Source organism: Mytilus galloprovincialis, chromosome 14 (assembly GCF_965363235.1).
Source record: "Mytilus galloprovincialis chromosome 14, xbMytGall1.hap1.1, whole genome shotgun sequence".
Classification (NCBI taxonomy): domain Eukaryota; kingdom Metazoa; phylum Mollusca; class Bivalvia; order Mytilida; family Mytilidae; genus Mytilus; species Mytilus galloprovincialis.
Window position 1 is genome coordinate 67904435 of NC_134851.1, and position 72089 is coordinate 67976523.

Here is a 72089-nt window from a genome sequence, read left to right on the forward strand (position 1 = left end):
ATTCTCCTAAAAGGTCAATAATTTAATGATGTAAGCAGACTAATAATGAGATTTTTAAGTAGACATAACATCCTTTTCGCCTACCAAAGTCTACATGGAACATGTTTTGTTCCATTCGTCATATTCACAAACCAAAGGCTACATGTTTTGTTCCATTCGTCATATTCACCAACCAAAGGCTACATGTTTTGTTCCATTCGTCATATTCACCAACCAAAGGCTACATGTTTTGTTTCATTCGTCGTGTTCACCCACCAAAGGCTACATGATTTGTTCCATTCGTCATATTCACCAACCAAAGACTACATGTTTTGTTTCATTCGTCGTGTTCACCCACCAAAGGCTACATGTTTTGTTCCATTCGTCATATTCACCAACCAAAGGCTACATGTTTTGTTCCATTCGTCATATTCACCAACTAAAGGCTACATGTTTTTGTTCCATTCATCATATTGGTACTACATTCTTGCCACCGTAGCCAGTACCTTATTGCTTTAGCCAATTTTCCAATAGATGCCGAAATCGTCACCCACTATAACCATCCTATTCATATTTGCCTAATTCAAATAAAAAACAAATGTCGAAATATTGCTCCATTGATAATGGTCTCAAGATTTTTTATTTATTTTTCGAATATTATTTTGTACATAAATTATGCCGTTTGTTTTCTCGTTTAAATTGCTTTACATTTGTCATTTCTGGGCCTTTTATAATTGCTCTATTCTATATGCACTTTCCTCATTGTTAAAGACCATATAGTGACTTACAGAAGTTTCTTTCTGTATCATGTATCACTGAGGTAAAGCTGATGACCATAACTGCATTCACGGTCATCCCAAGATGTCGGATGAAAAATTAGGTCAGTTTCGGTATTGTCTGTTAAAGTGTTTCTATATCATTTTCTTTACAAATCATACATTGAAACGATGTAAATTTATAAAAGAATCACTCGAAAATCACTAATTACTTCCGAGAAATGTGCATGAAACAGGAAATTCGATTTGAAAAAATCGTAAAGATGACCGTAAATCATAATCAAAATATTTTCAAGATGACCGTAACATAAAACAAGTATGACCGTGATTGGTAAAAAGATGACCGTAACTTGTAAAGGATGACCGTAAATTGCATTTTTCTCATAAACAATGAAATATTTATTGATATCGACGTTAAAATTTTAACACAAATTGACAGCGATACGACGAAAATTTGAAGAAACATGAATGTGTCCCTAGTACACGGATGCCTCATCTACACTATCATTTTCTATTTTTAGTGGACTATGAAAATGGCATAAAACTGTAATTTGGCATTAGAATTAAAAAGATCATACCATAGGGGAAAATGTGTACTAATTAAGCTTCAATTTTATTTAACTTGAAGCTGGACAAATGGACAAACAAACAGACGAACGGACGAACGTACGCACAGACCAGAAAAACATAATGCCAATAAATGGAGCATTAAAAACATTAATAATGCATACGAATATTCGATAATCGAGCCCATGTGTATGGTTCCAGAGGAAGCAGATTAAAATCTTAATTTGTCTTGATATATGCAGGCGGAAACACTTTTGAAATAGAACAAAAGAATCGAAACTCTGTGTTTATCGAGAAAGCGATAAATGTTAACTGTAATGTTTCATATAGTAACAAAATTTTAAAAAGTTAATAGAAACAAATAAAACGACAATTTTCTTATTTTAAAAAAAAAACACCATTTGCATAAGGGAGCTACCATTTGATTTTTAGGGGGGGGCTAGGATGAAATTTGAAAAAAATAGGCAGGACAGGAGTTTCGAGTTAAAAAAAAGGCAGGATGAGACACTTGCAAAAAAAAAAAGCCAGGACGACAATTTAGGTAAAACAAAGTCAGGATAAACTAAAAAAAAAAAGGTAGGACCGAACAGAGTGAAAAATAAAAAGGCAGGACAGAGATTACAGCTAAAAAAAAAAGGCAGGACAAAATTTTTCATCCTAGCCCCCCCCCCCCCCCCTATAAAAATCAAATGGTAGCTCCCTAAGTTTTCAATGTATCTAATGCAAAACAATAAAATATCAAGTCGACGACATGGTTCTTATCGGGGCCTTTTATAGCTGACTATGCAGTATGGGCTTTGCTCATTGTTGAAGGCCTTACGGTTACCTATAGTTGTTAATGTTTGTGTCATTTTGGTCTTTTCTGGATAGTTGTCTCATTGGCAATAATACCACATCTTCTTTTTTATATATAGTATCTATAAGTTGGATGTAGAAAATGCATAACCTCCGATTTTTTTTTATCACGGACGGAGAACATATCAATCTTTTAGTTCAGAAATTTTCGTGTCTGTCCTTCCATTATGTGAATCAAGAAAAAAATCCCCAAAACAGGTAACGATTATATCGAAACGAGAAAAATCGAGTGCACCTTTTTATGTTAGGGCATGTTTGGGGTGTATATTTTGTCTTTAAAACGTACAAAGCAAGAGTATTTTATATAGCATCTCGCTTCAGATTCTATCATTATTATATATCAAAGCTACAGGTTGACTTTATAACGTAAAAAAATTACAGTACGAAAAGATGAAATATATGGGTCAAGTAAGATACCTATCTGAAGAATCACAAAAACAGAGTAGGTGTGTTCGAATAGCTATTTTTTCTTAAAGTACTTGACGACAGTCTTTTAATTTGGATGATGAAAATGGATATCTTCGAAAAATATGCTTTTCTTGTGTGTGATAACTAGGGTTTATAAGCTTCAACTACTGAAAATGTTTAGCCACGAAATATTTAATTAGAATGTTTTTAAATGCTTAAAAGAATTTTCAAAAATTCCATTTGACATCCGAACAGACAATATTTTAAAGTTGAATCAATGCAGACAAGATCATTAACTAATGCTCATTAGCTAGTAGATACATTCGTCTTTTAAAATATAACTGACATATAACGATCGATCGTAATGGTGCTATGTGGATAAATTTATGAGTTTTCAAGAGCAAAATTGGCAGAGCGTCATCCCTACAATGGCTTCCATTTCTACGATTGTGAGCATGAACTGGCGTAATGGAGAGATAATTTTGAAGAAGTAGAATCCTGACTGTATGAATAACATTTCTGTATATATACAAATTGACAACGTCCCGCCTTGTGATACGCTTTTCGTACAATACTATTTTAAGGATCTACTTTGCTGGAGCTCACCTTCACTAGTTTATTCGAATGATATTTTCAAAATGTTTCTGTTATTTTATTTGCATGACAAAATGAAAGACGATATAATATCAATGGGTGTACATGCAAATTTTTGGCATTTTTAAAAATGTGTATTTATTATATGTCTTTTAAAGGAATCCCAGAAACAAAACAAAATCTTTTGTCGAGCAGTTGAAGGCTGTGCACCGCATTTTTTTCATTATGCTTGTAAGGTGTCATTTAATCGCGCTTTTGTAGCATTTTTCCCTTCCTGTTCATTTGCATGTCTTTTGTCAAATTCATTTTAAAAATTAAACCCTCTACTGTAAAAAAGATACATATGGTAATCTTTGCATTTGAAGCACGTCTTATTTTCTTCTACCTATAGGATAAAACTCTCATATTAATATGTGTATACCAACACGATTAATCATTTGATATAAAAAGATAGTTATATAAATACGGATATTTCTTAGAATATGAGGATCATCCTTTAAAAGTTACGGTCATCATTTACAAATTACGGTCATCTTAAAAGCAGTTACGGTCAGCCTTGTTATGAATCTCTGATTCTGTTACGGTCATCTCGATTGTGATTAACGGTCATCTTGGCGATTTTTTCAAATCGAATTTCCCGTTTCATGCACATTTCTCGGAAGTAATTAGTGATTTCCGAGTGATTCTTTTATAAATTTACATCGTTTCAATGTATGATTTGTAAAGAAAATGATATAGAAACACTTTAACAGACAATACAGAAACTGACCTAATTTTTCATCCGACATCTTGGGATGACCGTGAATGCAGTTACGGTCATCAGCTTTACCCCAGTGATGTATGTACATTTGCATAGGTCAAAAATCAGGGTAAAAGTAGAAACCTGGTTTCAGTTTACAACCACTTGTCTAATGTTAAAGATCTTGTCCGCTCTATATATAGAGAACAGTTATGGTTTCATACCTTATACTTGACTTATATATCCACAACACCAGAGGGTGTGTTCCAATGTATGTAAGCATATTGCAAAATTTGGGGTAATTTGCTAATTTGCATAGCGGCCATTTTGCCCTATCGTAACGACAGCCATTACAATAGGATTATATAAGCCCCATAAATAAAAATTCCGATATGCCAATAACTATTTCGAACGAACAATTTGTTCGCATATAGGTGAATTGTTAAGTACGTGTTTTTATGCTTCTGTCCGTGCAAAAATGGACATTGTCTACTCTGAAATCTTTCGGCCTTTTTAGTTTAAAAATCGGAATCGTTGTCATAGTATAATTGCTATATAAGATCATATAAAATGACGGAAAATCGTAAAATAGCAAGATTCAAAACAGAAATACATATGCAAGAAGATATTGTTTATGATTTGTTCGCATATAGGGAAACACCTTCAGTTGTAGGTTGAATTTCAAAGTTAGGAAATTTTGACTTACCTGCTTCCGTAAGTTTTCGGCCAAATTCTTTTAAAAACATGATGATTTCAGCCTTCCCATTTCGTAAATGTCAAATTTTCCCTTAGAATTTTCCCTTAGAATTAATCATCATTTTTGTAATTATCCGCCAAAGGAAGTTTTTAAATATACATTAGTTTTAGATACATGACGGAAAAGGACGTGATTATCCACAAAACTTAAATAAATTATATTTTCAATCTTAAGCTAAGGGAGGTAATTTGATCAAAAGGGACAAAGTCACGTGATGCCAATCATTTGAATAAAGTACCTTTGATTTTGCCATATGTACTTCATGTCATTTAAAGGTCCAGGTAAAAAAAACTGTGCTATGACATCGGGTCCGTTCTATACGGTATCTTGGAGAACCATAATGATTTCAAATATAAAAAAAAGATGTGGTATGATTGCTAATGAGACAACTCTCCACAAAGGACCAACTGACGCAGAAATTAACAACTATAGTTCAACGTAATAGTCTGCTATATGAAAGTCCCCGGAATGACAGCTAGTTCAAAGTCAATAACAACTAATAAAAAAAATCATGCATCTAAGACTAAATTATCAATCAATCCGTACACATTCAACATGCAATGTATTTAGTGTAAAGACGTCATTAACAGTCAGAGAAAAACATGACCTTGTGCAATGCCAATATACAGGTATCGACCGTGCTACACATTGTAGATTCCTCAATGTGTATATGCACCATGTATATAACAATAATATTTAGTTTGCTTTTAATTTACTGATAAAGAAATCAATATTGATACCAATAAAAACAATATTCAATGATCTAATTACAATGTTGAAGTTTATACTTGACAATGAGATTAATCAACACCAGAGGATGTGTCATAATGTATGTACAACTTCCGAGGTCAAAGATCTGTCTGTTGATCCGCCCATCCCTAACAAATTGTGACCGCTCTATATATTGAGACCTATACTATGACAGTAAGTTGTTCAAGATGTGCAACATTTTTTTTAAATTTGACAAATATAACACTTTCGCTTAAAATCCGGAATAAAATAACTCTTAGTACATAACGAGATTATGTAATAACTTAATAAATAAATAACTATCCATGCACACTTTTTACCACAAGCTATTTAAGCTGGGTCCACAGATAAGGCTCCCATCTGAATGATTTCTATATAAAAAAGAAGATGTGGTATAATTGCCAACGAGACAACTCTGCACAAGAAACCAAAAAAAGACACAGAAATTAACCACTATAGGTCACCGTACGGCCTTCAACACTTAACAAAGCCCATACCGCATAGTCAGCTGTAAAAGGCCCCGAAATAACAAACGTAAAACAATTCAAACGAGAAGACTAATGGTCTAATTTATGTACAAAAATGAACAAAATACAAATATGTAACACATCAACAAACTACAACCACTGAATTACAGGCTCATGCATGACTTAAAACAGGCACATACATACAGAATGTGAAGGGGTTTAACATGTAAGCGGGGTCCCAACGTAACCCTATCCTAACCTTGGACAGTGGTTTTGTAATTAGTGAGGTTCTTTTATGTACAACCAAATCAATCAATCGTGTTTCTAAGAATTGTAAAGCTCCCATTAAATGGATATTACCTATTACTGTACATTGAATGTGTAAACTCTACCTTTGTTCGATGGACTTAAAGTTTGTACTATCTTTAAACACCATCCATACCCTCTTATGTGCCGATTCCTTTTCAAATGGCATTTTAATAATCTATATATAATACATATATATATATAATATAAAAAAAGATTTGGTATGATTGCCAATGAGACAACTATCCACAAAAGACCAAAATGACACAGACATTTTAACAACTATAGGTCACCGTACGGCCTTCAACAATGAGCAAAGCCCATACCGCATAGTCAGCTATAAAAGGCCCCGATAAGACAATGTAAAACAATTCAAACGAGAAAACTAACGGCCTTATTTATGTAAAAAAAATGAAGAACGTCTGAGCCAGTGACAACTCTACAACAGATTTATCCATCGGATCACCAGCAGTGATTGTGATACATGGCTGTGTACATTATGTATATACAACTCGTCTAAACATCAACCCAACAATCTTAGATCTGTAAATTTGCTTTTGCAATTTATTTTTTCTTCCCTCGCCGGGATTCGAACCCATGCTACTGAGATATCGTGACACCAAATCGCCTGCACTGTAGCCGTCCCGCTAGACCACACGACCACCTGGGCCTCATAAAAATGAAGCTTTCGGTGGCCGGGTGTTACCTTTCCACGTCAGTTTTAATCTAGCGTCGTACTACAGTACATGATATATAAGGCATGAAGATGTTTTTCTTACAGATCAGCTAAATTATCTATAGTAAAGGATCCTACAAATTAATGTAAGATACAGTCACAGAAAATAATTATATTTATACATGTAAGTACGTCTGATTCAGTGACAACTCTACAACAGATTTATCCATCGGATCACCAGCAGTGATGTTGATACATGGCTGTGTACATTATGTATATACAACTCGTCTAAACATCAAGCCAACAATGTTAGATCTGTAATTTGTGTTCTTCCCTCGCCGGATGGAACCCATGCTTCTGAGATATCGTGACACCAAATCGCATACACTGTAGCCGTCCCGCTAGACCACACGACCACCTGGGCTTCATAAAAATGAAGCTTCCGGTGGCCGGGTGTTACCTTTCCACGTCAGTTTTAATCTAGCGTCGTACTACAGTACATGATATATATATATATATATATATATATATAAGGCATGGAGATGTTGTTTTTACAGATCAACTAAATTATCTATAGAAAAGAATCTACAAATTAATGTAAGATACAGTCACAGAAAATAATTATATTTATAAGTACGTCTGAGCCAGTGACAACTCTACAACAGATTTATCCATCGGATCTCCAGCAGTGATGGTGATACATGGCTGTGTACATTATGTATATACAACTCGTCTAAACATCAACCCAACAATGTAAGATCTGTAAATTTGCTTTCGCAAAGGAGTAGGTCCGGTAAGACCCCTTTTTGGCCCCAAAATATAACAGTTTTACAAAATTGTTAAAATGTAAACTTTTAGTTATTTATTGGACAGTTGAATGCGTCTGCCACATAAATATGGGCTGTTTTTGACTATGCAATGCACATATATCGGATTGTAGCGCCATTAAGTCATGCTAAATTACTGAAATCTTCAAAATTCTAGCATTTTAGTTAAATTTTAGACGGTTTCCGTGTAAAACGAAAGTGACCGCATTCGTGTTCATCCTTACTATTGAAATGTAAGTTGTATTTTATGATATTACATAACATATATAAAGGTTGTGGATGAACACGGATGCGGCCACTTTCATTTTTGACAAAAACCATCTGTAAAGTGACATTTTTCAGCATATTTGGTAGATTTTTCATATTTGAGCTGGAATCGGATCTTTTTTAATGACTAAATCAGTTAAAATCTTTCACATAAACTAATTGAATCAAGTGAAATAGACACTTAAGTGTTTAAAAAGTGGTCAAAATCTTTCGTCAGATGAAACTGAAATTTGAGGCCAAAATGAGTCCTTACCGGACCTTCTCCAAATTTGTTGTTCTTCCCTCGCCGAGATTCGAACCCTTGCTACTGAAATATCGTGACACCAAATCGCCTGCACTGTAGCCGTCCTGCTAGACATATACAATGTATATATATATATATATATATATATTAGCTAATTAAAGTAGAGATCTCTGATTTTGTTTTTTTACTTGGTCTTATTTAGATTAATTTTTAAACCAATCAGAACTTGACCTGTCGATTCTGTAAAGTTTCACATAACGCGAAAAAAGATTCTTAATGTTTTACTGTACACATGAAATAGTATTAATGTTATGCCCCACCTATGGGCTTTATGTTTTTCGGTATGTGCGTCCGTTTATTCGTTCGTTCATGACGCCTCCCCCCCCCGTTATAAGTGAATAACACACTGTAAAAGTTAGACAAACTTGGTAGAGTCAGAGATTTATATACATATATATGTCTCTGGTACAGTGTATCAATTTTATTATATATAAATTATTATGGAAAATACCGTGAAGGCATTCCAATGTATTGTTACCATAGAAATTTGACTTTCGTTCTCAACTGGTAACCTATCGTTTGATACGCGGACGTTGTCGAGTGCAAAATAAAATTCCTTAACGCTTATTTTTAATTTAATTCTTCAATGAATACTCATAAATGTACATATTTTTTAGAATATAAATTATTAGTATGAACATTGTTTGTCGTTAGAAATATATGTATAAGTGAAAAACCATTATTCTAATGCAATTTGGATGTAACTATTTTTTTCATTGGCTAAAAGTTGCCGTCAAATCCACAGTTGACCAGGCGTAACTAAGGAGGGACCCGCCATTTTGAATTGATTGAATCAACAAATGTTCGATTACTACTACATAATTGAAAATAAAACAACACCAACCTCGAATATGCCGTTTTAATGTAATTTTATCCCAATTTGAGAGGGCCCTCATGGGGTTTTTGATTATGTGATTACTTGGCCGTTTTTTTAATGATTATTTGATTATTAAGCCAAATATTTCATGATTATTTGATTACCTAGGACTGTATTTTTAGTTTATGATTATTTGATTACTAAAGATAAGCAAATATTTAATGATTATGTGATTATATTGGCAAAAAAATGGTGATTATGTGATTACTAGGACCCCCCCATGAGGGGCCTCATTTGAAGCGTACAGGTAACGTAATAACCTCCAGTTTGAAAGTTTTCATTTGTATGACGTCACGTTTAGCCATGACGTCTTTGTGCCAAAATCATTCATGGATTTTTTTCTTTTTGTAAAATTTAGACATTTGTTCAAGTTTTATCGTATTTTTTCTTTTTGTAATGCATTAGAGTCGGAATAACAGTACTGTAGTTGAAGAGTTGCCACCGTCAATTTTGATTTGACGGTCGCAAATCTCCGTTTATGGTCTCCGCTACGCGTCGCCAGTAAAACTTCATTTGCGACCGTCAAATCTACAATTGACGGTGGCAACTCTTCAACTACAGTACTGTTATTCCTTAAATATATATGCACACGTTCAGAAAAGTAGTGTTAACACATGCTGAAGAATATCACAAGATCGTTTTGAGGGAAAATATGAATGCCTACTCAAATCCAATATATATTAGAACAATCGAACTATTACAGCATAGTGGCTACCATGCACTTGTAGTGCACAATTTCTAGAATAGTAGAATAGAATGATATACTTATAGATTATCGTTGATCATCTCAACTCGATTGATTTTCTCGTTTGAGTCGGTACGGCGAAAGTGAGAAAAGCAATCGAGTTGAGATGACCAATGATAATATGTTTATTGCTATTTTACCTATGACGACGTTATTAATTTCATATCAATTTCATAAGCAACGCCACGTGCCCCCCCCCCTCCCCCCCCTTTAGTTTCGGGCGATATATTTTTCATATCACTCGAGTCCGCTGAGAAAGAAAATTATCGCTCAGCAAGATCAAAGGAACATTTCGTAAAATAGCGATAAAATGGATAAAAATCATATGTTAGATTTGTCTTTTATGATCTCTCAGGTAAATATCAAAGAGAATACAAAGTTTTGCATTTACAAGGACGGATGATGATTAAACATATACTTCAGGCGCAGACCCAGGGGGGTCCGGGGGTTGGAAATTCCCCTTTTTTGGACGATCAATGCATTTGAATGGGGACATGTAGTTGGAACACACACACCCCTTTTGTTCTGGGTTAGGAACCCCCTTTTTAAAATAGCTGGATCCGCCCCTGTTATTACAGACTAGGGGAATAGCTCTGGTTGCATGGATGGAGGCGATAGTACATTAGGGTCCCCACCATATTACAAACTAGGGGTATAGCTCTGGTTGCATGGATGGATGCGATTACATACGCACACATAAAAACACATCAGCTTCCATTTCTATATTTTAATCAGACAAAGATGACGTCACAAACATAAATACAAAATACTGGCAAACGGGGAACAACTCTCTCTTACACACAGAAACACAATCCGACCATTGTAATAGTATTATTAAGAATGCTGCTGAATGTGCTGATATGTTGATCAAAACTACTAGCAATGTCAAGAAACATGGTTGTAAAAAATATAATCATTGTAAAAAATATTTTAACAGTGAATGTTATACAAAACGCAAAGCTTATTGTAAAGCAAAAAAATACCATTATAGAGTACGTTCTGTTGTTAATCACAATGATTTGGTACGTAAAAGCAAGGAATATAAGAATATACTGAAAAAACAATTTTGTGAATTTCAAAAGGCGTTTATAGGTAAACTCAGAGGTCTGCGTACCTCAGATCCTAAATCATATTGGTCACTACTAAATAAAGGTTGTGAAAAAGGTAAAGCTACTCAGCAAAAAGTAGCTATGAATGTATTTTTTGATCATTTTAAAAATTTAAACAATGTTGTAAATGATATTGATATTGTTTTACCAGATAATGTTACAGAATATAATACTGTTATTAATGAGCCTATAAGTGAAAAAGATGTGTTAGATGCTATAAAAACATTAAAGAACGATAAAGCTTGTAGTAATGATATGATATTAAATGAATTTTTGAAACATGGAGCTGTCAAATTATTGCCTGTTTATGTCAAGATTTTTAATATTATTTTTGAAAGTGGTATTGTACCAGATTCTTGGTCTCAAGGTTTTATATGTCCAATATACAAAAGCAAAGGTGACCCCGCAAGTGCGGACAATTATAGAGGTATCACTATACTTAGTTGTTATGGAAAACTATTTACATGTATTCTTAATAACAGATTATTCAATTACCTTGAATGTTTGGGTTTATTATGTGAAGAGCAAGCTGGTTTTCGGAAAGGCTATGGTACTGTTGACCATATTTTTAACTTAAAATGTCTTATTGATATGTATTTATTTAGAAGGAAAAAACTGTACTGTGCTTTTGTAGATTATCGAAAAGCTTTTGATTCTGTAAACAGGGTATTATTATGGCAAAAACTGTTACGTAATGGTATTGACGGTAAAATGCTTATTATTGTACAAAACTTGTATAAAAATGCTAAGTCTTGTGTTAGATCTGGTAGCAACTTTTCAGAATTTTTTGCCTCCAATGTAGGAGTTAGACAAGGTGAGAATCTCTCACCTTTATTGTTCTCAATTTTTCTAAATGATTTGACAGATTTTTTGTCACATGCTTATAATGGTCTCTCTGATATATGTAATATGTCTCATTTATTATTTGATAATGATGATATTGAAGTTTTCTTTAAATTGTATTTGTTATTATATGCTGATGATACTGTTATATTTGCTGAGTCTGCTACTGAATTACAATCTGCATTAAATGCCATGTACTTGTATTGTGAAACATGGAAGCTTAGTGTTAATGTAGCCAAAACCAATATTGTGATATTTTCAAAAAACAGACAGGGTGAAAACACTCAATTTTTCTATAACAATGAACCAATAGCTGTGTTAGATGATTTTCTATATTTGGGTACAGTTTTTTCTAGAAAAGGTACTTTTCACAATAATAAGGCTAGACTTGTACAACAAGCTAGAAAAGCTATGTTCTATGTTTTATGTAAAGCGAGAAAGCTTAGTTTGCCAATAGATATTTTGTTACAATTATTTGATGCAATGGTGGCACCTATTTTGTTATATGGTGCAGAAGTATGGGGTTATGAAAATAATGACATTATTGAGTCTTTGCATTTAGAATTTTGCAAGTATATATTAAAGGTTAAAAAATGTACGCCAAATTATATTGTATATGGCAAACTTGGTAGAACACCCATGTCTATATGTATTAAAGCTAGAATGGTTGGTTTTTGGCAGCGAATTTTAAATGGCAAGAAAGAGAAAATATCTCGAACATTGTATGATATGTTGCATAAACTGAATGAAGGTGATGTGTACCATTCTAAATGGTTATTATATATAAAGGATATTTTAATTGAATGTGGTTATGGAAATTATTGGTATGACCAATCTGTATTAAGAAATATAAACCTGTCTAAAAATGTAAAGCAAGTTCTTCATGAAAAATTTGTAGAAGGTTGGAAATTACAAGTATATGACTCACCGAAGTGTATAAATTACCGTATTTATAAATCTGATTTTAAATTTGAGAATTATCTCACTGTACTTCCACCTGATTTAATGTATAATCTTACTAAGTTTAGATGCGGTAGCCACAAATTGCCAATTGAAGCTGGTAGATTTTTTAGTATCAATAGAGCTGAAAGAATTTGTGATCTTTGTAATAAGCAAGAACTGGGTGATGAATTTCATTATATATTTAATTGTAACTTTTTTACGCAAGAAAGACTAAAGTTTATACCTGATCATATATATAAAAACAAAAATACTGTAAGCTTGTCAAATTTAATGAGTAGTCAAGATAAATATGTACTTGTTGGATTGGCAAAATTTTGCAAAATTGTTATGTCTGTATTTAAATGATAATATATGGATATACTCTTTCATCTGCATACACCTACTTCATATGTATATATGTTAGTTCATGCATTACTGTTGTTTGTTAAATTTATTGTTTGTTAAATTCATTGTACTATTATGCCTCATGTGAGGCCTTTAGTGAAAATAAAAGTTTCAAGTTTCAAAGTTTCAAAGTTTCATACATGTATACTGATATATAACACAGTATACTTTATGATATATTCAGTTGTACCTTACCCGTAGGCTGTCTTCGGGTAATTTATGGTTTAAAGGAATACGAATACTTTATTTCTCATAAAACTTCAATTACTAGTTATCGAGAACATACATAAACATAACTATAAGGTAAAATTATTACATGCATGTGTAAACGTATCAATTAAATTAACTTTGAGGACTGACTTTCACATTTATAACTTTTACATAGTTTATCTAATATTACAATATTTGATGAGTTAAACTGTTGATCAACTTTGAAAATATTAGGGTTTGACTAACAGTAGTTCCGTAAAAAATTTCCTTCTTCAAGTCTATAGTTTAAATGTTCTACAATTCATAATGTAATGGTACACGTCACCCATGTTGTTTTTTGTCACAGAGGCGGTAGATTATGCTTTTCTCTGTAAATCCTGTCAAGCTCTGCATACGCTATAAAATTTGGAGTAGACTGTTTTATCGCCTTTTGCATCTAGATCAAAGACTAAAATCAACTATTTTTCCGATTGGATAAAGTCAGGGATAGTTTTAATTGCTGGTGATGTTTTGTACGAATAAACCGAGACTACTATAACACATAGTCGAATTTGAAATAGTTTTAAAAGAGACATATAATACATATGTCTCTGTACATTGTATTGTATGTCTCTGGTTTTAATTTGCAAATTTTTTTTAACTTGTATTTTTTCCTCACTAGGTAGATGAAATTATGTATAAAGTTTATTGTAAAATTGCGAAACTTGCATTACGGTTATATTCTTTACTTTTAAGTTCGAATAAAGAGTAAACTTTTTTCAAATATATAATACGCAACCAAATCTCGGTAATCTTATTCATGTATTATTTATGTTTCAGTCAAAGTCGTTTGATTGGGTATTAGTTTAAGGTAGGTGTGGTTTCCGGTAACTTTCCTCCAATCAACTGGCATATTCCGACAAACTTGTGTGCGCTGATGCGTTTAAACTGGTTATTGTAACGGCACGTGTCTTACATCGGAATCTGTCGTGCGTGACCAATGTTTATTGTACAATTTCTTGTCCTTCAAATTATCTGACATACAAGTTTTAAAGGTTGAAACTTAAATTTGCTTTTTGAAAGATTTTTTGCGCCAGTGACCCCGATATACGGTCATAAAGTGATTAAGAAAAACAAGACTTTAAAAGAAGGATGCATATTAACAGAGAATATAATCTGGGACTACTATACCTAGTATTATAGTCCCAGATATAATACATGTATTATATGGTCCTGATATTAACTTTAACATGTTCTGGAAAAAAATTAATTGTCCGAGAATTTGAATTGACTTATAAGATATTATTGCATGAATGGCAAATCGTTGATTTTGAATTCTAGAAGTGCCCCCCCCCCCCCCCCCCAAAAGTAAAATAATTGTATATTTAATTTGAATAATTGTTTTAAAACGTAATATCAATTAAGGTCAGCCAACACAAATTTAACAACAAGGAGTATCATTCACCGGGTTTATTTTTTTTAGCGGTTTTGATCTTTTTATTTTGTTCAATAAATAATAGTAAAATTTACTTTCCATATACATGTTTGACTTCCTAAATAACACTTGGAAATAAATTTTGAAGAACGAATTTGTCACAATTTTGCTTTTGTCGTCTGCCCATCTTAGTTTGGTCTTTCAATATACATGAGATACTTGTCACTGAACTTTGAACACACAGTAACTATCCACCAATCCATCTGCAATTGCTATACCTCTGTCACATATCCGTCATTTTGTCACATGCTTGGTATTATTCTTTGAACAAATTTCGTGTTGTAAGACGATTTTGTCCATCATTTAAATTGTTCTTGTCAAGTAATACATTCCTTGAACAGGTTTAAATGTTAAACTAAATCCTATAAAATAAATTTACGAAATTTAAATATCATATTTATATAAAGGATCTAAAATTTAAATGATTTATGTAAAAACTATGGTCATGAATACGGAGCGGGGGTCTTATTTGTCTTGTCTATGATCGACGTGCACTACAACAAAATGTTATAGTACACACAAAAATTAATTGGGTTAATTTGAAATCTCCTATAGTTTATTTCATTCATTGGCAATCATATTCAAGAAAAGTTGTAAATCTTGAATATTCTGGTAATATTTTTATGAAGTGTGATTGACACGTAGATTCACTCAGATACCGATCCTTGTTATCTTTTCTTCATTTACACAAATGAATGTCAGGGATTCGGAATAAGGCAGTTATACATATATTATCAGTTTATATTTAGTTTGAAGCATTATCGAACTAATACGACTTTCATCTTTAAAATTTACTTGGCATTAAATATCTAAATGAGATAACATAGGAACTGAGACTACTAGTTATAGTAGTCTCAGATAGGAATAACTTGTGGTGTATTCATACAGTTTTACTAGTATGTAATAAAAAAAAGAAAGAAACCAAATGTAACAGCAATATTTGACGAAGACAAAATTAATGATGGAATTATAACGTCCAGTGACATATATTACAATGCATGTCGAAACAGAACTTGAAATTCACAATAGGCATTAATAGAACCGTCGCTTTTCCAAAGAATTCACGCTTAGTTGCGATTTCAAGTGCTATTTCACAAGGTTCGTATTATAGTTGTACATGTACAAAATAACTAACAAGTGTGATGATTTCTTTAACTATTGTAGAACGTTCTAGTTGAAATATAAATCTGTGATTTTTCTATATACGTACTTTCGACGAAGCAAAGCAAGTTCGATCAGATATTGACATATATCAAGGATTTGTATAGTGAGATATACAAATCCTTGCATATATGCATAAAACAATTTATCCAATCTATAAATTTACTGTAGGAAAATCCGCCTGTTCGGATCAAATCTTAACTTAAGTACCATTATGCATATACGGACTCTGGATTTAAAGCAGATCTATTCTGGCGGTTTTTGTCTTTTTTTCAATAACATTTCAGAAATGTATTTCATAAACAACTGGTAGTATACAAAATTAACTACACGTATGAGTTTAGTAATATATAGTATATCAGTGTACACATGATGTATATTATAACAGATAATTTTTTGAAAATAAAGTTCCCGCAAATTACCGTCCGCGCGTGCACTGCTCAGCGGAGTGTTGACCTGCATTACGTGTAATAAGAGTTTGAAAGCCCGACAGGAAATCGTTTGAATAGCTGGAAGTGTCACCTTACAGCCGCCTCTGGCAATAATTTCTTTAACCATGCTGATGTTCAAGTTAAGGAATTTAATAAAGGTATTATATAAGAACTGGGTCATAAATGTATATATTAGTCCCAGTTAAAAAAAAAATATGAACAAATAAGAATTTTAGAACATTGGAAACAATTTTACACCGAACACCGCTAGTTAATTAGGGTTTCTAACTATATAATATATGAGGGAATCCATAAAAGAAATTGCTCTCAATTAATTCCCCTATATTTACTTGAAAACTTGAAATATGCATTATAAAGAAATAAACTTGAGCGTATAAACTTAACCTATATTATACTAATTATGGAATATGCATACATATGTCAGTCGTTAAGCTAAATATTTCGAAATAGGCCGGACATTGCTAGTAGACAGAAGAAAGTCAAGAAAGCTCAATGTGTTATATTCTTTACATAAAGAGACTGGCCTTGATTATCTCTGCGATTTAATGCTCCCAATTATTGGTCAAATTCAAATTATGATTTACGAATTAGTAACAACTATGTAGTACCCCGCGTCATAGACTAGATATAACCAACACATCATTCTTTCCCATCTACTTCAATTGAATGGAATCTTAAACTCCCACATATGGACTTCCTGAAATATAAAAACAGCCACCCTTCTTCTTTTGTTGTGGTGTTAGAAAACTAAATATTATTCATGGTTCAGAAGTATATGTTATACCAATTTCAAGCTTATATTGGCTGTTCACGGTGACCTTTGTACATTTCAGCAAGGTAAAGCAATTTTTGAATCTGTGCAATCTTATATCAGAATTACACAAAAATTCAGAATTTCCCATACAATAGAAATTCTGAATGCGTACTTTTCACGCCAGTTCATATTTATTTACAAAAATATTATATTGCATTTTCGTATTTGTTTATAGTTTGTATTCCATGTATTTCTATTTTTTCCCCCGTTATTATCTTATGTATTTTGTGTTCAATCCCATAAGCTAAAAATAAAATGTGTTTAAACAAAAAACAAAACAAACACGAAGATAAGTCTCACAAAAAATACTCAAAGTAACAAACTTGTATATTTGGTTCACGTACATGTATATGTCACAGAAATAACTAATCGATGTCAATGTTAAGTTTTTAAAGCAATACAACCAACGATACAACGGAGACTAATAGTATGACTTTAATTTCCATTTTTTTTCTGTTCTTGTTATTCATCTACATAAACTGCCTATACAAAATATAAAACGAAAGGACTATTTTGAAATAAAGACGTCCGTAGAAAAACCACAAATGACCACCTCAATAATACGCTCTTTAAACATTCAGAACAAATATTTCCAGAAAATTTGCTATTCACATGAGTATAGCCAGACAAATCACGTCAAATACATGTTTTTGAATGATATTTTTGTGACATTTTGCAATATATTTATAAAATATCAATAAAATGTTTTTGTGCTACCTGGGTAGGGACTTGATGTGATGATACAGTTGCCACAAAGGACATGAAATATAAAAGAAGGCTATATGTTATTTTAAATTAAAAAAATAATTCCAAATTATATAATCACATCTTTAGTAATTACCGTGTAAATGTTAAAAAGACACGTGTCACACTCTATTGGTCGTCATCTGTGTGTAATCGATCGAAATTCATGTTCATTCAACCAGAACCCGTTAATTACGCACGTGTATACAGATTGCAAACGGATTATCTCGGCATGTTATCATGGTAATAGTGTTTTTGTTTTATGGGTCTTGTATTTTGTAAAAAAAAAAATCAAAATCAAAATTTGTGGTATTTCTAAGCACAGGAAAAAAGTTGTTAAACATTTATTATCTATTTTCCAATAAGTTCAGTAATATATAAAAGAATATTTTGTATTCACAACACACACGTACAACTTATTTAAAAACTTACTTGCTTCATATTTAACTGGATAATCAGAGTCTTTAAAAGACTTTTTCCGATGGGAACTTTAACTTTTCCCATGGGAACTTTAACTTTTCCCATGGGAACTTTGAATATTCCCATGGGAATTTTTTAATTTCCCATGGGAAATGTACTTTTAATCAGCTGTGGAGACAACAGTGACAACGGTGACATATTGGGACATATGGGGAAATTTCATTTTTTTTAATTATCTATCGATTGGGCAAAAAATATTTTTGATATTTTGTAAACCGACGAAGTCGGATTTGCCAATTCTGGAATGGCAAATATGTCCCGCACAGTGTTTACATATCATGTAACTGTTATATACAAATATTAATATAATAAATAACAACAAACCAGAGTATACTGATGTGTATCACTAACGTTACTAACCACAATATAATGTTTAATTTATTAATTGTCAGTTGTTTATTTTTAACGTCCAGTGACAAATATTTAATGCATGTTCATGAAAACAAAAATTAACAATAAGGAGATGTGAAATGATTGTCAAATGATACAACTATCCACCGGATTTCAAATGAAGTGGAAGTTAGCAATTATAGGCAACCGTTTGGCCTTCAATAATGACAAAAAAAAGATACAGTATTGTCAGCTATAAAAGGTCCCGACATGATCAATGTGAAACCATGCAAACCAACAAAGAAGAACGGTCAGTTTGAACTGTACTGAAAAGTTGTCCAAAGCTGGTAAAACTAAGACTGAAAGCAATCGTGTTCTCTCAAAAACAAGTACAGTGAAACCTGACTAAACCGAACCCTTTCGGGACTTGAGATTTTGTTCGGTTTTGGCAGGTATTCGGTTTCATCAGGTTCACAATGCATAAAATGTGATATGATTGGTCTTCAGAACAAGTTTGGATTCGACAGGTTTCCGGTTTATTCAGGGTTCGGTTTAATCAGGTTTCACTGTATACATTTTGTACAGATGTATCATCCAGTACACAACCAACATATTTAGTCGTAAGCTGACTGGGAAACGCTATGACCTTGTAGACTTTGTATACAAACACCTACAATTCAGGTGATAGTCCGAAGATTTGACCATCAAAATTTTGCAATAGAAATAATAGTTAGATTTAGCAGAATTCTTTTTTGCCCCGGTCACAACTTACCGGATATTGCGAACGGACGCCAACCGGATAACGTTTTTTTTTTAAATCCGTTCATGTCCGTTTTATCCGTCAACGTCCGTTTTTTCCAGAGGACAGTTTTGAGCATGTTCAAAACTTTGAACGCACGTCCAACGGATAAAAGAGGGACGAAAGATACCAAAGGGACAGTCACACTCATAAATCTAAAACAAACTGACAACGCCATGGCTAAAAATGAAAAAGACAAACAAACAGCACACACGACACAAAGTGTCAGTTGAATGCCCGGAAGGCGTCCGTACAGTACTAGTCCGTTCAGTTTCAGTTTTGCATCCGTATCTTGTCCGTTATACATTTGTGTACATCCGTTGAAGGTCTACTAGATCAATTCACCAACGTATTTCTACCGGACGTATATAACGGATACTGTAAAAATGGATAATGAACGGGTGGGAAACGGACATGTATGGAAGGGTAACGGTAAAACGGATACATAACGAATGTAAAACGGGTAAATGCCAAGTGAACATTTTTCATCAGAAATGCCAATTATGGTATGGCTGATTTCTTGTGGAGGTATGCCTCCTCGTGGGACTGTGTCATCAGATTCTGTATTCGGTCGAACTTTTGAATCATGGTCAATATAATTGGCATTTATTTCCTTTTCTTTAACCAACCCTACCCTTTGGTTGATTGAAGATAACACTAAACCAGTAAAACAGAAACTTTTTAATTATTTCAAGGTATGTATATGATTTTCATGGTTGTACCTTTAATTTTCCGCTTATGTTGTTAATATGTTTTATCCGGTGTACACGTTTCCATTCGGTATCAGTTTTCTGCGGTTCTCGTTTGTTGGATGTACATTCGAAATTCATTCTGTCAAGTACGTTTCCGTTTCTTGGACGTTGCATAATCTGTGTGAGTCAGTAAGGCTTTCGTTAAGCGTCCATTTATTTTTGTTCATGATCAGTACATTAACAGTCTGCCAACGGATAAACATTTTGTCAACGTAAAAATTTCTTTTCACCTGTTCACCGCCCGAATGAGCAAGTTGGTAAGCCTTACTGCAACTTGAAGGACCACCAAGGAATAAAGATTTTAGAAAACTCTTGTGATATCTCTGCTTGAAAATAATCCAGTTTGGTTACTTCAATTCCACATTCGACGGCAAATTTAATTTTTATTTAATTGCTTCTTCTACAAAGTATTTATAGAAGTCCTGATTTTTGAACTCAACAGAAGATATTCTTTAGATGTAGAGAAGAGACCAATCAAACACGCCCCTTTATCTAAAAGAGTCTGGGTGTGTTTGGATATACGCCTGAGGCGTCCTATGGTTACCCATAGGTACCTATGGTTTGATATTTTGTGTGTAAAATATCAAGCCATAGGTACCTATGGGTAACCATAGGCCGCCTCAGGCGTATATCCAAACACACCCCAAATAATGCCATTCGTCACAACGAGAGTAGCGAATTCATCCGAGGAAAGCCGATTGTCAACATTCCCATCATTCACTGTAAATATACCTGACGCCTGACGCTTCCGGACGCGTTCAAAATTTGTACACCGAATGTTCAATATTTTAACGTCATAATTATGTTCATGCTTAGAGACGTGTTCAAAGTTTTAACGTTTGTGTTAAAAATATTAACATGTGTGTTCATACACAGTGAACACCGGTGTTCAAATTCTGATCTAAAAAAGAAGATAGTTGTTTGTCCGATTTTCTATCCTTCTAATTATTGGCAAATTAATAAAGAAATTAATTTGAAAATATGAATGTATACGCAGGATGAAGATCTTGTGAATTTTTTACTAATATTTTAGTAATTGTGAAATATTAAACTTCAAAGCTGGCATATATGTATAGTTTATGAACTTATTTTATTATTATTTCTAGTTTTACTTATTTAAGTGACATAATTATGTTATAGATAATGCATATCTATGAGGCATGTTATGCTAATATCGTAATAAAAATATGTCGATGTTTATCTTATGTCATGATCTGTTCAGTTTATTAACATTACATGTTCAATCAGTGTTCAAATCGCTCGAAATTTTGAACACCTCGCGTTAAAAAAAATAAACCAGGGTACCAAATACCGGAAACAGATATCGGCTGGTGATTTAGGCGGTTAAACGAAGAATGGATACACACAAGGAAGAGAACTGGAGAAGGGACTTCTATCCTACATGGACACGAAAGAAGTGAGTAACAAGTCAGTAGGATAACCTCCATAGGTAGCTCGATGCTTCCTAGTTATTTTCTTATGTCAGATATATATTTGTCAAATATTCATAACTGTTGTATCCAAATTTTCAATATTCAACATAAAAGACTTAAAGAACAGGATTTAGATTAAACGTAAATAACTGTCAGCTTTGTTCTGGTGATTTCCTAAACTGATGAATAACCAATCTGTGATCGTGTGTCTGTTATACAGAATGAAATTAATGATGAATTTTGACATCCACGTATATTAGCTGAACACTAAGTTTTAAGATTTCTAACATCAAGTGTTCAAAAATGAAACACAAAGGCATTAAAAACTGAAAACCATACATTCAATTGATGAACACTAAGTGTTAAGAACTCTAAGATCAAGTGTTCAAATATGAAACACAACGGCATTAAAAACTGGATACCACACATTCAATTGATGAACACTAAGTTTGATCCTTAATGAAAAATTCTCTTTTATTAATTTTAAATTTTATTTTGCAGGATATATATGCTCATAGACATTGCTTGTTGTGGAGGATTTGACATTGGAAGTTGATAACAACACATAAAATGCCACCCAGTTGATAGCTTTAAGTGAAGATGCACTGAAAAGTGGAGCGTACATTGTATGTGGTTGTATAAGAACTGTTGAAATTTGCAAACTTTTAAACTTTTTATCTTTATCATAAACTATCTACTTATCACATTGACATGATGTTTTGGTTAGGATACACATGATGTAGCAACTATCTTGTCATTAGGGTTAAATCATTATTTGTGATATTTTTAAGTCAGTTTAAAAACAATATGTATGTGATTTCACTGACTGTTACTTGTGATATAATAAAGTATTCTTGTGTACTTTTCTTACATATATGCTCATTTGATTATATAAAGAATTACTTGTTAAAATATGTTTAGCTGACTATGCGGTATGGGCTTTGCTCATTGTTGAAGGCCGTACGGTGACCTATAGTTGTTAATGTCTGTGTCATTTTGGTCTTTTGTGGATAGTTGTCTCATTGGCAATCATACCACATCTTCTTTTTTATATTTATTGTTATATTTTGCCCGATTCAATATTGTTTTTATAACAGTTTAATTAAGTTTAGTACTTATGGAAAATTATGTACGCTTGAAAATAGAACATGTTCCACATTTGAACACCATCACTTTGAACACTTATGTCAACTGTTCTGAATGTAAACGTCTGCAGTCAGGATCATACTTCGTCAAAATTATCTCCCCATTACGCCAGTTCAGTTTCACAAATCGTAGAAATGGAAGCCATTGTAGGGATGAGGCGCTACCAATGTTGCTCTTGGAAACCGATAAATTTATCCACATTGCACCAGTACGATCCTTATATGTCAGTTGCATTTTATAAGAGAAATGTATCAACTCGCTAATGAGCATCAGTTAAAGATCTTGTCTGCATTGATTCAACTTAAAACTATTGTCTGATCGGTTGTCAGGTGGAATTTTCGAAAATTCATAAACATTTAAAAAAATTCTAATTAAATATTTCGTGGAAGGGCAGACTAGATTTTTTTAGTGGTTGAAGACTATAAACCCTAGTTATCACACACAAAAAAATCATAATTTTTCAAAGATATGCATTTTCATCATCCAACTTGAAAGACTGTCGTCAAGTACTTTTAATAAAATAATAGCCATTCGAACACACCTACTTTGTTTTTGTTATTCATTAGATAGGTATTTCACTTGACCCATATATTTCATCTTTTAGTACTGTGATTTTTATAAGTTATAAAGTCAACCTGTAGCTTTGATATATAAAAATGATAGAATCTGAAGCGAGACGGTGTATGAAATATTCTTGCTTTGTACGATATCAAGACAAAATATTCAACTCAAACACGCCCTAACATAAAAAGGTGCTCTCGACTTTCTCTTTTCGATACTATTGTTACCCATTTTTTGGAATTTTTTCTTGAGTCACATAATAGAAGGGCATAACTGTTTAAAGAAATCGGAGCATATGCATTTTCTACATCCAACTTGAAAGATACCCATGCCGTCGACCTGATATCTAATTGTTCTGCTTAACTATGTACTAGATGAATTGAAAACTTATGGAAATGTTGTTTTAAAATATAACACTTCGTTATTGAGAAGAAAATTGTAATTTTGTTTGTTTCTATTAACTTTTAAATTTTTTGTCACTATAGTAAACATTACAGTACACATTTATCGCCTTCTCTAACAAAGAGCTTCGATTCTTTTGTTCTATTTCAACCGGATTTCCGACTGTCTGGTGTTCTGATTCTTAACATTTTGATTTTTAAACATGTTCTGTGTGTTCAAAAAGTGTTACATGGCTGTTGAACGCGTCGACGTATTAAGATTTTGAACATTCGGACACGTTAAATCGTTGAACACTAATGTTAAGGTCTCTAACATCAAGTGTTCAAAAATGAAACAAAAAGGCATTAAAAACTGAACACCACACATTCAATTGATGAGAACACTAGTGTAAAGATTTGGAACACCATTACACGTTCAAAAAGTGTTGCAAAAAAGCGTTCAAGCAGTGTTCTATTTATTAACACTTAGATTTACAGAGTGTAGAATATCTATAGATCGCTGATTTTGTTATCAATCATGTAATGGAAGATGTTCTATATTTGCCTTGTCGGAGCCTTTTATGACCGACTACGTAGCATCTCTTCATTTTTATATAATCATGTTTCAATGTCCCATGTACAAGACTAGGAAATTTAACCTAAATATTAACCCTATATTTTTACCAAACCGGAGGCTTGATGAAGAACACTTTCAGGTGGTTTACACGGTGATAGTAATCGTACACAAGTAAATGAGTTCATGGTCAAAAGAAACTTGCGCTACTGACATAAAGATCATAAAATATTTCCATACACCAAATATAGTTGACCTATGGCATATAGTATGAAAAAAACAGACCAAAACACAAAAAACTTAACTTTGACCACTGAACCATGAAAATGAGGTCAAGGTCACATGACACGCTGTAAAGTCAGGCTTCTATTATGATTGAATTTAAATCGAAAGACTGTAATGTGGAGGTACTACATGTACATACATCACATACGATACAAATGTGTAATTTATAAAGGTTTTACTTCAATTTTCACATACCATAAGAATTTAATTTATCAATGCTGATCTATGTAAATTTGATCAATGTCCGATGAACTGTGTGAGACTGACCTGGTACACAATACAATTATATGCAACTATATAGTTCGCTTAATAGTATAGTATCTAAGAAACACTTTTATTTTTTTTGCAAAAGTTTAAAAATTGATCCATGAATAATGAAAAGAGGCGAGGGTCATCTGAACCCTGCCAGAGAGACATAGATATAGGAAGATGTGGTGTGAGTGCCAATGAGACAACTCTCCATACAAATAACAATTTAAAAAGTAAACCATTATAGGTTAAAGTACGTCCTTCAACACGGAGCCTTAGCTCACACCGAACAACAAGCTATAAAGGGCCCCAAAATTACTAGTGTAAAACCATTCAAACGGGAAAACCAACGGTCTAATCTATATAAACAAAACGAGAAACGAGAAACACGTATATATTACATAAACAAACGACAACTACTGTACATCAGATTCCTGACTTAGGACAGGTGCAAACATTTGCAGCGGGATTAAACGTTTTAATGGATCCAAACCTTCTCCCTTTTTCCGAAACAATAGCATAACATCACAACAAAGAAAAACATACGATAAAATATCAATTGGCAGACTTAACTCAATCAAAAAACGTATGATTAAACAATGAACGAATAAATTTGATCTGCGATATCTGAATACAAATGCACAGTTAATTAAATATTAGAGACAAACATTCATGACCAAAAAGCTAACAAACAAATTCAAAAACAGGACATGACTGAGAAATATGTACATTTAAAACTATTCATTCTATACACCAAAACAGTCGATATGTTGCGTATTCAATGTAGTATCTAATGAACAGTCGAAACTATGAAAACTTAACATTGATAAATAAACCAAAAAAAAGTAAAATTGAGGTCATGCTGAAAGGAAACCCGCCTTAAAGACGTGTACACCTTACATGCATGTACGTCCTACTATATTTGACCTTTTTACAACTTTTTTTTACAGACGTGTACACCTTACAGGCATGTACGTCCTACGTCATTTGACCTTTTCCAACTTTTGTTTTATTCGAGCGTCATTGATGAGACTGCAGTAGACGGAATGTACGTCTAGCATACAGAGTTTTTATCATATATAAGAGGTACAACATGTATATCATGTTACATGTATCCATCATGTTCAAGTTATATTCTATTTTAACAATGACTTACAGGGGATGTTACACCTTGACGTGCCTGCATCAGTCGTTTTTGTAAATTTCTCAGCATGCCCAAAATTGCAAGACCACGTGCTCGATTAATAAGATCCTTGTAGGAGTACTTGCAGTTTGACGACATATTTTCTTTTTTTGTCTTGTAGAATCAGGATTAGTTTTTTGTCCATAACATATTCAACATGTTGATTTCTGGTCCATTGCGGATAAAAGACAAGAATGTTTGCTTTTCAATAAACTTATAAATTGCATTTCTGGAGAATACTCCAAAGGAAATATCAATATAACATTACTAACATTTAAAGAAGATAATGCTAGAAGCACGTCTTTAAACGATTAAACCTGCCGTTTTTGTTTGCACCCGTCCCAAGTAAGGAATCGTATAATGCTAGAAGCACGTCTTAAAACCTGCTGTTTTTGTTTGACCCGTACCAAGTCAGGAATCCTGATGTTCAGCAATTGTCGTTTGCTGTGGTTCACAAGCGTTTGTTTTTATATAGACAAGATAGGTGGTTTTCATTTTGAGCAGGGGCCCTTTATAGCGTGTTGTTCCGTACAAGGCAGAGCCAACTTCGAAAGGTCTGGTGTTGAAGACCGTACTTTGACATATAATGGTGTACTAGTACTTTTACAAATTGTGACTTAAAAAATTGTCTCTCACCACATCTTCTTTCATTGGCAATTGCGTGATGAACATTTAACGGATAATTTTCTACAAATGCACTTTAAAACGTTAGTGTTGAAAGACTGGAAACAAGCTTTTGACCTTGTATAATGGAGTGAAGAAAACTAATCAGACCACTTCATATTAATAATACAGTGAAACCTGGCTTAACCGAAAACCAAAAAACTGACGACCAAGATTGGTCTTAAGTCATGAAAAAATAATCTAAAATGCACCATATTTTATTCAGAAGGATCGATCATTGTAACAATTAATGTTGAACAAAGAAAACAAACAATGTAACAATTAAATGTTAACAAAGAATATAACAAAAAGTTCAAGCACATTATGCGGAAGACATCTTTGCGCCCATTTTTTCACGTTGGCGTTTCTGTTCCACTCTGATACAGGAATATGTAGCGATTACAAGTGATAACAACGCAACAGCTCCGATGCCAACGATTTCAAGGGAAGCAATCTTCAGACGAGTATCCATTTTCAGGTCGCTAAGTTCCTGTCGTGATTGGTCTAGACGATCTTCCACACGATCTTCTAAGCGTTGAATATGGTACAATGGTGTCTTCACTTTCTCTTGCTCTTCTATCTCAGCTGTAAAAACATAGTTTCGAATAATTAATATATAAAGGGGACAATTCTAAAAAAATTTCAATAACATATCTATCAGCAAAAAAACAATTTATAAAAGCTAATAAGACCAGAAAGCATTAGATTTAGCAATTCTTTTTAAAATCTATATACAAGATATTACTCACAGTACACGTATTGTGATTAACATATTGTTAGTAGGGCATCCCCGAAAATAAAAAGGCAAGTTTACTATAACTTTGCTTCATATTTAACCCCATTGAATATTAATTTCTCCAAGATCTGCTTCTTTAAGTAAAATGTGCGATTGTCATTTATTTACTGATTCACAAATGCAATGTGATAAGATAACACTTACCGAAGGAATCAACTGATCTCTTATTCCTTAAGGCACATGATGACTGTAAAAGAAATTCAAATCTATCAGAAAAAAATCTTGTTCGATAAAAATCAATTAAATTAAATTCATCATCTCCATTATATTTCTTGGAACTAGTTCGTTTTGAAAATTTAGGAAGTGTTCTCCTCCTCTTCCCCCCCCCCCCCCCCTCCTACTTAAAACTTCGGTACACCAAAATCAATGCATTTCCTGGTTTGTAATCTTTAAAAGACCCGGTAAATCAAGAATACAAAAAAGAAACTTTAACAAAGATGCTGAAAAGTACATTTTAAGAAAATCGAAAAGTATTCTTCGAGTAGATTGTATTCTAGACTGCAGGAGGAAAATTTATCTGCTGAAATAATTTAAAGAGCAGTCTTTAAATATTTTAAAAAGTATCGATTTGAAATAATGTAAGAAATGCATTTTTTATGTTAGCATTGAATGCTCTTTTAGTTTATTACATAGGATGGTAAGTGTTAATAGTGAGTTTATTTTTAGATTACACATTGGACTTCCGTCAACACTTTTACACCAATGAATTTACAAAAAAGAAACTTTTAAATTCTTACAGCAGATTGCATTTGAGTGTGAAGGTAAACGTAATATCTTTGGTTGCTTGCTTTGCTAAACAGTGAAGACATTATTAGGTCAGGTATACTTTTCCCTATTTTTCGAAGTTGCCTAGTCCAATAGACAGATATATTGGTTCTCTGTCCGACTAGTCTACTCTTAAAGGAAGGTAGTTGACCTAATCTATCCAAGGTTCAGCTAGCAAGCAACCAACCAGAGATATAACCTTTACCTACACACTCACTCACTGCCATGGGCTGTAAATAAATGCCTGCATTGAATGCAAATTATTGCGTTGCATATACATGCAATAACCAACTAAGAACTGAAATGGTCACGTGCAAAAGCAGTTAAGTGAACAATTCTTCATATCTTACCCCGTCACAGGTGGCGTTGCAAACTGTAAATGAACATTCGTAAGAGATTCCACCACTTTGTGTAGTTTCCAATAACTTGAATACTTTAAAGAATGGACTGGTGGCGGTTTTTATGTTACCTCCAAGAGTTTTGGTTGTGAAACCTACATTTTTTGGAATGATTGTTCCATCTCCACATCTAAAAAAAATTAAAAAGATTTGTTAAGTATGTGACGGAATTGCTTCCCTTAGAAGTTACAAGTAGTTTGAAATAAGATTTTTATTGATTTGTATACATGTAGAAATTTCCAAAAGCAACATTTAAAATTATTTATGGTTGGATCTGGAATCCCAACATTTCTTAAATTTCTAAAATGAATTTTAAACACCTACCCAGCTTGAAGAAATCGGTAGCTAGTGCCACGATCATAACTGACAGCCCTGCAATCGTATGGAATCACGCCTTGGTAGTCAGCTGTAAAATAGAAAGTTAGAACAGTCCTACAAATTACAATTCTAATCATTATTTATCTTTTATGAAATGTTCCCAGGTAATTTTATTACATATTTATGCATCCCTTGGGCTTTTGAAAAACGCGATGATGGATGCCCAATACAAAAGAACTCAAAAAAAGTTATGAGAAACAACAAACATTTATATGTCCAAAATGTTATTACTTATTATATTATAATCTATAACAAAACAAAATAAATTAAAAAAAACTATCAAAAACTCTTGATATTTTTATTTGACAATCAATTCAGAATTTTTGCTTATCCTAAAATACATTTTAGAAAATAGAAACCATTTTGGAACAATTTTAACATTTATTCTTGGTATTGTTATATAGGGCATTTGGTCTCAAGAAGCTTGTCCAACTCGCTGAATGACGTCCGTGGTCTTTATGATATTTAGGTTTACTTATGTTACAGGTCTTACCGGTCGTGACAGTTAACAACAACCTAACTTTTTTCGACATTGCAACTGTATCACCAATGGCTGTACCAAGAATGTCAATCAATTCAAATGTTGCACTTCCTGCATAATCGTGGCCGAGAGATTTAACCAACTGTTTGTCTACGGGAATATAGCTGGAAAATAACAAATGAGAATAATAACAAATGAGAATAATAACAAATGAAAATAATGACAAATGAGAACAATAACAAATGAGAATAATGACAAATTGAAATAACAAATTGAACCACTGACAAATGAGAATAATAAATGAGAATTATGACAGATGAGAATAATGACATGAGAATGACAAATGAGAAGAATAACAAATGAGAAGAATAACAAATGATAATAATGACAAATGAGAATAATGACAAATGAGAATAATGAAATGAGAATGAAACTGGAATAACAAATAAGAATAAAGCTGGTATAAAACAAATGAGAATAACAAATGAGAGTTATACTAAAAGGTTTTACTTTTAAAAGTAACCACAATTTAATTTTACAAAAATTCCAAGCGTGTCGTTCATTTGAGCTTCATTTATAACGTGTCCATGCACTTCACTTTTCAATAATGCGCTATTTCAACGATAAACAGTAGAGTCTCTTTATTGGGGTTTGCATGATACGATTACTTGGCGATTTTTAATGATTATTTGATTACCAAACCAAATATTTCATGATAATTTGAACAGATGATCTCGAGAACTATATATAATTTGAATTTCTTGTTGAAAAAAATAATAAATGATTATGTGATCATATTGGCAAAACATTTCTTATTACGAAATTACTTGGACACACCCATGAGGGGCCTCAGATTTGTACGTAATCATATTGGCAAAACATTTCTGATTACGAGATTACTTGAACACGCCCATGAGGGGCCTCATATGTGTACGTAATCATATTGGCAAAACATTTCTGATTACGAGATTACATAACACGCCACGCCCATGTGGGGGCCTCATATTTGTACGTAATCATATTGGCAAAACATTTCTGATTACGAGATTACTTGAACACGCCCATGAGGGGGCCTCATATTTGTACGTAATCATATTGGCAAAACATTTCTGATTACGAGATTACTTGAACACACCCATGAGGGGCCTCATATGTGTACGTAAATAAATCTAGACTTACTCTTCGACTATAGTCTTCGACGCCACAGTTTCAGTTTTATTTCCTTCGGAAATGCAGGAAATTGTGTAGGTTTCATATTCATTCATTAATGTGCCGTTGTTAAATGCCCAGAAGACTTGCAATTCGGCCGAGTAGAAATTGGACCCGTTTGCTGGTGTCTGGTGAAAAATAAAGTAAATGGTATCATACTACATCTCCCTATATCTATGTAGTGAGATAATGCAGTGGTGAATCTGTAGTCTAGTGTGAAGCTTATATTAGGTAAATAGGATAATCCTTCTTGCACCAAAGTTGCGAGGTTTAGCACGAGACTTTACTACCAACATTGCTTTCCTCAAATATGCATTCATTCAGTCGTATATTTTACAAATTGTCATATAAATTCTAATAACAATTAAGTTAGTGGCAAATTATATGAATAAAAGATGTATTTATACACAAAATACATTTCACAAACAAAAGAAATATATCCAATAAAATATATTGCAAGATAGTCCAAATATAAAAAAAAAAAATGCTCGTCTTATTCCCTATCGATCCTATAATTTAAGCTTAGGAAGCCTGGTATAAATTAAGACGTTTTGATAATTTTTTCAATTAGCACCGTTTTAGTGTGAATTTCTTCCTATAGCCGATGAAAAATAAAAGGTAAAATAAAAAAAAAAAATCCCTAGTATATTTTTTTAAGATTTAAAAGTAAACACCATATTTTATTCGGCCCCATTACAAAATTTTGTTTAAACAATATAATTGAGAAAGGGAATGGGGAAAGTGTCAAAGTATGATAGTTAAAGAAAAATGTATGAAAAAGCAACTGTCCAAGAAGTCTACTTACATTGAATTCACATGGACAACCGTTGACCGTATCGTTGGTGTAACAGAGATTGAGGGTGGTTTCAGTATTGGTTTCATTAATTGGGTTGAGCGTGACGAGACCTTGCCGACACTTGATCTGTGCTTGGACGTATAGATCAGATTTAATGGTCACGTTAGCTCCTTTTCCAGAAAAGTCATCACGATTGGAGATCTCGCCACAAAATTGTGAAACTATAAAACAAAAACACGACACAGTATTACATTTGTTTTCCTAATGTCTGTACTAGTTTAAAGTTTTGTTTGGCTTGCTTGCTTTTTTTGTATGAATGTTTGTTCAATCATTCAATAACATCATACAAGCTAAACCCAAAAGTATCTGTTGATTATAGAATTTAGAAATAAATTAAAATGCACGAGCAAACGGTTATATAAAACAATGCAAGCAAGCCAATCAAACCTTTATACTACATGCATAAGGAAAATAGCTGGAATAGAATGAGAAAATACGAAAATGGAAAAAAGATAAACCCAAGTTTAAAAATTCCTACATGTACGATAGTTTTTGGGGGGGGGGGCGGGTGCTAGGATGAAAAATTTTGTCCTGCATTTTTTTTTAGCTGTAATCTCTGTCCTGCCTTTTTATTTTTCACTCTGCTCGGTCCTGCCTTCTTTTTTTTTAGTTTATCCTGACTTTTTTTTAAACTTGATTGTCGTCCTGACTTTTTTTTTTGCAAGTGTCTCGTCCTGCCTTTTTTTTTTACTCAAAACTCCTGTCCTGCCTATTTTTTTCAAATTTCATCCTAGCCCCCCCCCCCCCCCCCCCCCCCCCCCCCCCCCCCATAAAAATCAAATGGTAGCTCCCTAAAACATAATGAACGAAAAAATAATATGATAAAACAACAAAACAAAACAACTCTTCAACTTTGCCATGACGTTGCAAGTTTATTAACGACTTTGAAAAGTCTATTGGCATCTTTTAGCTCTCGATTGTTCTTCCAAAAATCGTGCATTAATCCGCATATGAAAGCGTATTCTAGTTCAAAATTGTGCCGTTTCCAACTTGTATTTATAATCAAATTTAAATCATTTTTAAAATTCTGACGTGAATATATATTACTTACCATCCAAAATGTAGCCTGTCGGTACAGAAGATCTGACAGCAACCTAAAAATACAGACACTTATGAATTTACAGAGTTTGTAAACACGACAATATATACAGTCAAACCTGTTTAAATGAGCACCTGTATCAAGCAAAAGTCAGTGTTAGAAGACCATATTTTTAGATTCCTCTGCCTCTGTAGTACATTTCATATAGATTGAAACTGTAGTAAAAGACTATCCTTGGTTGAGGGAGATAACTCTTTAAATCAGTTAAGCGTTTGTAAAAGTCAAGTTCATCAATGTATTTTAAGCATGTACCTGAAACAGATTGAAAAAAATCTATGTAACCTAGAAGCTTAGAATATATTTTTGATAATGGTTGATACAAACGTACTGATGATTTTAAGAGTTATTTCCCTTAATCTAGGTCTACCTCCTTAAGAGGCCACATTTTTGCTCTTCCTTTTATGCGATCTTTTAAACTGTATAAAAGTAGATGTAGCAATGTATTAATGAAGTTAAATACATGATTGGCTCGTTGCTGACCAGTTTGTTATTCTGGTATTTCAGGTTTCCTTTAAAGTTATCTCGTATCCCAATTATTCTATGTTTTTGAAAAAAAAAAGTTTTTATTTTGATAAAATCCATCCTAGTTTTGCAATTACAATTGATTTTATCGTCCCGACAGAGCTAAAATACAAATGTCATTGTGAGTTCCGACAAAGCATGGGAAAAATACTTCCTTTGGGTAAAAGTTAAAACTTGCATGCATGTTTATGAAATTTTAAAACAAAATGACTCTAGAGATAGTTGCCTTGAATTTTTTTTATATATATAGATGTTCTTCAGAAGCTAGAATTTTTAGTTCAGCATGGTAAAGCGTCTCTATGAATATAATTTTGAAATCATTGTCAAATAAATACAGTTAAGGCACATATGTATAGATCAATGCTTAGGTAAAAAAAAATAAAAAAGTTTCCTATTACCTTTTGAAAAAAAGGATAGGTAGTTTTTTTTTAAATTTTCTTTTTGTTTAACATAGAGTCTATAAGAATGACATTCTGACTTTCACAGTGACTAAACACACTTTTTAGCTGAAAAATAGGGAGGGTATAGGGAATTAAGGAAATACATTTTTTTTTAGTTGGCCTTACAGCAAATCATGACTTTGGAGTGTGTAGGGAATTTGAAAGGCACTATATTTGGTTAGCTAATAACTTGCTCGCTTGTTACTTCTTACAGACGGATCGATTGGTTACATGCATGTATCTGTCGGACTAGTCTACTCGACTAAAGGAGGGTAGTATACCAAACTTAATAGTGACTTCACGGTTCAGCTAAAAAGCAAGCTAACCAAAGATATTACCTTTACCTACACAATCAAGTCGTTTTGCTGTAAAAAAAAAAAAAAAAAAAAAAAGTGACAGACAAACAGACAGACAGACCCACAATCTAACTACTGTGGATTTATTTATTTTCGTGGATACCAACTTTCGGGGATTGAAGAAAACTTGCATGTTCGCGGATATTTAATTTCGTGGTATTGCTGAAGTATGCATACAAGCCTATAGAAAATTTCAACTGTTCCCACGAAATCCACGAAAAATAATGAATCTACAATATGATATTATCAACTTACTGTTAGCAGTAGACAAGCCAATAACTGTAAAACGAACATTGTTGAGTCTGTAATAGAAATAGGCGAACAAATTGGTTTTCCCGTTTGAATGGTTTTACACTAGTCATTCTGGGGCTCTTCATAGATTGTTGATTCCGTGTGAGTAAATGCTCCGTGTTGAAGACCGTACTTTGAACTATAGTTGTTTGTTTTCTTCTACAAATTGTGACTTGGATGGAGAGTTCTAATTGACTCTCCTACGCGTAATAATATTCAGTGTAACTTAATGCACAAAGGACAAAGTATGAAAAGTGACGTTTTTTTTCCTCCTTAAACACGTTTATATTCTTTATATATAGCCTTTGCATTTAAAAATTTCAATGGAAAATATGAGTGTTTTTGCAAGCAAACGTGCACGAGTTCTATGGGGTCAGGACAGATTAGAAATTAGATAGTTATGTTTTAAATCCCCAACCCTTACGACATGAAAATTGAAAAAAACGAATCGGAGTTCTATCGCAGACGACAATACCAGAGGGTCTAGATCATGTGGTGTTTATTGGTAAGTATAAAAAGTAGATGTCAGTGGTATGATTGCCAATGAGACAACTCTCCACAAGAGACCAAAATAACACAGAAATTAACAACTATAAGTCACCATATGGTCATATCATAACAGGTTTCCCTTGGCTAATATTATGAACATAAATATGGCCGCAGTTACACCACACATTTTACTCAGTTTAAGGCATGGCAGGAACAAGATAATTAAATTAAAAAGCATTTACAGCTAATTTCTTAAAACTTGTAGAGCAAGGCTTTGGTTAGCCTGCTTGCTTTGTTTGTATATTGTACAATTGTAATTGGGATAACGTTCAATCAAATCATGACATAGTATACAGGTTTAAATATGCATATATAATTACATTAGATGTATGTTTCATTATAATATTTTATTCTGATTGGCTAACTGCACATCACGTGTTATTCCGTAAGCAGTTGTAATGCTCAATACAACTTTTCATTCGTGGTAACACGTGCTCCAACAATAAAGTGCACAGGTGAATTAAATAATAAAATATATAAAATTCGTGTTTTCGTGATCATAGCTAAAAAAATGTAGTTATAAGTATTGAATGCTTCTTTTTGTAACTTTATAGGGTTGTAAAAGCGTTGACCGTGCGTACATTTTTAGAATGAAGCGCTTCCGCGCTTCATACAAAATGTACTTCGGTCAACGCTTTTACACCCCAATAAATTTACAAAAAGAAGCATTCAATACTTAAATAAAATTATATTGTTTAAAGATGTCAATGTCAATCTTTATTACAAGGCTTAGGTTACATTTTGTTCAAACAAAGAAAGTAATCCAACCAAAGTTTTAACTCGCTGTAATGTTTCCGAAACCCAATAAACTTCTGAATTTTGCTATTTTTTTCATACCTGCAGAAGGTGCCAAAATACACTTAAGTAGCCAAATATGTTTGAGAAGCTCCCATGATACAATACATGTTGTGAGTAGTATATTATTTAAATGGACAATAGACATGGTAACTGACTAAATGAGTGGACCGTATAAAAGAAACTCGTGTGTTTGTTTATTTTGCATTACAAAAAATTACAGTACTATATTAAAATATTGTTCGAATAACAAAATTGACGTCATACGTAATTCGTATTAGTTAAATCTTTTCCAAAACAAAAAAATGGACAGTTGAAATGTACTTACGTTAATTCTTTTTTTTTTTTATCTTTATTTGTACTTACGTTAATTCTGATACTGCTCCTTCTGAATAGTGCGAGATACAACAGGCAACCCTCGTCTTTTATAGTGCTACCGGCTACCTTAACCTTGAGGTCCACGAGCGGCGGGAAAGTAATTGTATCGTTCGATATATTTCTATTATCAAAATAACTTCCCTTGAGGCAACCGAGACAGTTAAACCAAAAACGAAATATAAAATTTAAAAAATCACTTTGTAATGTTTTTTTACTTTTTAACAATAATTATTATTATTTATTGCAAACAAACAAAAAAGAAAAACTCGGCAATATCAAGAAACATGTTAACAGGGGCGCGGATGCAGGCGGGGCTTGTCGGGGTGAACCCCTCCTAAACAATGCTTATTTTTGCCATGAAAAAAGAAAATATATCGAACTTCAATGAAATTAAATTCTAAACAGAAAATCCCTTAACAAATCGAAAAAATAAAAAGCCCAATCACGGAAAACGAATGGAAAACAACTGAAATATTCCTCACTTGGTACATATGGTACAGGAATATCCTATTTATTTCTAAATTGAAACTTTGTGCTGCCTTGTATTTCAAAAAATGGATTAATTAAAAAAAAAATCTACGAAAGCGTATTACAAAATGTATTAGCGCCATGCAATTTTTCGTTATGCAATTTCTTATGTTTTGTGTTATAACGCAAACCTTTGCGCAAAAAAAGCAAGCCTTAAGTTTGCAGAATTACGCAAACCTTAAAAGTTTGTAACAAAACGCAAACCTTTGCGAAAAAACGGACACAATTACCGTTACAAAATTGTATTACGCAATAAAAAATGATCGAACTTTTTAACGCTTTTTCAGTACGATGTTTTTTTCTGACCCAGACAAAAAACTTTGCCTCACTACCTTGAATTTAATGGTTGCCCCTAACATTGGAGCATCGTCTTCGTCAGTTTATCAATGAAATGCACGCTTGTGGCACCGTTAAAAATTTTCCGCTAAAGTCAACAAAATGACCTCCGCTAAAGTCCACAAAACGACCTCCGCTGAAGTCCACAGTAAAACGCCGTTTAAGTTCACAATACCAAGTTCCACTAAAGTCCACTAAAAACACCGTTAAAGTCACACCTTTTTTTTTATTTAAAATTTTTTTTGTTTAGTACAATATAAAAAAAGCATGGGCTTTTATTCTTGGAATCCGTTTGATAAATGAAAAAAGTATCTAAAGAAAAATTTGTTCCATTAATTTTACCTTTCACAATTTTAAAATGATGATCCGTTCAGTGAATTAAACAGGCCAATTTCATTTTGGACATCATTTCTAAAAAGTTATCTCGTCATAGTAAATTAATTCGTTAGTTATTAAGTAAATAAATTACATCTACGTAAGGGAGCTACCATTTGATTTTTATGGGGGAGGCTAGGATTAAAAATTTTGTCCTGCTTTTTTTTAGTTGTAATCCCTGTCCTGCCTTTTTAATTTTTTACTCTATTCGGTCCTGCCTTTTTTTTTTACTAGTTTATCCTGACTTTTTTTTACACAAATTGTCATCCTGCCGTTTTTTTTACCAAGTTGCTCATCCTGCCTTTTTTTTTTAACTCAAAACTCCTGTCCTGCCTATTTTTTTCAAATTTCATCCTTGCCCCCCCCCCCCATAAAAATCAAATGGTAGCTTCCTAAGCGTATTAGCGCCACACAACTTTGTTTGTGTTGAGTTGGTTAGATTCAAACAAGCTACCCTTTGGCAATAAAAATAAATGTATTGAATGAAGATGTTTTATTAATTTGTTGAAAGTGGTTTAAATATACTGATGATTCAATTTACTTTTCTTTTTTCTATGACTTTTATTAATTCTAAATTATAATATATAGAAATATTTTATTCTTATCGCAGTTTTACCCATAATTTTGTCACAGTTTTAGTCGTTAGACGCAATTTTTAAACTAGGTGTATTTAACATTCTTACATTTCTTTAAAATCTAATTTTTATTAGTCCGTTTAATTTATCAGGTTTGCAAGTTTTTTTATATATTATTTCTATTTTTACATTGTGTGATTGAGCTGTTTTATATGTATATAACAGTGTCTCACAAGTCTTTTTAGGCTGGGTGTTGATCTTTTTTTTATGTGATTGTACTTATGTAAATATTTTACTATTGTGTAAGATCAAAACGTGACACTTTAATAAAATAAATTTATCCATTATTAATAAAATTATGTTCTGTCCATTCAAAATGTTATCCAAGCATCTGAAAAATATTTCACTATATTTAAATAGTGCTATGAATAAAAAAACAAACATACCATCGGGTGTATAGTTTTACCTCAATATAATATATCTGAAATTTTTTGTCAGTATATACGTATAAGCTATTATACTTGTTTTTGCTTATAAATTGAAAGCAGTGTTACAAGATGGTGTAGAATTCCAAATACAATTTATACAGCCTTGTTGATGATTCAAACACATTCGGCAATCCTCGGTAGAATCCGCTACTCTCTGATGAGGGTACGGAATCGGCCGAGTTGAGACGAATGGATTCAAGCACTGTAAGGCAATTTGTTTCTTTCCAAAAATAAAAGAGGAAGAGTGCTACTACCATTGCATAGTACGTCCTATAGTTATAGTTTCAATAACTGCATACTGTATGCTGGACACTAATTTCATATAGCTGCAAATATTTCATGAGGTTTCTGTGGTAAAACATTTATATGTTTTTGTTTCATTTTTAATGTCCAGTGGAGTATTTAGACAGCAACCATTTGATTTTCTGGGCGGGGGGGGGGGGGGGGGGGGGGGCTATGGATTTTTTTTGGAAAAAAAGTTTGTTTCCAGTTTTTGGAGAAAAAAATAATTTGTTTTTGACCCTGAGGAAAAAAATTGTTTGTTTGACCCTCAGCTGCCACTATATGTAATGCTAAAATTGAAAGAAAAAAATTGTTTTCGACTTGTCGCCAAAAAAATTGATTGTTTTTCGCCGAATGCGAAAAAAAAAAGTTTGTCCGAGGAAAAAATCCATAGCCCCCCCCCTTTCCCCCAGAAAATCAAATGGTTGCTGCCTTAATGAGTTTCATTCATGATACAAATGCACAGGTATATTTGTTTCACTTTTAAAATCCATCGGCAAATATTTGATGCATATTTTAGATTAATTATAAATTATTTTGTTTTCGCAATATGAATACAAACATACCTCTTATGTACATATAAATAAATTTGGTGTATTCACTGTCTTCTGATTGGTTAAAAGTATTAGTTTTATTATCAATGTTGTCAATTTTAATGGCAACACGCCCACTCTAACGTTGTGTATTCATACGCCAACATGTGTGTACGTTGTTATTGTTAATATAAAGAATATAAAAAGTTCTTTGAGCCTTATTTTTGATAGAAATTTATTTATAATGAATGGCAATAATTTATTTTGAATTTATTGACCCATAAAATTAATTTTTGACTCTTCACATTTTACATAATCCGCTTCGCGGATTATTCAATGTGAAGAGTCAAAATTAATTTTATGGGTCAATAACTTCAAAATAAATAATAGCCATTCATTAAGTATTACGGAATTTTTCGAGTAAGTTTGGAGTATTCTTTATATTTTTCAAATAAGCAACCCATTATTCTTATTTGAATTGTTGTTTGTCAACTGTTTTCTTTATTTAAATTTTGGCCCATTTTTCTGTAATTTTGACTCTTGCTTATTTATTCTATAAACCCTATCCTGACGCATATTAACAGGTATGCAGGTGCTCTTACTATCCCGCCGCACGTGGCCTTAACATTTAGATACGGGTTGTAATACATGACAGAAGGGGTTTCTGTTGTAAAACACACTCAGAGGGAATCGGACAGTATTATACCCTAATGTACTGTTTTCTATAGCTCTGCTGAGGTCAAAGTTGTACACAATTTAGTATCTAATGAACAGTAGAAACCATAAAAACTTAATATTGACAAATAGAAAAGGGAAAATGAAGTCATGGTCAAATGAAATCCGTCTAACAGACATGTACACCTTAAAATTATTCAATTCATGAAATGCCTCTATATTTTGCTTATTAATTCTTTCGCTGTATTTCACATAACCTTTCGAAATTCTGAGTCCTCAATGCACTTTAATGTCCTACTTAATTTGCCCTTCATAACTTTTTTTATTTGTGCGTCACTGATGAGACTTGAGTAGACGAAACGCGCGTCTAGTAGCGTACAAAATTGTAATCTTGAAATATTATACAATTACTGTCTTTTGATGAGGTAAATATGCGGTTTTATTGACTTTTGAAAAAATGATATTCACTGAGACCGACGGCCGAAGTGAATATCAGTTTTTCAAAAGTCAATAAAACCCCATATTTACCGAAACAAAAGACAGTAATTGTTATATTCCATATTCCGAGAAAAGAAAATGTATTTAATGACAAACATATACCGAAACAAATTTTACACGAAACATTTTACCATAACGTTGCATGTAAAAGCGCGTGACGTTTAGCGCGGTGAATAACACTTTCTCAGGTGAATATGCTTTTTTATTCAAAATCCAATTCATATAGAGAAACCTACTAAAATAATTTCAATATAGAATAAATGAGTTTATTTATTGATATACCGAAGGTAGTGAGTGGCCCATATTGCCTTTTGTATCTGATAGACCAAACTAAGAAATAAAGTGCATATTCCGAAGGACAATTAAAAAGATCATATTTTGATGAAACATATACAAATATACAGACCGACTTTAAAAACGCAACACTAGATTATTCTATTTAATTCCCATTTTTAAACATGCATTTTTTGTTAAACAAGCAGAAATTTCTTTCATGACTCCATTGTTGAAAAAACATTGACAGTTCGAAAGTTGAATTGATTGAGTCATTTTTAATGTTCTAATCATGAGGCATACACCGAGACCCTGGTTTTTCCCTTACCAATGAATGTTTCACCTTCAATAGCAATGACTGCCTGTAACAAAAAAATCCCAAAATAATTTTAAGAAAGGTCAACAAATTCGTTTTTGGTTCTGCTTTGCCTTCTGATTTTGTCTTTTTTTCCACTCATTATAATGGGATTGGCAATAATTATACGGTTGAAACGTTAGTGCTTTAAATGTTTTTCTGCAGTCGATGCTTTGGCAGTTCGGTTTATGGGAAAAATTTATGGCACGAATCTGTGCGCATTGGCATTCTTTAATTTTATTAGCAGTTGGTCTCGCAAATGATAGGTTGGTCCCCTCCGTAAAACATTCAGTATGCCTTCGGAATATACAAATATTAACAAGAATTTCAATAACGGCCGGGAAACAGACTACGGAAATTTCCTATGTAGAAAAAAGTGAATTAAACCTAGCTTTTCTACTGGAGGTACAAAGCTCTCTTAATGATAAAAGAGGGACGAAAAATACCAGAGGGACAGTCAAACTCATAAATCGAAAATAAACTGACAACGCCATGGCTAAAAATGAAAAGGACAAACAGACACACAATAGTACACATGACACAACATAGAAAACTAAAGAATAATTAAACAACACGAACCCCACCAAAAACTAGGGGTGATCTCAGGTGCTCCGGAAGGGTTAGCAGATCCTGCTCCATATGATGTATCAATGATAAGGGTGTGAGTTTTTGTTTAAATGACAAAGAAAACACAAAATCCTTATATTTTATGAATTTCTTCATAATGAAAAGCAGTATCACACAGTTAATTTGAGTTCGAACAACATTTTATCAAATATAAAAAAAAGAAGATGTGATATGGTTGCCAATGATACAACTGTCCACAAGAGACCAAATGACACAGACATTAACAACTAAAGGTCACCATACGGCCTTCAACAACGAGGAAAGTCCATACCGCACATTCAGCTATACAAGGCCCCGAAATGACAATGTAAAACAATTCAAACGAGAAAACTAACTACCTAATTTATGTACAAAAATGAAAGAAAAACAAATATGTAACATATAAACAAACGACAACCACTGAATTATAGGCTTCTGACTTTGGACAAGCACATACACACATAATGTGGCGGGTTTAAACATGTTAGCGAGATCCCCCCTAACCTGGGACAGTGGTGTATCAGTACAATATAAGAACGAACTATAAAAATCAGTTGAAAAAGTCTTATCTCATCAGATGGATAAAAATAAAAATATTTCTATTTCAATATGAAGATAAGGTGATGTGGTATAACTACCGATGAGACTACTATCCACAAAGTTTAAATGAAGTGGATGTAAGCAGTTATAGTCGGGTATAAAAGGTACCGACATTAAAAATAATAAACAATTAAATTTCAAAAACTGACGGCCTTATTCATAACAAAATACTTGCGGAAAAACATATATGACAGATATGAACACAAACGGCAACCACTGAACAACAGCTAGGCTCCTGACTTGGGATAGACACATAAAGATAGTGGCGGGGTTAAATATGTTTGTGAGCGCTCAGTCCTCCGAAAACTGGGACTCGTGTTAAAACCAAACTAGAAATTTTTATGTTCCATTAAAATATCAATTCGCTTTTTGGCTAATAATGCATTGAATTTTTTCTTTATCTCCGATTTGTAACATCATTGGAACACATATCATTATGACATGGTTTAACCATGTAAAAACAGACATTTCTTTTTTCTGTTTTAACAAATGAGATTGATATAACAACAACATTATTCTGAATCCCTTTGTGTATTACTGCAATCGTAATTTCTGTTACATATATTTCAAATACAATATGTTTTAACTACAAGCTACATTGTATATATAACGAAAATATGATGATACAAAATAATTTAAATGACATTTGTGTCATTAATTTAAACTGCATCCGAAAAAAATCAGTGCTCAGCAAGTTTTTATATAGAATATTTTTAATAATTTAATTCACGTCAAACAAATCAAGCCAATTAAGATATTTCTACTTCCTTTCAGTTTTTGTTGACCAAAATTTTGCATTTAAGTTGACCAGGAAAGCTTTGCTGAAACATCCTTTGTTGTCAATACATATATATTTTTAATTTAAACTGTTGGTATAAATAAATTAAGTAAACTTCAAAATATTATTACCCTTACGGAGAAGCTAGTCATCTTTTTGATTATTCATTTTTTACGAGCACTATTTTTTTAGTGATTTCTTGACATTTGTACTGTCCTTTTATTTTGTCTTGTATGCTTATTATTCGAATGTTGATTTTCTCTGATATAGACACCTTCAGAAATGTGTCCGGGATAGATTGTTAACTATCTTTTTTAATCGGCAAAATGACTGAATCCGTGTTATTTTCATTTCAAATACAATAGAACAGACAAGGAACAACCAATGAAACGCATATGTAATGTATTTAATGAATTGGGCTAAGGAAAGCTCCAAGTGATTGTACAGGAAAGCTCCGAGCGATTGTACAGTAAGCTTGCAAGCGATTGTACAGTCAATTAAAATATACGACATTGAGAGAATGAATATATTTTGGTTTCTACTGGGACAATGACTTTTAAACTTTCAGACAGGTAAGACTATAAATCAGAAAAGGTACATGTGAAAATTCTGGTAGTAACGATGGGTTTTTCGATGTTTATTTAACATTTTTGATCGCTGCTCCGTGACAGTTTTGATCGATTTAGTAGGAGCCCCACTATTCTAAAGAAAACGTTTGGATGCATATGTCGTTTTTATTGTTGTATTGGTTTATATTTACATATAGAAAGGTTTGATTATGACAACTTGCAGCAAAAACGTTATAAAGTAACATTAGAGTTCAAAGTTTCCATCAAGCGACTTGTTATTTTTCTACCTAGATTAAATTGCCCTTTTAAACATTGGCGACTTCCATGGACAAACTTGTTTTACAATTGAAAGCTCGTGTCCAATTTCGAGAACTACGCCGTAGATTTTCAATCATAAACTCTAAGTGCGTATTTTAACTAAAATCTGAAGAAAATGTGGATTGTTAGACCCATTTCTGATACTCAAAAGAAATACCAATTGCGCATTACTTCACAGTTCATGGATATACATACAGCTAGCGCTCTAAGAAGCACGTTTTTCATTGGCATTTAAATGAGAAAAATAAACTTATCGTTCGAAAAACAAGACAATATTAATGCACCCAAAAAAGTTGGTGTTGCGAGACAGAAGGAAGTGGTGGTCTTTGGCTGATATCTGATCTTTGGTCGGGTTGTGGTCTCTTTACATATTCCCCTTTTCTCCATACAATACATGTATATGCAACTTTTTGCCTTGTATGGAGTGAAAAAATGCAGACCCTTACTAGTACATATAAATACGAAACTAAACCCTATCTAATCAGGGTTAAGAAAGTACGAAACTGAAACTTCAGCAGGGGTAATACATGTAAAATAACAAATTTGTCAATTAAAAAAAGTTGAAAAACAGAAATAGATCCAACAGTTGATGATCGTGAGCAGTTTGTTTACGATCAAGCTTGCGCATATGTCCAACATTTCAACTGACTTGCCGATCACTCCGATTTAAACTGAAAATTTAAGCAAGAATTATCCTCAATAACAAACCATTGCCAATTTGAATGTCAAATTACGAGTAGAGAAACAAACATAAATAACTGAATACATTGGATACACGGCATTTGAATTATGGTGGATGGAAGTGTTATTGGTAATTATAAAAATCACTTTTAAATTAGAGCCAATTTCCTAATCCGTGTAGAATAAAGATTGGTTGGCTTGACTACATTGTTTGTATTAACTTTGAATTTGATTTTGATAATGTCCAATCAAATATAAATAAGATATATACAGGTTTAACTTTGCCTAAACTAGTTACTAAACGTTTACAACCTTAATTTCAATGCTTGAGCGAACGTTTATAAAATCCTTGCATGCAAGTCAACCAAAGTCTTAGTCTACGTGCTTAAGCAAATTATCTGTAACTCTAATTTCAAAGTTATGGATGATTAATATTAAGATTGTATTGATGAGTATTGATATCAATCCATTGTTGGGACTTCTACGACCTTTAGAAATCTTAGAAGTCTTGTACCAATTTTACTTATACAAACAAAAACAAATCTTTTCCTCAGAAATTTGTGTCTTAAGGTGGTACCTAACACTTTAACTAAAATTAATTTGGCTCGTTTAATTTTCATATTTACCTATTGACCCTTTAACAAAAATATAAAAATTTCAAAAATTTTGAACCAACCGTTTTGTCAGAAAAATTACATTGGTTAGATAGCAGTTTGACAAACACCAATTTTGATCATTAAGAAGCTTAATATTCCTTTTACAACACAAAGTAATTAAAACGTTTAGCTGACTTTAAAGAGTTATCTCCCTGTAGTGTTAGGTATCACCTTAAATGGTTATGAAAGAAATAGAGAGATATAAAATGCACCATATTTTATTCAGAAGGATAATTGTAACAGTCAATGTTGACCAAAAAGCAAAAGTTCAAGCACATTATGCCGAGGACGCCATTGCGCTCACTTTTTCACGTTGGCGTTTCTGTTCCACTCGGATGCATGAATATGTGGCGATTACAAGTGATAACAACGCAACAGCTCCGATACCGACGATTTCAAGGGAAGCAAGCTTCAGACGAGTATCCATTTTCAGGTCGCTAAGTTCCTGTCGTGATTGGTCTAGACGATCTTCCACACGATCTTCTAATCGCTGAATATGGTACAATGGTGTCTTCACTTTCTCTTGCTCTTCTATCTCAGCTGGAAAAAAGAAAGAGTTCAATATAATTATAATATAAAGAAACCCTAAATTGATTCACTCAATTACATTTTCAAGGTAAACAAACAGTTTTAAAAGTTATCCGGTAAGATCGTGTGCAACTTAAATTTAGCAAAAATATAAATATCCTTTCTTGTAGACGTATTATGATTATCACATTGCAAATAAAGCATAACAAAAAAAAACAGGTAAAAAATTCCGGCGATGTTTTGAAACTGAATAACAACTTTCACCTCATTGAAAATTAACTTAAAGTCAGCTCTGTTAAGTATAGCGTTCGATTATCATCACTTGATCATTAATCTAGTATGTAAATTAGACATTGGATACTGTAACAGCAGGTTTGCCAATCGGATATCTTCGGAGGGTTCCGAATCTAGGAGCAATTACAAGTTTAGTACAATATGCAACATCTGGATCCAGTTCATCATCAGGATTATGCTTCATTGGAACCGGATCCAGATTTTACTTGCTCGTTGTTTTACAGTCTCCTCACGATTCGAATCAGAACATATATATCAAAACAGAGGACAGATGTGATTATGGCAAGTGATCGAACTATTTTATACATCTGCTTTTATTGTAACTTCAGAAGGTTCCAAACAAAATGTGACAAGATAACACTTACCCAAAGAATCTGCTGATCGCTTGTTTCTCATGGCACATGATGACTGTAAAAGAAATTTAAATGTAGGTGAAAATGCATTTTTTGTATTCATGAAGTAAATATAATAGTGTATTGGAAAAATTAATATACATATGGTTGGCAATATTTCATGCACATTTAATTTCTTAAACGAAAAATTCAACTTCCGTAGTACAGTTTAGAATAAAAGTATTCTCCCGCCTTAAAACAAATTGGAAAAATCAAGGACAAATCCTAACATTTTAGTTTGGAATCAAAAGACATGATAATCAAGGGATACAAAATTCTGAACAGAAAATTGAGAAAAGTGTTCAAATAAATAGGAAAAGAAAAATCAATCAACAGTATACATCAAGAATCATGTCTTAAGTCTGTAGGAGGAAAACTTTACTGAAGTTGTTTGAAGTAAAGTATTCTCTAAATGATTTTTTTTAAAGTAAAATCATTAAAAAATCCGTAAAACAATTTTAAATTTAAGACTAATTATTTCTGTATACGTGTGAATCTTTAACAAATGTACCACTGAACATTAAGTTCTTATAAATAGATATAAGAAGATGTTGCAAGAGCGCCAATGAGACAACTCCAGTATTCATTATTATAGGTCAGAGTACAGTCAACACAGCATTACGTTATACCGAACACTGAGCAAGCTACGCAGGGCCCTTAATTCAACCAAAAGACATCAACACAAGCGCCCATACACTGAAAACTAATTTTTATCTAAGAAAGAATGTAAATAAAAAATCAATAAAATTGAAAATGCCTGCATGAAATGTGATAATGTGTAGCACACACGTACAATGTAGGAACTGAAACGGTCACGTGTAAAATAATTAAGGAAGTTCGCTACTCAGTTTCAAAATATTTAACTCTTGTTAACACTAGACAGTATATATTGATCATAGGGGATAAATAAAGGAAGCAAAAAAAGTCAAAAAAATATGTCTGCGTTTTTGTTTTCCAGATATAAGCAATAACAAATTTTGCGGTAAATGTTCTCTTGATTTCTCATATATTTTATCATTGGCACAAGATCAAGTTCTCAAAAACTATTAAAAATTACAAAGATTTTATATCAAGACTTTTACAAATGGGTCAAACCAGAGGATTCTGGTAATCTTGCAAACAAAAAAACAACATGACAAGTGAACATCCTTAAGCGAACAATTCTTCATATCTTACCCCGTCACAGGTGGCGTTGCAAACTGTAAATGAACATTCGTAGGAGATTCCACCCTTTTTTGTAGTTTCCAATAACTTGAATACTTTAAAGAATGGACTGGTGGCGGTTTTTGTGTTACCTGCACCGGTTTTGGTTGTGAAACCTTTGTTCTTTGGAATGATGGTTCCATCTCCACACCTGAAAGAATAAAGAGATTTGTCAAGTAATCTGAAACAGCTTTAAATAAAAAAAAATTGTATCCATGTAGAAATTTCAAATATTTTAATAATATTTATGGTTCTAAAATCTCAGCTTTTCATAAATTTCTAAAATAAATTTTAAATACCTACCCAGCTAGCAGAAATCGGTAGCTTGTTGCCCCATCCTTACTGACAGCCCTGCAATCGTATGGAATCACGCCTTGGTAGTAATCTGTAAAATGACAAATAGACAGTTTAGTACTCAATGTTCTCCCGACAAAGTCTTGTAATGTTAATTCCCGTTTTAGTTTAGTAAATGTTACGAGGTAAATGTTTAACATATTCAAGCAGGACAAATGATCATTGCTAGTTCTTTAAAAAATAAAAAAAATAAATAGTAGAGTTGAATACATGTAGATATAAAACCAGTAAATCTTCGAGCTACTCTGCTCAAATATTTCGTTAAAAGGAAGTTGTCGAGTGATGAATCTGAAAATGCATAGCACGGTATAGCTTCAACCCATATACCAAATTTCAGAAATAATTGTAATGTATAAAGTTCCCGTAAAAGATAACGAAAATATTCATGGGACAGACGGATGTACACAGGTAAAACAGTATCCCACTTTTTTAAGCGGTGGTATACAAAGATGTGATACGATTGCAAATAAGACAACTCTCCACAAGGAACCAAAATAACAAATTGAAAAAATAAAGATTTAAGACCAATTCAGTACAATAGAACATTCGCTATTTTCATAAAGTAATTCGGTTCCAAATTTCAGAAATTAATCGGATTCCCCAATGGCGTCCATTATCTTGAGAATATTTTGTTTACTTTCACTTTTCATATGAACGACGTCAAAAGTTCGATGTAGGATACAAAACTTGAGGAGGTAGACCTAGGTTAAGGGAAATAACTCTTTAAATCATCAGTACGTTTGTGTCAACCATTTTCAAAAATAAATTCTAAGCTTCTAGGTTACATAGATTATTTTCAATCTGTTTCAGGTAAATGCTTAAAATACATTGATGAACTTGACTTTTACAAACGCTTAACCGATTTAAAGAGATCTCCCTGAACCAAGGTCTACCACCTTAATTCACATTAGTTTTGTATCCTTCATTCATCTGCTGATGTCTTCTCGTATGTTAAAGGTCTTACCGGTTTCGACAGTTAATAACAACTGAACTTTCTTCGACATAGCAACTTTAGCATCTGATATCACGTTACCAAGAATGTCAATCAATTCAAGAGTTGCATTTCCTTCGGCAGCAGTATAATCACGGCCGAGAGATTTAACCAACTCGTGGTTTACAGGAAGGTAGCTGAAATAAAAACAAATCGACAATCAACGCTCATGCTTGAGAGTGGTTTAGTTTCTTGTTCATTCCTCCAAAAATATAAACATAGGGTATATCTGTAGCAACTATATATATATCTTACATCATTACGGAAAAATATATTCTTATAGATACAAGAGTAAAGAGTCACAATTTAGAAAAAGTAAACCATTATTGGTCTAAGTACAGCCTTCAACACGGAGTCTTTGCTCATACCGAACAGCAAGCTATGAAGGACCTCACAAAATTACTAAGTGTAAACCCATTCAACAGGAAAACCAATGGTCAAATCTATAAAAAAAAAAAACACCAATGGTCAAATCTATAAAAATGGTCAAATCTATAAAAAAAAACAATAGTCGAATCTATAAAAAAAAAAACGAGAAACACTGATGAACCACACCAACAAATAAACAACAACTACTGAACATCAGCTGTAAACAATTGCAGCGGGTTTACACTTTTGAATGGTACCAAACCTTCCCCCTCATCTGAACGAATAGTGTAACATCACGACATAGAAAGATTCAGTATTGAATATTATGTGAAGATGAATTATTTATTGGGGCAATAAGGCAATATTGATTCACAGGACTAGTCATTCAATTGTACCATAGGGTCAAATTAACAGGTATATACAATTTGAGATTACTCAAATAGTGAAAGCTTTTTAAAAGCCAAAACGATAAAAAAAAAAAGAAAAAAAGAAAGGGATCATGCATCAGAGAATAAAATCATTCGAGACACATTCCAGGAATTTGTTTTAGCGCCATGGACAGTCAAAGAAACGGTATAATACAGCTTTTACTGTATTTTAAATAAACACAAGTCTGTGCACTATTAAAAAAAACATGTGTACGTAAGGAAGCCATCGTTTGAGGGGGGACGGGGTTAGGATGATATTTTTTTTCATTTTTAACCAAATGGTAGCTGCCTAAATAAATTACAAGACTTGTCCTTCGTATGATTATGTGATCATATTGGCAAAACATTTCCGATTACGAGATTAATTGAACACACACACGAGGGGCCTGATATTTGTACGGCCTCATATTTGTACGTAAATAAATCATTACTTGGACACACCCATGAGGGGCCGCATATTTGTACGTAAATAAATCATTACACTTACTCTTCATCTATATCCTTCCTCGCAACTATTCCAGTTCCATTTCCTTCGGCAATACAGGAAATTGTGTAAGTTTCATATTCATTCATTAATGTGCCGTTGTTAAATCCCCAGAAGACTTGCAATTCAGCAGAGTAGAAATTAGATTTGTTCGATGGGGTCTGAAAAAAAAGTCAATTGGATTCTTTTATATTATACCAATTTTATTTTTTATGCTTTTGTCTTTCTATAGATCCATGCAATAGATTATACAGATCCTCTAATAACAGCTTTGGTATTACTGAAGTTGAATAATTTCCAATGAAACACATAACCAGAGACCATGACGTTATTAAAAATACCACAACTTTGGTGTGTAAATAAAGAGTATGGTTAAACATAAATACATGTTTTCGATGTTTGAACATACAACTTTATATCAAGACCATCTACTTACATTAAATTCACAGGGACATCCAGGGCTCGTATCGTTTGTGTAACACAGAGTGAGGGTGGTTTCAGTATTGGTTTCATTAATTGGGTTGAGCGTGACGAGACCTTGTCGACACTTGATCTGTGCTTGGACATATAGATCCGATTTGATGGTCACGTTAGCTCCGGTTCCAGAATAGTCAGCACTATTAGAGATCTGGCCACAGAATTGTGAAACTAGCAAAATAAAACGATACGGTATTAATAGAATGAATAAACAATGTATATAGAATATAACAAATGAAAAACAATACACCTTATCGCTATTTAGTCCATTCCGGGAAAAACAGTCATTTATACAACTTCCTGTTGGGGGTTACCGGCCGAAAAATGTAGGTCATCAGTAGTGAGCTGAGGGAGAATAAACTTTAGAAAGTGATCATCAAGAAACTTTGATATAGTATGATCCACTTTTTTCGAAATTAAAATTGAAGTAAAAAAATATTTTGTTTGAAGTATTTACAGTAGTTTAAACAGGTCTCATTAAAAAGTATCATGCATGGTGAATTGTTTAAACAGGGTCCCAGATAGCTTCAACTGGATGAAAAAGTTGTGTAATTTTAGAACTTATCCGGAATGGAATAAATAGCGATTAGGTGTATACAACCAAGTTAAAACGAAGCCATTATTATGGTAGAAATATATAGAGAAAATCAAATGAGAAAACGGCTCAAGATTTTTTTTTATAAAAAATCATGAATGAAAAACAATGACATACAGGAACAATTAAATTAAAAGTGTCGGTCTTTTATTTTTCTTTGGCGTTGCAAGTTTATTCGCGAAATATAATGATGAGCTTTCGTTAGTCTTATAAAATTTTAATTTTTAATAGGTGTTTGAGAACTTAAACCTGTCAATGATAAAGCCATGAAAAGTCAAGAGAACATTTTCCCGCCAAAATTTCAATGGCTAGTATCTCGAAAACAAGCACATTGACCTATATATATTTTTTGCTCTTGATTTTATTAATAAAATACATGTATGAATATAAACTAGTGTTTTGACCAGCTTATTATTTTAAAACTGAGAAGCGAATTCCCTTAAATTATATTTTTAAATTCTGACGTGAATATAAGTTACTCACCATCCAAAATGTAGCCTTTTGGTACAGTAGATCTGACAGCAACCTAAAAATACAGCCATAGTATGAAAATTGACCAAGTTTGTAAACATGACTATATATAGTCAAACCTGCCTGTATCAAGCAAAAGTCAGTGTTAAAAGACCATAATTTTAGATTCCTACGTAATACCTTTCATTTAGATTGAAACGAATGATATGCGCGTTTCCCATTACATCTTTGAAAAAATAAGGAAGGTACATTTGTAGGTAGGTTATATTTTTAAAATTTTAATTTAATTTTACATCGAGACTATGGGAGAGAAATCCTGACTTGAGCTTATTGAAAAATTACCAAAATTGTATTTAAGAAATGCCATTTCTAAGCTTAAAATTTAGGGTAGGTATATATATAGGGAACTATGAAACGCATATTTTTTTATTTTATTTGGCCTTATTATAATAAACTTACTGTTAGCAGAAGACAAGTCAAGAACTGTAAGACGAACATTGTTGAGTCTGTAATAGAAAAAAAAGTCATATAGATATATACGGTTTAACTAGTCCTGGTAAAATATATATACAATGTATGTGTATTGTTGGAAAATATAAAATTTATTTGTACGAGCTTGAGAAACATGATGAAAAGCGAGACTCTACCGAGCTTTTCTCCTGTTTCGTAGGAGTACAAATAAATTTTATATTTTCCGACAATGTACATATTCTGTTTTTATCCTGCAATTTACACCCGGTACTTGAGGTAAACTGTTCATATCGAAATTATTGCTTTTGATTTTTCAAAGAAATCGACATAGTTTAAACGCGGACCGCGATGAGGATCCCAAAATGAACTGTTACCCAGAAAGAAATACCCGCCTTACTGCTTGATCAACGTCAAAGCGAGTAACAGGAGACTTTATTTGTACATGTACAAATAAAGCAAAAAGTTATTGGATACCTGTTATTTGTACAATATAATGCTGATTTGCAGGATAAAGATACATACGGTTGTGTCCTGATAAAATATATATATACGGTTGTGTCCTGGTAAAATATAGATATACGGTTGTGTCCTGGTAAAATATAGATATACGGTTGTGTCCTGGTAAAATATAGATATACGGTTGTGTCCTGGTAAAATATAGATATATACGGTTGTGTCCTGGTAAAATATAGATATATACGGTTTAGTCCTGGTAAAAAGCACATAATACAAAAATATAACCAGGGGCGTTTTTGTTGCCCTTCCAAAAAGGTTTAGGGAGCTATCATTTGATTTTTAGGGAGGGGGGCTAGGATGAAAAATTAAAATCAGAAATCCCGTCCTGCCCAATTTTCAAATTCAGCAATCAGTGGCGGATCCAGGGGGGGGGGGTTCCGGGGGTGCGCACCCCCCCTTTATTTTTGCCGATCAATGCATTTGTATCGGGACATATGTTTTGCACCCCCCCTTTGCCCTGGGTGCCCTGGGTTAGCACCCCCCTTTCGAAAATTCCTGCATCCGCCCCTGGCAATAGACCACTTTTTGTAAAATAATCATAATATTACAAAAGTTCTACCTTACATTAAAACAACTGACACTTCCAGTGTTAACAGCAAATGCACACTTTATGTAAAATATTTACAAATATTACAAAAGCCAGTTTGTACCTCAAATGAAAACTATCGGCGTTACTAATGTTATTAAAAAGACAGCAATTACCCGTCTTAATAACAAATGCACGGGACAATGCAATTTGTCTGCTTTACCGTGTAAAATAGCAAATACACTTTTTTTTAGCAAAATATTTACAAATGATACAAAAGCTCTACTTCAAAATAAATTTGCTGGCATTACTAGTGTTTTATGTAATAGCAAATGAACATTTTTTTGTAAAATATAATATAATAAAAGTTTTCTTCTTAAATGCCGCCATAACCAGTGTTAATAGGCAAATGCACACTTTTGGTTTTTATTTTACAAATATTACAATAGCTCTACTTGAAATGAAATTTGCTAGCTTTAACAGTGTTAATTTCAAATGCACACTTTTTGTAATGTTCTCTTCAAATGAAAGTTTTTGGCTTTACCAGTGCATGTTAACAGCAAATGCAAAATTTTAAGTAAAATATTTACAAATGTTACAAAAGCTCAAATTCAAATGAAATTTGCTGGATTTGCTGGCATTACATGTACCAGTATGTAATTCTTATTTCGTATCATTTATATTTACAAACAAAAATGGACTGATGAAATCTACTTACTTGATGTCTGTTACAAATCCTTCCGTATAGTGTGACTTACAACCGCCATCCCTTGTGTTTTATAGTGCTTTAACCAGTTACTTTAACCTTGAGGTCCACGTGCGGCGCGAAAAATAGGAGTATCGTTCGATATATTTTTTATTATCAAAACCCGTCTTTTGATTTTTAACTTCCCTTGAGGCAACCGAGACAGTTAAACAAAAACGAAATAGAAAAATGAAAATTGTTTTGTAATCTTTTTACTTTTTATTAATTATTTATTAGAAAATAAAAAAATGTCATAGCTGAACAAAAAGAACCCCAGCTCAGTAACATTAAACGATGTTAAAAAAAAAACCAACTTATAATTAATTGCTCATTTCCGCTTGTTTCAGAGGATTCTATAGTGTACATACGGCTGTTATTAATGTTTTCTTTTATATCTGTTGAATTTGTAACAAAATTGTAAAATTAAATAGTTATAAAATGAAAATTACTATAATTGCAATTAAGAATAAAAAAAATGTATTTACATATTCAGTTAGGGGACAACCATTTGATATTCTTGGGAGGGGGGGAGGAGGATTTGTTTTGGATCGGTTATTTATTTTTGTAAACTAAGAGGACAGGTTATCTATTTTCTGCACTTTTGAAGCAAGATTTTTCATTTTCATTAAAGCAAGGGACTGATTATTTATTTTCACAGCTATATTTATAATATTCGAAAACACAATTTTAAATTATTTGTTTATTATAAATAATACATGTATAGTCAAGTCATTATGTACCATTTAATCAGAATTAATCACCATCCTCTGCAGAAATGAATCTTCTATATTCACAACTGCATATACACGTACTACGCATACGTACACAGTATTAAAGTTAAATTGTATCCATTTTGTAAATTATTGGCAAACATGTTTTGTCGAGCGTAGCGAGGAAATTTTTTTTGAAGGGTTTTGGAGCCAATGAAGGCCCCAGAAGATATAGAACAAATGATGCAAAATCATGCTTTCTGGGTGTTCCACAAACTTACCCTTTCTTAATCTGAAAATGCAAGTTCTGTTTCAATAAGTTTTTGACAATATCTTGGTCTCAAGCAAAATTTATAGTCAGTGTAAGACTTAAGTTTCTAGGGACAACATCAAAAGACCAATATGCATGGCCGAGTCACGTGGCCGAGTGGTATAATAAGTTCATCTACTGTCTCACTTGAATAGAGAATTGTCATTCGGTAATCCTCGGTAGAATCCGGCCGAGTTGAGACGAATGAGAGAATTGTACCAAAGAGACAACAACCCGACAAAAGAACACAAAACAGCCCACGGCCACACAGAAAATTCCACATTCGAAGGCAAGGACGTACACCAGCTGGCTCCGAAACAATTCGGTGTACTAGTCTGGTTTAATCAAAATGGACGCTACACAAAAATCGATACATACAAATGCATAAAAATTTTGAAAAAATAAATAATAAACACACAATTTCAACAAAGACTAGAAGTTACTATAACCTGTCAACACTGTGGTTGTTAATTCGTCCCCAATCTTAACTACAAATTAGAAAACTTAAGACACTTTGACACATTGGCTTTTCTTGTCCGTTCATCTATGAAAGGCCAAGTCGATAAGTAATAGAAACAAAACCCGCTGAATATCAACCATCTTTAATCTTATCGAAATTTATATACTTCCCCTTTTGTAGCCTTTTTATTTTCCCCCTACTTTGTAATATATTTTTTTTCCTACCATGTACATGATCTGAAACTAAAATTAAATAAATAGGCAAAGACGGTTTCGTCAGCTTAAGAGAACAATCATTTCACTTTAAAGGAGAAGCGGTTTTGTTTTTTTTTTCTTGAAGAAAAAGTTCTGATCCCAAATTTGAGGGAAAAAAATTGTGGTCGAGCAGTATGATGCCATAAAATTTATTCTGAATCCAGATTTCCTTTTTAAAAGTGTTAAATTAAAAAAAAAATGGTTGATAGGATCCACAATCTAAAAACAATTGCTCGCGCTTTTTTATGTGGATTTTTTTTCTTCTACCTTATACAAACACATTGCAACTATATCCCCCTTACTTGAATTGAATGGTTGCCCCAACAGTGGAGCAACGCCTGCGTCAATTTATCAATGAAATATACGCAACTCGTAACTTTGTTATGCATGCTTTCCTTTGTTCTGTAACATTTTGGCGGGAATGTCAAATCAACTATAAAACTTATAATTAATCATACTGAAAAGACTTTCTATCAAAATTCACGTAGAAAAAATCCAGTGTATATGCTGGGATTCGAACTCAAGACAGGGGCGTAGCTAGTACGAAACGATGTGCAAGCAACTACCGCCGAGCGGAGCGAGGCGAAAAATTTTTGGGACCCTTTTATGCAGATTTTTTTTTTTTTCGGTTTCGGTCATAGGACGGTTAAAAGAGGAGCTACATGTAGAAAGGACTTATAAACAATTTATGAATGAAAACTATTAATTAATCTTCTGAATAGAGTAAATCATGATAAATTGAATACATAAACAACACATTTTTGTGATACCGAAATTACTCAAAATTGTCCAAAATCTGCTCTTCGGGTCTAGGCAGAAACGAACTTCTCTATTACTTTGCCAATATTAACACTGAATTCCCGATGAATATGCAGTTATGCTAGCGATGATAACCTGTTGTTGCTCATTGTTGATCGTACATTTGCAAGTTTTCAACAGACGTAGTACCTTGATATATCTCCACGGTAGCACTCGCGAGGTGTTATAAATCAACGTACGTGTTCGCCATCGAGCGACCTCCCAATTGAATTCGTCAAAATTACATGCCATGTCAGTTTCGTATGTCTCAGAGATTTCTTCGTTTGTTATATTTCCAACAACACAAGGAAGCAGATACGGCGCAAAGAAGCGATTTTCTAATAATACCAGACGCGACTCCACTCTCCAAATTCATTATCATATGGTCTATGAACGCAAAATATAATGAGACTTTCCAATACTGTTTTGGCGTGTTTGCAGGGTGATTGGGTCTTGTTGTCTGTCGAACACATCGCCTCGGGATCTGATAAATCTAATGCCGATTGGTACATCTCATTCCAAACAGATAAACCGTACTCAGTAAAATGTGCTCCGAAACTACATGTCTTAGACTGAGTATAACAAATTCAAATCTTGTAAAAGATACAAGTTACTGTCCGATTTTGTCATGATCTCCAATAAAACTTTTATTTTGAAACCAAATGCCGTTATTTAATGACATTTCATTAATAAAAAAAAAGTGACAACATATGTGTTTCCTTTAATCATTTAATTTATATTTTTATTTTGCCATATTTTTTTTTGGATGCCGAATCGATGTGCACGCAACTGCGTGTTAGCGTATATGCAGCTACGCGCCTGCAAGACCTTTAGCATATCAAGCCACGACACATACCACTACACAAGGACAACTGGATACGAATTAATAGTAATTTGACATACTTAAAGGAAGCAAGATTATTTTATAAGTGGGGCGAGTTGTCAAACCTTTATGCAATGGGGTTTAAACCTTTTTCGTTAATAACATGAATAAGTGAGTTTTCAGACAGATTGTTCAATTTGATTTTACACTTTTTAAAAAGTGGGACGAGTCTATAAACAAGAGTGGGGCGATTTTTTTTTTATAAAGTGGCGATATAGTGTGGGCCGATTGGCAAGTGGGGCGAGTTGACATTATTTGATATCTACTCATCGTGTTTGAGGGTCATTAAGGGTATACATCATATAGTAATATATAAACTATATTAATGTTTTACAACTTATATTAGCTCTGTCCAGATATCATTTCTAATGTATATGCATTTATTTTGTATTAATTGTTTTAATATCTGTTCATTGTGTGGAAGACATCAATTGTGCACTGTACATATATATTGATTATCCAATAAACATATTTGATTTGATTTGATTTGATATAAAGTATATTATAATGGTTGTGTGGCATTCTAAACTAGATTTTATGAATTGTAAATGGTTTTCCGTCTAATCTAAAACAGCTGGGATGTAAAATAGTTATCCCATTCGGACTTGGTGTGTCAGTGTTAGATCACCCTCTGGCCTCCGGCCATCGGGGTGATCTTACACTGACACACCGCGTCCTTATGGGATAACTATTAATTACACGGACTCTTTTTAGATAATACACGGACTCTTTTTAGATGATACACGGACTCTTTTTAGTTGTTACACGGACACTTTTTATGAATAGAATCACTCGTGCATGATCAGTGAGTTCATGGGCACTTTAACTTTCAATTAGATTTGATTTTTTTTGGTTCACCGACTTATTTCCTGTCTGTTTATTGAACAAAATATTTACGTTAGCATCAATATCTTTTTCAAAACATTTCCAGTAAAAAACTATTCATATCAGTACACTAGGGATTAGATATTTAACTTCAAAAAGGCCGGGGTATGGTTTTCTCCTAAAATATATATTTTGATCCTAAATTTTATGAGAAAGAATTAATTATGGTCAAGCAGATGACAAATTAATGTTTTGCTTTATTCCTGATTTTCCGAATACCGTAAATAGTGCTAATTTAAACAAAAACATTTGTCTTAAATGTGTACAACATTCATCTTTTACTTGAAATGGTTCTTTTTTTTTTATCAAATTATTAGATTCATGATTTTTTTTCTTGAATAAAAATCTCGGTTGAAGGGAAATGAAAAAAATGTGTTTATACAATAACTTACATTTCTACTACTGTTTTATGGCTATCTAAGTTTCTCAAATGTTTAGTCTTGCAAAATGTATCATTACTTTCTTGAAACGTCGTACAAGTCAGATAAAAAACAAAAGTAACAAAAGAAACAGGCCGGTAACAACCAGCCGAATAGTTTTTCTGCACTTGTAGTCATAAAGATAAAATACAAAGGTAACAAAGAAACAGGCCGGTAACAACCAGCCGAATAGTTTTTCTGCACTTGTAGTCACGACCATCGGGATGATCTTACACTGACACACCGCGTCCTTATGGGATAACTATTATCTAATGTCAATTGTTAATACTAAATTTAATATGCAGATAACGCAAAGTTTCAATATTCTTTTAATGATTTATTTCTGTTATTTTTATTTAACCTTATTCTTAATGTTCAAAATTATTTTTTTACATTTCGGCACCCCATTTTTTTCTATTCCTAATTTTAATGCTTTTTTTCTTCAGAGGGGCGGGGTGTTGTCCAATTTTTTTTCTATATACCACCTCATATATCTTGGATTATTTCAAATAACCATCTGATATTCAAGCGGGATACGATGCATATTACTACTAGTAAAAGAGAATCTACAAGAAGAAGCTGTTCAATTCGTCGTGTATGGTTGTCTTAAATTTATAGTCAGCGAGATTAATAAGCTTCAACCAACCAACAAAGAGCATGAATTAAAAATTTGTGAAAAATGATTTTATATGATTTTGCTGGATTATTTTTTGTCGTGTCTCTCTCATTATTGTTGTTATGCCCCACCTACGATAGTGGAAGGACATTATGTTTTCTGGTCTGTGCGTCCGTTCTTCCGTCCATCCATAGAAAATGATAGTGTTAAGTTCAGGTCAAAGTTTTTTGTCAAGGTAGTTTTTGATGAAGTTGAAGTCCAATCAACTTGAAACGAAGTACACATGTTCCTTATGTTATGATCTTCCTAATTTAAATGCCAAATTAAAGTTTTGACCTCAATTTCACGGTCAACTGAACATGGAAAATGAAAGTGCGAGTGGGGCATCCGTGTACTATGGACACATCCTTGTTTTATATATATTTATATTGAACCTTTTTAAATTCTTTATCAATGCGTGCAACATCTTATTCGTTTTTTTTTAATATTCTTCTCCCAGTGCAAAAACTACATGAAATATTTGCCACTGTACGTTCAGAATACATCAATCAATAAATCATATCTCCTCTAAACTTGTATTATCATAATGACTGTAAACATTATCAAATAAGTGATTCGTTTAAACTTTTGTTAGATATTATCAGTAACATAGTTTGTTAGTGTCCTTATACGATATAGATGGGGTCAGTAAATTCCATATGTGGTTTGAGCAAAAATAGAACATCATGTGGAATTTACTGACCCGGTATATATCGTATTAGGTCACTAACACTATATGTGACGAATTTGTTGAATTCAGATTGGAGATGTCACATTTGCAATCATATCTTTTAAATTTTAAAAACATACTCCCATTGTTCTAAACAAAAAACGTATAGACACGGCTCGTTTCTCTCTTTTTTTTCAAATTTCGATGCAATGAACAAAAAGGTATTAATGCATATCAAAGGAAGTAACCAATCAATGATACAAGGGCGGTGTTTCGGCTTCGAAAGAATTTTTCAAAACAGTTCAAAGCTAGGGATTCATGTGTTATTGTGCATTTTGAAATTGAAACAGTTGATTTAAATATTTTTTTCTATATAAGTATGACCACATCAATGATAAGTCATGGTAACACAGATTGGCAACTAAATGATGATGATAAAAAGGAGGAGAATGAATTCAGTGGCGTATTATTTGCATATTCGGGTCGAAAGCATGTTAATACGATATAAATTTTATCCTACTTTGTACAAGACCGATATGAACTAAACAGAAAAACGGAAATAAAAGTTTACGTAAATTGATAAAAAAAAAAGTTTGTAGTATTTTGGTATTGAAAATAACGACGTCAAAGGAAGTTAAATGACGTTAAAAGTATTTTTTGATTTGTTTTTCATCTAAACTGTCTCGATCATAACAAATTAACGGTAGCATATTACATGCTGAAATTTATAGAGTGGATAGAGTATACTATGAGGATGTTCCATGTTCTTTATAAACAATTTTGCTGCAATTTATAATTTAACATTTTTTACTCTGACGTTGGGCGCTTTAAAATAACGGAGAACCAGTGTAATATAACGCAAACCTATGCGTTATAACGCAAAAGGTTTGCGTTATATTAAAAGGTTTGCGTTAAACGCAAAAGTTTGAGTTATAACACAAGGATAGGAAAAAAATGTGTGGCGCTAATACGCTTCCGTAGTACGAAATAACCCTAGATATCCAGACACAAATTGAAGTTTTTTTTAAGTCATGCATTTTAACGATCCAGTTAAGAAGTCTGTCGTCAAGTACTTTTAGTAAAAAAAAATATGTTATTCGAACACGCCTGCTCTGTTGTGACTCATTAGAAAGGTATTTCACTTGACTTATATATTTCATTTTTTTAGTACTCTAATTTTTTTAATGTTTTTTTGTCAACCTATAGCCTTTATATATATATATAAATAATAGAATCTGAGGTGAGACGAAGTATCAAATATATTTCTTTTAGTAGTAAACCTCAACACGCCTGAACCTATAAAGATGACCGTGTACTCGACTGTCTTTTCGTTGGAATTAGTGCCCACTTGGGGATTTATCCCACTAAAAACAGTCAACGGGTCTAAGATGCAAATTGATGATTGTCTTTCATTGGATTTTGTTCTGCGGAATTCATGCTTATCTTCTGACATCAGACTCGGACTTCTCTTGAACTAAATTTTAAATGTGCGTATTGTTATGCGTTTACTTTTCTACATCGGCTAGAGGTATAGGGGGAGGGTTGAGATCTCATAAACATGTTTAACCCCGCCGCATTTTTGCACCTGTCCCAAGTCAGGAGCCTCTGGCCTTTGTTAGTCTTGTATTATTTTAATTTTAGTTTCTTGTGTACAATTTGGAGTTTAGAATGGCGTTCATTATCACTGAACTAGTATATATTTGTTTAGGGGCCAGCTGAGGGACGCCTCCGGGTGCGGGAATTTCTCGCTACAGTGAAGACCTGTTGGTGACCTTCTGCTGGTGTTTTTTCTATGGTCGGGTTGTTGTCTCTTTGACACATTCCTCATTTCCATTCTCAATTTTATTATGCACAAAAAAAAAAGATCTACGGGAATTTGCACCTACCAGAATCCAATTGTTTTGTGAAAATTTGTCTATAATTTAAAAGTTTACAATGATCCCGAAGCGAAATGCAATAATTTATGTAAAAACATATATATAAGATGTATAAAATCCCAAATGAGCCATATTTATTGAACCTTTTAGTTTCAAGCCAAAAGAAACAGATGTAAACAATTCAAATGTACCTACTTCACCTTTTTAACCTTCTTTAATAAAGGTACCTTTTGATTTTATAGGAGGGGGGAGGGGGGGGGGGTGCTAGGATGATATTTGTTATAAAAGGGCAGGACAGGAGTTTAGAGTAAAAAAAGACGGTCGAATGAGCAACTTGGCAAACTGAAAAAAAGGCAGGAGGACATTTTATGCATAATAAACTAATAAAAATAAAGGTTGGATCATATAGAGTAAAAAAATAAAACGGCAGGACACAGATTACAACTTTGCAGGACAAAAAAATCATTCTAGCCCATATTCTGATATTAAAGACATGTCCCTTTTGATTTCATGAGTTTAATTTTTGTATTCATTTTTTTTTCCTTTACAGAGGACGGACCTGAATTCAATGTAAGGGCATCCTCGTACCAAATACAAAACCTTGAAGGACGTGTCGAGTACCGCATGGATCAATCTGAACCCTATCTTCGTGACCTTAGATAAGATGCCCATCTAAATCTGGTTTCTATAGAAATTTTCTGCATTAATTGCCTTGTCGTCTTTTATGATAGCTGTGTATTCCTGTGTTAGATTTGAACAAAATACGTCTCTGACAAAAAGCTAGCATTATAGTTGTCTCGCCATGAATATTTGAACTCTCCTAAATAGATTGTTATTTATACTATATTTGTGTAATCTTGTATTCATAATACATAAGAATTTTTTTTTTGAAGACTGGATATAAAAACATTTTGATGTTAATAAAGGTGGGTGCACATAAAAAACATTGAAACAAGGAAAATATCATTACCATATTGAGCAGTCACGTTTACAAAAAAAGAGAACTAATTTAAAGATTAAGCCACACGAATTTGTGCGAACTTGTGTCAGGCGCGGATCCAGAGGGGGGGGGGGGGGGGGGTTTCGGGGTTGGAACCCCCCTTTTTTTTGGCCGATCAATGCATTTGAATGGGAACATATAGCTGGAACCCCCCTTACTCTGCGTTGGGAGCCCCCCCTTTTTAAAATGGCTGGATCCGCCCCTGTGTATATAATTCATTTATAGATTAGCAGTATGCTCTAACTAATGACATCCGTCATCTGACTGTATATTTTCAAATATTTCAAAGTAAAATATGACAAAGTTATATTAATAGAAGATCGTGAAATGTCAAATATCTTTTCTAGGCATATGACAATTCTGGGATCTGCTATTTATAGATCTACTTCAAATCTGTAATACTATTGCAAGATTATCTTGAAAGAGATATAAAAAGACAAGATAAAACAGCATAATCAAATAACAGTTCATTTGAGTTGTCGATTTAACCTTAGAAGTAAATAAAATTGATTGTGCAGTGGCAAATACTTCATCGATGCCCAGAACGAGAGATCGTACAACAGTCTCAATGCATATTTAGAGGAACTTTTTTTTGATATGACAGAGTTTCAGTACAAATGTTCTTTCTTTGAACGTAATTGAAGTACATTATTTATATCAAAAGATGAAACGGATAGATATAGAATCTAGATGTATTTTGCAATTATATGGTAGACTAATATGGAAAAGAGACAAATGTCAAGATTTTAATTATCAAACTTGTTCTCGTGTTGTTGAATGAAAGAAAACTTCAGGTCAAGTACATGTACATTTAACATGGCTATTGGCATTGTTTTATTTAAGGGATTCTAGCTACGAGATATATATATATATATATATATAGGAAATAAGATCATTAAAGGAGTTAAATAGTGAAATAATAATTCGTTTTGAGGAGCCAGTATAGTTCAATTTTGTCCAAACAGCTAAGAAATATCGATCATGCAAGTCATATTCGTCTGAGATTAGCTTGATAGTTAATTAAATGGCACCATTGCACACGAAACCATGATACATGTACATACTAGCGAGCCATCACTTGTGAATTGTTTATTTCATACTTTTTATAATTTGGATATAATTTTTAGTATGTAATGAATCAAATATGAGAATTTGGGTCAAATCGGTTACATGAATTTGACAGCTCTTATATATACAAGAGAGGCATAATTGCCAGAATTAACGAAGACGGAATATGAAAATAAAATGTAGTCTGTATGATTGTCAATGAGACAACTCCACCAGAAACATCATGTCGTAGAAGTTATCAACTCTTAGTCACACTAGGGCCTTCAATAATGAGCAAAATCCAGCTATGAAAGGCATTAAAATGACTTATGTAAAACAATTTAAGTGCTCAGTGCTAAAACGAACGACCTGATGTATCGGAGTCAACATGCAATTTACTTATTTAGTTTAGAAATATCATTGAAAGATAAGTGTTTGATTAATGATAATCATATAAAGTTTTTGGCTATCTCGTTCTAAAGGTAAATAGAACATGTTGTATACTGGTATCCTGTTTTTTGCATACACGGTTACATTCACGGTTACATTCAAATTCATTGAATTATTACACGGTGATGTCATGAACGAAAACAAGAGGATGGTAATTTTGACTACTCTTAGAACAGTCAAGTCGATGGTCGGCTGTGGAAAAATATATTTCATAACGGTCATCTTATTATAGAATAGTTCTCTTGACATTTCTTACCAAAATTTAAACGAGCTTAGAAGAAATTATAACAACTATGAGTGGTTCTTTAGTTTTGCTATCATCGCATCATTCTTACATGTACATGTAACAGTATACTTGCGGATATTTGAACAGAGACATATACAACGATATTTTAGAGAGCCGCGTGCTGCAAACGCAAAGGTTCATAGTTCGATCACCGTTCCGGGGTGAAAATTTCAGGAACCAAATTTTCGACTCTATCTTGACACCATTTACGAATAATAACATTAGATGTATGTTTTATGATAATACGTTATTCTGATTAGCTACACCGCAAGCTGGCGTTATTCCTTAATCAACTTGATTACACAATAACATTTATCATTCAATTTTATAATGACACTAGGTTCCGCAATAAAGTGCACAGGTAAATTAAATAAAAACTTGATAAAAACCGTGTTTTCATGATTCTAATATATGCAGTTTTAATTTTGCTTTTGGGTTTATTTTCTCTATTCTATATTTTGTCATATATATCATTAAGAATTAATAATAATCATTGTAATAAATTGTTTGTAATCATACTGCTCTCTTAGGGCGCACGTCCTTGATTGACAATAAAAAATATTGTATTGTATTGTATAGCTAAAAAATTTACATGTAATTATAAGAATTGAATGCTTCTTTTTGTAACTTCATAGGGTTGTAAAAGCGTTGACCGTGCGCACATGTTTAGAATGAAGCGCTTGCGCGCTTCATACAAAATGTACTTCTGTCAACGCTTTTACAACCCTATGAAGTTACAAAAAGAAGCAGTCAATTCTCAAGTATGGTCTTGAGGAACGATAATAGTACGTCGGAAGGGGACTAATGGCTGACCCTTGTTCAGAGAGAGAGCAATATCTCTTGCACTTAAAAGATACTCTTGTACAGTGGAGATCACTTCTAACCTCTCACCAAGTCTGTCAGGATAACTGTTCTAGCTAGAACAGTTCTAACCTAGAAAGGATTTGGTCAGTTCTACGACTAGAATTGATTTAGTCAGTTCTATTCATAGAACAGTTTTAAGAACTCTTTGTCTTAAATATAAATAAGTCAAAAATATAATATATATATAAAAAAATCACAGCACTGTTTTAACATTTCTCGTTACGGAAGATACCCTAACTGCAGTGACGTCATTTAGAACTGCTTTACAATCCTGACAGGTTTGGCCAGTTCTACGGCTAGAACAGTTTTAGATAGTTCTGCTGACAGTTCTACGACTTGAACTGATTTGGACAGTTCTACCTAGAATTGATTTTTGTCAGTTCCATCTAGAACTGATTCTGACAGTTCTACTTAAAACAGTTCTAAGGTAGAACTGTTCTATCTAGAACTGTTCTAGCACAGTTTAGAACAGTTCTATGACAGATTATTCTGAAAATTCTAATGAGAGGTTAGAATTGATCTCCATTGAAAATTCCGAAAAAGAGCAGGCAAATGCTCCATTTTAGAATTAAATTATAAGAAATGACTTTATCATATATTTCTGTCTATTCGAAATAACGTAAAAAATGTGGTGTACACTCTTCAATAACCCGTTACGCCGGTTATTTATCGTGCACCACATTTTTTATGTTATTTCTTCATTGACAGAAAAAAATATTACCGTCATTCCTTAAATAGTAGAACCTCACTCTCTGAACAAACATAAATGATAGATAAACGAAAATGAAATAGCGGTTTTCAGAGAAAAAAAATGATTAACTGTTACTGAAATTGGTTCATGTTTCTAATTTAAATCAAGTCGATACGCGTTTTTCTGCAGGTAGTATGCACTTTAAAAGTTGATTGGAATTTTCACTAAAATAGAAAAAAAGTTACAAAGAGTACAATAATTAAAGAAACCACAATTGAAAGCTAAACAATTCCAATAAGATTCCAAAGATAGACCGTGAATTGACAGAAACTAAAAAAAAACATACTTCATAACTATGCGATGTTTTCTTATTTATAGAAACATACATTTACCAAAAGGATAGTACTAAAGTCAAATGATTTTCATGAACTAATTGGTCTGATATGACCTATTTTAACAGTTTCGCGTACTCTTACAAGTTATAATCCATTGTGATACGTGAAAACGAATTTCAAATTAATTTCCGGTCTTGATAGTGCCGGAAATCGGTTATATTAAAAGATATGGTTTAATATATTGAATCTATCGCTATTTTACGACAACAAGGCTATTTTACGACAACAAGGCAGAAAATAAGCATCATGTAACAACTTTGATGACATTTGAATTATCAAGAACATTAGTACCAAAAGCTTAGATGATAATTAATTACACAAATAACGTTATCAAGTGCAGCAAAACAAATCAATCATTCACAGGTTACAGAGTGAAATCAGATATCTTTCAAACATGCAATTGGTCTTTGTTAGTCGCACTACCGTACTAGGTTTATATATGTTACAGGCATTTTCTTAATTTAGGCATTTTGTAAAATGACTGAATTTTCAGGCAATTTAGAAAATGCCTAACCTCGACAGGCATTATACAAAATGACTAAAAATACCTAGTGAAATTTTGATGCGAAATTCCACAAATTGCCTGTTGAGTTTCAGGCAGTTTGTAGAAGGAAGATATCATTGAGATGCATATGACAAAGTTGACAAAAACACAATATCTTACAAAGAAAATAACTAATAGTTTGGCAGAACTAATTTATTCTCCAAAAAGCAGATCGGATTATTTTTTATGCCTTATGATATGTTCTTTTTAGGGAAACTACGTTAAATACGTACTCACTCTGTATTTCAGATACCAATAGTGAATTTATGATTATTTTGTCAATATGGCAAACAGACAAATTGTTCTGTCAATAGAACATAATTTACAATCACATTTTTAGAAAATATAGATTCAAAACAGTAAAGTGAAACATATGAAATAGAGAAATGTTCGTTTTGCTAGTTGTTTATTTTTTTGCTTTCAGTTGCAAATATGTCATGCATATTTTAAGATGTGAATATTTGGTTATAATACGTATGGATTATTTAACAGTGGATTGACCTGGAGAAAGGACTTACATTTAGACTCAGTGCAGCTTTCAATTAAAAAGAAGGTTTTTAGGACAGGAACAGAAAATACCCCTTCAGAACAACATTAGAGTTTTCAAAAGAGTTGTCCGATCGTCTGAAAATGTCAGGGCTGATAGATCTTAACCTGAAGAACTTCTGAACCCCCATGTCAGATTTGATCTAAATGCATTAGATTTAGAGATATAGCAAACCAAAAACCGTTGTTTACCCCTATGTTCCATTTATAGCCATGTTGGCCATATTGTTTGGCAATCAGGGATTAAACAAGATACTCTAATGATCAATTGTGGCCAAGTTTGGTTAAATTTGACATAGTAGTTCCATAGAATAACACGTTTTTAAAAGTTAACAGACAATGACGAAAGACAGCCGCCGAGATGAGAAAAGCTAACTTGACTCCCTTGGCTAGGAGAGCTAAAAATCGACAAATAAAAGAAAAATAACAGTGCTTTGACAAGAGAAGCGTTTACTGCTAAGTTACTTTGATTTTTTTTTAGAACATATGAAATAAAAAGATATGCATCTGAGATGTGTGTGCTTATTGCGAAACCTTATGTTGCCTAACGTTAAGTACTTTATCAGTAAAGAACAGTAAAGGTAATGAAAGACCTAAAAGTGTGATGATCCAGATTTCTCCAAATGTTGTCTGAGTGCTAAATCAGATTTTACGCCAAACAATGTATTTGCAAACAATCAGGACAATTATTATTAAGTTCTGTCGTGCAAACATTTTTAGAAATTAAAAAAAAAAATGTCAGGTTCTATGCTTGTGTGAATTGTAAATAATCAGTAAAATGTATTCTTGATTATTTAAGCTCTTCTTTTTTAATTCAGTAATTATCACAAAAAAACAGCTCTGGTTTTCAAAGCTTTCAAATGTTTTTCTTAAGATTTTGTTCTATAAAATAATTTCAGGCATTTTGTAAAATGCCTTTCAATTTTTCTAGGCATTTTGTAAAATGCCTACAAAATTTAGTCATTATGGATAATGACTGAATCTTGCAGGCATTTTGGAAAATGCCTAAAGTTTTCAGGCATTTTACAAAATGCCTAAATTTAGAAAATGCCTGTAACATATACATCAATTAATTCACTTTGCTTAAAATAACATCATCGTCATTAACATAGATTTTGTGTGAACTTTTGAGTGGCAGGGAGGGGGGGGGGGGGGGCAGGTGCGGTAGTCTATAGTTTGCTATGTACGAGGTTCCGGATGTTGCGCCATACAATTTTGTTTTCTTTAATTTTTTAAGCTATTTTCTCTATTCTTCATAAAGTTTTTACATTGTGTTCTATTCTTTATAATATATCATATATAAAAGAAAGATGTTGTATGATTACCAATGAGACAACTCTCCACAAGAGACCAAATGAAACATAAATTAACAACTATAGGTCACCGTACGGCCTTTAACAAAGAACCTTATAGTCAGCTATAAAAGGCATCGAAATTTGAGAAATTCAAAAGAAAAAAACTAACGGTTTCTTATTTTTTCGCCAATTTTCTGTAATTTTGGCTTTTTATTTCTCAATGATTTATTTTTTGGCCTATTTTTCTCAATTATTCTCCTTTACATTTTTCGCCAATATTCTGTAATATTAGCCCAAGATTCTCTATTCTATAAACTCCAACCAGTTCCCTTTGCAAGTGTACAAACTTTTATCTATTTAAGAAGACACGTATTTTATCTATTTCAAGTAGTACTTTGTATTGATATGAAAATGCACTTTTCCAGCAATTCGAAAAGTCAACACACTTTAACAAAACGAATTTTGCATTTAATTTCCTGTTCTTTTATCAAATGAAATTAGAAGAGATTGAAAAATATGATCAAATATTGAATCAACAGGCTTTTTTACAATAACTAAAGCACCGAATAACATTTATAATATTTAATTCTTAAAGTACATGATTAACGTTAAAAGCTAAAATATTCATGTTGTATTCGCAATAATGTATAAACAAGGGATCGTATAGCGGAATTCAAGAAAATAAACCTTTACAATATGTTATTCTTTTGACTAAAATGCAACAACAAATGCTCCGTACGTATGTATTCATAATTCCATAAATATTAAATCAGTTTTATTCACAAAACGATCATTAAAATATAGGAAAATATTCATTTGAATGGTTATCATTTTCTTCTCAGAATTAGTGCATTTCTATTCAAGGACATATGCAACGTATTAAGATTAATCTTCAACATAATGAATTCTTGATTTGAAGATAAAACAATAATTGCATAATACCGTGTCGTATCTTACGTAACAACAGAGAGAGAAAAACAAGGAGTTATTGGCCTCAGGAGTGTTTCGAGAAGTTTTTTTCTTCAAAAATTGTTTATCTCTTCAAAGTACAAGCCTTAATAGAAAACACGCAGCCTTTTGGAGTAAGAACAAAGACTGGTCGGTCAACAGTTGAAAAAATTAGCATGGTCAGGTATAAGAGATTCGAAAATGATAAATAAAATGTAAAACAAATTTAACGAGAAATTTAACGCCCAAATTCATGTACAAATTAATAATGGAAAATTAGCAACAAAAGAGGGACGAAAGATATCAGAGGGAGCGTCAAAGTCTTAGATTGAAAATAAACCGACAACGCCATGGCTGAAACTGAAAAAGACAAACAGACAAAAAAAAGTACAGAAGACACAACATAGAAAACTAAAATCTGAGCAACACGAAACCCATTACAACCTGGGGGTGATCTCAAGTGCTGCATGGGTCAACTTCACCATTTGGAACTCTTGGTTTAATATCTTCCTTATGAGTAGCAATCCTCTATCAAGGAAATCATGATAGAAAACGGCAACCACTGATAAAAGGGGAACGAAAGATATCAGAGGGACAGTCAAACTCATAAATCTAAAACAAACTGACAACGCCATGGCTAAAAATGAAAAGACAAACAGACAAACAGTAGTACACATGACACAACATAGAAAACTAAAGAATAAATAAAGGCAACAGTAGTATACCGCTGTTCAAAACTCATAAATCCATGGACAAAAAACAAAATCGGGATAACAAACTAAAACCGAGGGAAACGCATTAAATATAAGAGGAGAACAACGACATAACACTAAAATGTAACACATATAGACAAAATCCCACGAGAATAACAAATATAACATATATATATAACATCAAAACCAAATCCATGAATTTGGGATAGACAAGTACCGTGACACGTCTTATTGCAATGTGAATTTACACTCGAAAATAAGAGAAAACAAACGACACAACGTTATAATGTAATACACACAGAAAAGAACTATAATATAACAATGACCATATTCCTGACTTGGTACAGGGCATTTTTAAAGGAAAAAATGGTGGGTTGAACCTGGTTTTGTGGCATGCCAAACCTCGCACTTTTATGGCCATGTGAAAAAATGGTGGGTTGAACCTGGTTTTGTGGCATGCCAAACCTCGCACTTTTATGGCCACGTGTTGAATAAACAACACGAACCCCACAAAAATCTAGGGGTGATCTGAGGTGCTCCGGAAACAGGCGCCTGATTGTACACAGCTACATACCGAATGTGGCAGGGTAAAACTAATTACACAAACCCTTCAACTAACCTGGGACATTGGTGCACCATTACAAAACAAGAACACACAATATAAGCAATAAATGAATTTGCATTCCAGCTTTTTCATCCCTCGAATGAGACCTTTAACGTCAAAACTTTAACTTAACTGAAACTTTATTTCTACTGTATCCATGTTATACCTTAGTTATTTTCAATAAAAGTACTATCATGTCAGCACCATACTGTTGTCTCATTTGTAACAGTCATACACTTGAACCAACCAAACTAATTTAATACATTATTCATTTAGTAAATTTATGTTTTTCTCAACGTATTGAACTTTATTAAAATCAGTTGCAGATCTTACGATATTTTATAGTGCAGAACTACTCGAGGGACGAAACCAAGTAACGTCGTGATTAATCTTTCCATATCTATGGAATATAGTTCGTCTGCTTGTGTTGACCCGCCAAATAAGAGATTAATCAAATGATACGGGAACATACTGCAAGCAAAATACTTGACATGCATCAAGCATAATCACAGTTCAATTAGTACTAGAATGAAAATGAGCAAACACTTTTTCTTAATATGTTAATGCCGTTGATATTTGACCGTACGGTAAGGGTTTTGCTCATCGTTGGAACCTATAT

The 72089-nt window shown here is 32.8% G+C and overlaps 2 protein-coding genes across 2 annotated transcripts; both read right to left on the reverse strand.

Moving 5' to 3' along the window:
- Window positions 1-27085: 27085 nt before the first annotated feature.
- On the reverse strand, window positions 27086-36278 carry LOC143058523 (uncharacterized). Its single transcript, XM_076232029.1, has 10 exons — window positions 36185-36278; window positions 34439-34485; window positions 32818-32860; window positions 31716-31927; window positions 30881-31038; window positions 29714-29865; window positions 29167-29248; window positions 28795-28972; window positions 27824-27866; window positions 27086-27468 (listed from the first exon to the last, which is right to left on the reverse strand). The coding sequence occupies exons 2-10, from the start codon at window positions 34475-34477 to the stop codon at window positions 27206-27208; spliced, it is 1170 nt and encodes a 389-aa protein (XP_076088144.1). The 5' UTR covers window positions 34478-34485; window positions 36185-36278; the 3' UTR covers window positions 27086-27205.
- A 9246-nt stretch (window positions 36279-45524) lies between these two features.
- LOC143058520 (vitelline envelope sperm lysin receptor-like) lies at window positions 45525-54229 on the reverse strand. Its single transcript, XM_076232027.1, has 10 exons — window positions 54140-54229; window positions 52368-52414; window positions 51921-51963; window positions 50802-51013; window positions 50369-50526; window positions 49058-49221; window positions 48043-48124; window positions 47713-47890; window positions 46510-46552; window positions 45525-45862 (listed from the first exon to the last, which is right to left on the reverse strand). The coding sequence occupies exons 2-10, from the start codon at window positions 52404-52406 to the stop codon at window positions 45600-45602; spliced, it is 1182 nt and encodes a 393-aa protein (XP_076088142.1). The 5' UTR covers window positions 52407-52414; window positions 54140-54229; the 3' UTR covers window positions 45525-45599.
- Window positions 54230-72089: the final 17860 nt, after the last annotated feature.

Bases quoted from the DNA above. Each gene is read 5' to 3' on its own strand.
- LOC143058523 (XM_076232029.1), bottom strand. From the start codon at position 34,477: ATGTTCGTTTTACAGTTATTGGCTTGTCTACTGCTAACA. The intron at 28,973-29,166 runs GTAGGTGTTTAA...AATTTTTTTTAG, and splicing joins TACCGATTTCTTCAAGCTGG to ATGTGGAGATGGAACAATCA. The intron at 27,867-28,794 runs GTAAGATATGAA...TTTCTTTTACAG, and splicing joins GCAACGCCACCTGTGACGGG to TCATCATGTGCCTTAAGGAA.
- LOC143058520 (XM_076232027.1), bottom strand. From the start codon at position 52,406: ATGTTCGTCTTACAGTTCTTGACTTGTCTTCTGCTAACA. The intron at 49,222-50,368 runs GTAAGTGTAATG...TTTTTATTTCAG, and splicing joins AGGAAGGATATAGATGAAGA to CTACCTTCCTGTAAACCACG. The intron at 45,863-46,509 runs GTAAGTGTTATC...TCTTTTTTCCAG, and splicing joins GCGATCAGCAGATTCTTTGG to CTGAGATAGAAGAGCAAGAG.